The sequence below is a fragment of the Canis lupus genome, chromosome 12 (assembly GCF_011100685.1).
Source record: "Canis lupus familiaris isolate Mischka breed German Shepherd chromosome 12, alternate assembly UU_Cfam_GSD_1.0, whole genome shotgun sequence".
Lineage (NCBI taxonomy): Eukaryota > Metazoa > Chordata > Mammalia > Carnivora > Canidae > Canis > Canis lupus.
Window position 1 is genome coordinate 9,822,250 of NC_049233.1, and position 72,089 is coordinate 9,894,338.

The window sequence follows — 72,089 nt, forward strand, 5'->3', positions numbered from 1 at the left end:
CGGGAGCCAACTCTGTTCTGAAAGGGGAGGGGGGCTTGCAGGGGTAAGAAGGTAGGAGGGTAGAACAGAGCCCTGCAGATGGGGATTTAAGCTTTCCCTTTAGTCTCCAAGAATAGCAGGGGAGGAAATGCTCTCTAACCCTGTTTTCTTTGCCCCAGATCCTTCTGACAGGTCAGCCCTACCTCCTGAAGGTCAGCTTCTACCTGCACCTTCCGGTCACAGGGACTCCCTGTGCTACCCAACTGCCATTCCCAACACCACTCTGGGAGATGCCTCCCACTCAGCTCCTGCAGAGGTGACTGGTGACTGAGGATGCTTCTGGGGGCCTCTGAGAGGGGAGGAGAGGGAAGGGGTGGTGACAAGGGTAGTGATGACACACGATCTCTTTCAGGCTGCAGAGTAGTTTCAGAGAGCTTCCAGACTGCCCACAGGGATGGATGGGAATCTTCCTGTTTGCTCAGGAATGGGTTACTCAAAACACTTAGCCTATGTGTCCTTAGCCCTACTATGCAAAAAAGAACTATAATTAGTCCTAGAGGGAACAATGAGAAAGCATCTCTTCTGGATAAAGTATGGAAACCCCCATTTTGTAGATGATACTCTTGAGGTCCAAGAAAATTATGGACTTCTCCGGAGCACAGAGAGTTTGTTAACAGTGGGAGAAAGATTAGAACCTTGGCCTCCAGTAACCCCTTTTCCTCCACATGCACCCGTGCCTGCATCCTGGGGAGTCTGGAGTCTTCTCTACGGTATTTTGTGACTGAGGGCCAGCTGCCCCATGGAATCTGGAGCACCATGCCTTTTCAAACACTTTCTTATTCCTGCCTCTTTCTCATGGGCCACCATCTCTTCCAGAAAGTCTCCTCTAAAGAACCAGCTCTGCTTTTATCATTTTTACTCTACTAATCAGCACCAATATTTAGCATTTATACTAAAGAAATGGACCTGCTGGATGTGTTTATTTGCACAGCTGCATTTAAGTTTTTATTAGGAAATTTTCACTGTGTAAAAATACATAAAGAAAAGGCAACAACACAAAAAAAGAAAGGCAACAAATATCATTGAAACTACTGCTCCAACTGAAGAAATAAGATATAAAGACAGTCAAAGCCCCCTGTGTTCACCTCCCCAGTCACACTGTCTCTCCCCCTGCAGACCCAACTGGAGACATTGACTGGTATGTTCATCACTTCCATATAGTTTTTCATACTTTAGAGACATTATTTTTTACATAAATAACATATAGGCAGTCCTCACTCTGCACAGTGGTTCAGGGGCATAAAAACAACCACACATGCTGAGACCATGCAAAATGATCTTAAAAAATCAATGGGAAAAATGACAGTTTCTTTGTGAGCTTTAAAACTTCTTGTTAGAAGGCAGGAAACCACAAATGTTGGAGAGGATGCAGAGAAAAGGGAACCCTCTTACACCGTTGGTGGGAATGTGAACTGGTGCAGCCACTCTGGAAAACCGTGTGGAGGTTCCTCAAAGAGTTAAAAATAGACCTGCCCTACGACCCAGCAATTGCACTGTTGGGGATTTACCCCAAAGATTCAGATGCAATGAAATGCCGGGACACCTGCACCCCGATGTTTCTAGCAGCAATGTCCACAATAGCCAAACTGTGGAAGGAACCTCGGTGTCCATCGGAAGATGAATGGATAAAGAAGATGTGGTCTATGTATACAATGGAATATTGCTCAGCCATTAGAAACAACAAATACCCACCATTTGCTTCAACGTGGATGGAACTGGAGGGTATTATGCTGAGTGAAGTAAGTTAATCGGAGAAGGACAAACAGTGTATGTTCTCACTCATTTGGGGAATGAAAGTGAAAGGGAATATAAGGGAAGGGAGAAGAAAAAGACTCCTAACTCGGGGAAACGAACTAGGGGTGGTGGAAGGGGAGGAGGGCGGGGGGTGGGGGTGAATGGGTGATGGGCACTGAGGCGGGCACGTGACGGGATGAGCACTGGGTGTTATTCTGTATGTTGGTAAATTGAACACCAATAAAAAATTAATTTATTAAAAAAACTTGTTAGAACATTAAAAAAATCTTACTGTAGACTATACATATACAAGGGAATTCTCTTAACAATAGTAAAAACAAATGGGGGGTAGTATGGCTGAGTACTATTCCATTGTATATATAGACCACATCTTTATCTCTTCATCTTTTGATGGACACCGAGGAACCTTCCACAGTTTGGCTATTGTGGACATTGCTGCTATAAACATTGAGGTGTAGGTGTCTCGGTTTTTCACTGTATCTGTATCTTTGGGGTGAATCCCCAGCAGTGCAATTGCTGGGTCGTAGGGCAGATCTATTTTTTTAAAATTTTTATTTATTTACGATAGTCACAGAGAGAGAGAGAGAGAGGCAGAGACACAGGCAGAGGGAGAAGCAGGCTCCATGCACCAGGAGCCCGACGTGGGACTCGATCCCAGGTCTCCAGGATCGCGCCCTGAACCAAAGGCAGGCGCCAAACCGCTGCGCCACCCAGGGATCCCGGCATATCTATTTTTAACTCTTTGAGGAACCTCCACACAGTTTTCCAGAGTGGCTGTACCAGTTCACATTCCCACCAACAGTACACTGGGTGTTATACTATATGTTGGCACATCAAACGCCAATAAAAAAATATACAAAAAATAGTAAAAACAATATTTAAAATATGAATGTTATCCCAATTATTCAATTTTAAACATGAGAAGCCTTGAGAATTGAAGCGTTTTATTTCTTTGTTAAAAAAAAGCTCCTCAAGAGTAGTTTGAACAGTGCTTGACTTTTTCTTCCCATCATACAAACAGTGCACATCTTCCACCTCTAGCATTTTGCTCATCTTACAATATAAAGCAAAAATATTTTCTATCTTTTCTATAAGTTTGAATCAACTTTCAGCAATTTTATCCTTTGCACTTTCAATGCTGTGACACATCTCCAAGATTTCCTTTAATGGGAAAGTTTTTGCAGGTGTCACTTCCCCTGGGCCATCTTCATCCTTTTCATCATAACCATGTCCCCATTAATGTGGATTAACTGTCTTCTAAATTAGTCTGGCCGCCTGTCTGCATTCTCCCCAGACACAGCAGTGCCCCTGCCAACAGTAAGCTATTCCCTCTATGGCTCCATTTACATTTGATTTTAATAGCACCTGTCATATTAGCAACTTTTTCTTTCTTTGCTGTGCTTCTTTCATTTTTGTTGGCCAATTTCCTCTTTTGATTATTCATTTTGATGAAATGTCACAAAGTTTATCACCAGTAGACACCAAAGCAACACAGCTGCATGCTTTGCTGTCTGTGCATGAACTGAATCACAGATGCCTGGTGATCAGTCACCCTAACCTGTGAAAGAGGTGACTTGACCGGTCGCTTATCATGATATACACCTGCTATTTATGCAGTGATTTGTGGAATGAAGACTTTGCATTAGAGTTTGTACCCTGCGCATTCACTCATAGTCAACATGGCATGATAACAAGTTTGAGCTGTGTTGTCAGGGCACTGATTTAACTAAACAGTGATAACAGAAGTCCAGGTATATGGGGGTCACGCAAAACAAGGGCTGCCTGCATTTTATACTATAAACCTATGTCTCTCAAAGCAATATATGGATTGTTCTTCATGCTTTTAAACTTAAATTTAAATGCTAATCCTACTGTATGAATATTTCTTTCTGTTCCAACACTTCTTCCTCTCTTGCTTGTTAACACATTTGTGTGGCACTCCCCTTATACCTGAAGCCAGGAGCTCTGTTTCTCCCATTGGCTGAGGAACTCCCCCAATGATGGGGGTGATCTCTTCTTTACATGAGAACCCCAAGGAGGCCCACTGAATGAAGGATGGATATGACTAGCTGCAGGAGGTTTGGATTAGAGTCACACTCCAGTTGCTAAGAAATCATGCAGGGACAGCCTGCAAGATTCTCTTGTGCAGGGACCTATCCCACATGGCATCTTGCCATGCAACAATGAGCCTTCAGGGCTGCCACTGCAGGCTTTCCCCATCTCCACTATTCATGCCCTTTAGAGTTAAATTGATTTTAATAGCATCCAATTTTCTCAAGTGCTGCAGAGACAGACAGGTTACAAAGGGAGGGTTATTCCCACCTCCTTTCCCTTCTTGAGTCCCAATGGACATTTAAAAAGTCATTTCAGCTGAAGCTTGGCCCCTAGCCCCAGGAGAGGTAATTAGGGAAACAGTATTAAGCCTGGACCTAGATGCTAAAACTATAAGCTTCCCATTGCTATTTTCATGAGGATTATGAAAGGAAGTGTCTGTGTGGGTGTCTGTGGATGGACAAGCAAGTGTGTCTGTGTGTGCATGTGTGAGTGTGTGTGTGTGTGTGCACATGTTCACATATTTGTGGTGCAAGTAAGAACACATGTAAACATGCCTGGGGATGAGGGTTGCCCCAGAAAAGATGATTATGGGGATGTATGCTGTGTAGGTGTATGTGTATCTTTTTCTTATCTGTATCCTCAGTGTTTAGCACTTTGTGGGTCTACACTAAATACGTGCTGAATAAATGTACCAACTAATCACTACTCAGTGAAGCTGTGTACTATATGCAGGCCCCATCATTCCACTGGCTTATCTCTTCCATTTCTACTTTCCTATCCGGAGAAATCTGCTGGAGTCTATATTATACCAGGGTGTGAGCAGGGCATGTTAGCAGACTGTACCCACTGCCTCTGGGGTGTGTGTGTAAGTATGTATGTGATATGAATGGGTGTCCATGAGTATGTGAGTGTGTATTTTAATCCAAAGTCAAAACCTACTGCCTAGATGTTAGCTTGCAGCCTCCGGCTGGGATCTCTATCCACTTCCTCTCATCCCTGCACCCTCCAGGCTCAGTAGTGCCCCCAGCTGCGACACTGTCCACCCTTGTGCACCCACCTCAGCAGTGTGGTAGCAGCCATATATCACACTGAGTCTGCCCCAGAACATACAAGAAATTTCTTCACATCATGTGGGCCACCTCCAAGCCTCAGCCCAGATTCCTCGGAACTGGGACGTGACTCAGTGAAGTTTCAAAGGAAAGCAAAGACTATCCCTTCCCCAATGAGTGTCGGCACCTGCAATTTTCATATATGCATGCATGTGTGATCATGTGTGCTGCCAATGCCTTGTCTGTGTCCCACATCCCAAATCAGTATCTTATGATCGTGCTACAGCGTGATTAATCTAGGATTCTTTTCTGGTGACTGATTCTGGGATGCACTGGTCAGTCTGCCTGTATTTGGAGCATATCTACTGAACAAGAACAGAGATAACAAATAGTACTATGTATGGCTTAGAACTTTGTGACTCCAATCTAGTATACATCCTAAACTCTGAAGAACTGACTGGAAGGCAGACATCCACCAGATGAGGGAATTACACAGACTAGAGGCAGCAGGAAAGCTATACAAGGAAGATGGAACTCTGTCAGGGCATGGGGAGTGAGGCAGATATGTACTCTTGAGTGTGGACAAAGGCTTTTCAAATGAGGCACCAACCAGGATGCCAGAAAGAGGTGGTTTGATATGACCAACATCTGCAAGCCAGTTTCAACTTTACTGAAATTGAGCATTCTCAACTAAGCATTCTCATTCAGCAAGAAATCTGAATTCACACACATGTAGTACTCTGAGGAAGCACACATTTGCACATCTGCTTAGCATCTGCAGAGCATTGAATGAGTGCCAGGCACTGTGCCTGGCCCAAGAAGAGACACACAAGGAGAGAAACCTTGTACAAATAAGGAAGCTGAGCCTCTGAGAGGCTGACTGTGTAAGGTCAGAGTCTAAGTAGATAGGACTGGAGCCCAGGTCTGGCCAGCACAGAACTGATTATGGTGGAGGGCAAAGGATGGGGTGGTGCTGCTAGGCTTATTGGGCAGCATATTGCTCGTGTGGCTGAATGGGCTGGCGTGTCTGGGGCTAAGGGGACACAGACAACCTGAGTGAGGACCTGTGGTTTCCCTGAAAGGCATCTTAGAGCTTCCAAGAGATATTGAGACTTCAGAGTCTGCCTCACAGCAGACTTAAGGACTTAAGAAGGTGGGGGAAGGAGATGTGGCTGCTGGGCAGTGGCCTTATTGCTGGCACCATCCGCAAGGCATCAGCAGTTGGCCTGTGAAACCTGCCTTGGGGTCTGAATCCATTTATAGGTCATCACTGTTCTCCAAGTGCCTGTTAATGGTCCCATAAAACATGTCTCATTGTGGCCAGCAGAGCTCCCCAACTCTGAAACTCCTTTAAAAACAAATTTTTAAAACCATTTCTTAATGAGAAAAGTATTCATGCTGACATTTCAAGGAGGGAATAAAGGAGGAAGGACCTCCCGGGTGCTCCGCCTGGCTGGGCAGAGGTTCTCCGCCTTCTGGAGCACAGGAAGTCTTTCCTTACTGGTCCGTAAGTGGGAAAATGTACCTGCCCATCCCGTTTCTAAGGCTGCCGAGAATCACTGGCTTATCTGAGTCCATTTCTGTGCTCCCTCTCCACCAGACATCTGTTATTCTCTCTTAAGTTTTTGTGATATCTCCTGTAGCCTGCGGACTGCTTAAAGATCTGGGTGTCTCTGGGTTATAAACCTGTGTGTGGCTTTGTTTTAATTTTGCCGCTGTTGGCCACCAAGTTTACATCTCCACACTGCTCCTGTCCCCTTTGCATTTCCAGCAGCACTCTAAACAGTTCTACATGGTTGCCTCAAGGTATCCTAAGCTTAATTAATACGCCTACAAACCTGCTGCTCCTCCTTTGATCCCCTCCCACCAATGGCATCAAATTCACTCAACACACTTATTACTACCTCCTCACAGACCTGTGGGTACTCCCATGACTGTCCTTCCAGGTAATTCTGGTGAGAAACCAAGGAATCGTGTTAAATGGCCCTCCCCATGATCCCATCCAGTTAGCTCCATGATTGTCAAATCTGCCCCTCCTGCTTCGCCTCCCCATTCTGGTTGGGACCCTCCTTGTCACTGGAGTAGATTGCTGAGTCCTTGCTGGTCTTCCTGGCTTTAAGCTGGATTCCTCCAGCTTTTAGAGGCCACTGGTATTATTCTAACTTCCACAGGGCCATTGTCACGACCTGACTCCTGCCCCTGACATAAGAGCCAGTCACTCCAGTCCAGACGGTCTCACTTCTCTTCATACACAGAACACTGCATATAGCTGGGGCTACCCTGTCTGCTGCACCTGTCAGATCCTTTGTGTCACCAATGCTATTTCCTCCAGAACAAACCTTTGCCCTTCCCCATCCAACACATACTATGGACAAATTCACACTCCACTGTGAATTCACACTCCATTCACACCTTCCTCCATTGGTGAAATCTGCTTGCACTTCCAGGCTCTACTCACAAGCTCCTATTCTGCAAAAGCCTTCCCTGGTCCCAGGATAGATAGGGACCTGTCTTCTCAAAATGCTTCATTTCCAGCTCTGCACCAGCATGTGTCACACTTTATCCTGTGTTACACCAAGTTCTTCCATGTTGTTCCCGGACACCAGTGACAAGAGTCATGATAATAATTAGCACTGATTGATTGCCCATGCTAATCACTTGGCATATATTACCTAATTTAATTCTCAAAAGGACCCTGTGAAGTAGGTAAGGTTTGTCCCTGTTTTACAGGGGAGGAAGTGGGCTTGGATGGTTTAGTCCTATGCCCAAAGTCACATAGCCAGGTGCCCTTGAGTCCCACTCTTTGCCAATCCCCCAGGCACCAGCTAGAGCCCAGGCTGTGAGGGGGATTTCAATCTGATCCTGCTGCGTCCTCCTCAGGCTCCAGCACAAAGCCAGGTGCACCAACCCTTGTGAATTAATGATGTGTTCATCCACTGGCTAAAGTACTGAAGGGACAGAAAATAGAGGATTGCCATCCTGAGTAGAAGAGAAGAGACTCCAGGGTCCCCTTAAATAGAGTGCCCAACTTCCTCCCAACCCCAGCTGTCTCTACTTAAATATTACACTTCTTCCCTGGGGCTGCTGTAACCAAGTACCACAAACAGGGTGGTCAAAAACAACACTAATTTATTCTTTTACAGCTCTGGAGGGCAGAAGTCTGAAATTAAGATGTGGGCGGGGTCACGCTCCCTCTGAAACTTCTAGGGAAGCATCCTTCCTGTATCTTGAGGTTTCTTTTTTTTTTTAAGATTTTATTTATTTATTCATGAGAGAGAGAGAGAGAGAGAGAGAGGCAGTGACACAGAAGGAGAATCAGGCTCCATGCAGGGAGCCCGACGTGGGACTCGATCCTGGGTCTCCAGGATCACGCCCTGGGCTGAAGACGGTGCTAAACTGCTGGGCCACCCAGGCTGCCCTGTCTTCAGGTTTCTGGCAGCTCCAGCTGCTCTCTGGCTTGTGGCTGCATCTAATCCCTGCCTCTGTCCTCATGTGGCCACCTTCCCTCTATCTCTCCAGCTTCTCCTCTTCCTATAAGGACTCCAGTCACATTGGATGAGGGCCCATCTTAACAACCTCCTCTTGGCTTGATTACACCTGCAGAGACCCTATTTCCAACAAGGTCACATTCACAGGTCCTGGGGGATTAGGACTGGGGGGTCGAAGCCATTTTGTGGACTCCATTCAACCAATAATTCTGCCTACATATCAGATCGTAACATATGAGGATATGGGTCCTTACCAGCACCAGGGATCCTGTAGTCATTCACTATTGAGATAAAAATCCCTGGGTTTGTGACAGCCTCCAAGATGTACTGCTTTCTGAGTTGATGTTGCCACATGATGAATATGTTTAAGATGTTTAACTCATGTTATTTTGAGACCCATGGACTGGCAGCTGGAGATGAAGACAGAGAGAGTGAACAAGAAGAAAGGAGTGAGTGGAGGTACCTCGGGGCTGGGTGAGCATGGCCCGTGCAGGTGCAGCTGAGGCAGCTGCTTATCAGACCCACCCGGTGTTCCATGCTGTTTGGCACCCCCTCAAGGTCCCTGCTCTTGTGGGCTCCTATCTGTTGCCAATCTGGGGTTGGCTGCTAGTGACCCTCTCCAAGCAGGGAAACCATGTTTACCAAAGTAAGATTTGCCCAACCTGTGTTGTCTATCGCTTCCCTGTTGACTGCCTCAGTTTACCCTCCCACCCAGTTTGGAAACTAGGAACACATGGATGTAAAAGTGAGAAGCTCTGTGCATCTCCATTAGGATTCTAGGTGTCTCCAGTGTGTCTGTGGGGTGCTTCTACACCGGGGAGCTCTACCGGGGAGCTCCACCCATCTTCAGAGAGCTTCAAGGACTCGACTTGTCTGTGTGATGGTCTGCTGCTCTGTCTGGGGTTCTGCAGGACCCAGAAGCTTCAAGACCTTCTGATGGGGAGTGGGAAAGGCTGGACAGAGCACTGACTGGAGGGCAGGAGCAGTGCTGGAATGTGTTGCTAAACAGCCACAGGCATGAAAGGTTATTAAACCCACTTTACAGATACAGAAACTGAGGCCAGGCTGATAAAGTACCTCCTTTCTGTGACACAGCTCACAGGTGGTGAACCAGGTCCATCCTGGCCCACAGGGAGCTGAGTCCAGGCCCCCCCATGGCCACCTTACTGCCTCTGGCCTCAGATACACTTTGTGTTGTGCAGACTCTGCATGTTGGTGAAGGTGGCTTTCTCTGCTTCTACCATGTTGGGTAAAAAGGTTTAGCCACTGTTCACTGTTCAGAGGGCTGGTAGGAAATAGCTGTTGCCCATTGTTCCAGTCCAATCCCGATTTATGTACATCCAGGGGTGTGAAGCCCAGGGCTAATACCATGCTCCTACTTAACTGTCTCTCTGTGTCTCCTTTGCTGTCCCTTCCCCAGGACTCTGGCACCAGAGCAAACACTGACTTGCCTGAGCTGGTGTTGAGCTTGGGGAGAGAGTGAGAATGGGAGGTCTACCTGTTATGCTGGCCAAGCCTCCAGGAACCAGACAGAACTTGGGGGGCAGCAAGGAAGGCCCCGCATGACCTGGAAGCAGCACCAACACTGGACTTGGTGCACACTCTGGGGCCAGGCTCCATGGATGGGTGGCAAGAATGGGGTGGGAGGAGGGAGTCAGCCTCAGAGGGTTTCAAAGCAGGGTGCTGCTTCTCCACATCTGCCCAGTACTCCCCACTCCCTGCCTTGCCTTCCTCATCTTCCCCCTCATCTTGTCCATCCTATATCTGCTCTTCTCTCTCCACCTTGCCTAGTCTATTTTATGTCTGTCTCTGCCAAGAGGTCTCTGTCTCTGTCTTTCCCTGTCTTCTCCATCCATTTCCCAAACTTGCTTTCCTCCGAAACAAAACGTAGCACCCTTGGGCTCCAGGACTAGGTTGTGAAATGGAAACCCTTGAATGTCCCCATTCAGAATGAGGCCAGGATCAGGTTCTAGTTGGAACCTCATACTTGCATGTGTGTGCACACGTGCACACACACACACACACACACACACACACACAGTTGTAGGGGCACCTGTCTTCTCTGCATACCTGGAGGAATGGCTTCCCTTCCTACTTCCCATCTGTATGCCAGGGAGTTGGCTGGACAGATGATCTTACACTGTGTCCCTGCACTCACACTGTAATTCTATGGAAATGGGTTTAAGTGACAGCACAAGGGACTCAAGGTTACAAGTCCACAAGTTCCTCTTCAGTCCTTCCAGCACTGAGTATCCGGACAGGGGTTCCAAATTCTCCAAGCACTGCCGTTTGGAGGAGGTTCTCTAGTGTCTCACAGCTGACACCCCAATTTTGTGCTGCCATAGCCTACTTTCTTCAGGTGAACCTTCACACACAGGCCTTCAAGACAAGCCCTTCTGCCACGCATGTGTTCATGTAAATTAGAATCTGCCTATAGCTCCTGGCAAACATCTGTGCTACTGCCAATCCTCTGCCCCAGGACCCCCAGGAAAAGAAGCAGCCCGAGTAAGGAACTCATCAAGGGATAGTGAGGTGACGGTGGGACAGGACTGCAAGAGGGGTGCCCAGAGGAAGGGACCCACTATGGCAGGAGGTATCTCATCAACAAGCTAGTTCCTTCACGAGACAGACTCCTGCCTGGAGACTAGGGGTACAGGTGGACTCTCAGCTTTGGAATTTCTTTGGGGAACAGAGCCTCACCCACCTGTTTAAAGAAATGAGAAGGGAAGGGAAAATGAAGTGCAGAGTTGCCTGGTACATAGTATAAATCTCAACAGGCTCCAAGGGAAGGAGGAGAAATCTCATTCATAACCTTGATGAATTTGAAACTTAATAAGGCCCAGCTAGCCCAGTGAGGGCTCATTAGTGGGAGGAGCAGAGCACTGCTCACTCCTTTCTCTTTGGGTAGCTCAGCCCCCTGTGCTCCTAGAGAAGGCTCTGGGATAATGCAACTTAACCACTAGACCATCAGCCTGCAACCCAGTGAATGTCCTCAAGCAAGTCAAAGAATGAATGGTCTCCTCTCTCTCTTCCTCCCTCCCTCCTTCCTTCCTCAGGAAGGGTATTCATCCTTCCTAACTCAGCCATAACACACTCAGCACCAGCCCTGCACAGCCCCTCTCTCAGCCACATTCCCCACCGCCACCCCCAGCCCCATAGGTGACCATTCTGTCCTTTGGGGTATACCCTGGAGTTGCATTTGTGTGCTTCTGTCCTTTAAATTTACACATGTGGTGTTGCACTGTAGACTCTACTCTTTGTCTTATTCTTTTACCTTCAGCACCATTTCTAAAGATCTACTGAGAAGCTGTATGTGCATCTAGTTCATTGTTTCTGGTTGCTGTCCAGAATTCACAGGGCTTGCCACCACATGCTACCTTTCTATTTCTCTGATGGGCCCCCACATTACCTCTACTACCAGCTGCCACAGCATCACTTCACAGAAGATCTGCACATGTCTTCCCAGTGATCTTCATGAGATCAGCCCCATAGTTCATATCCAGATTGGAGTGTGTACGTCGAAAGAGATGTGCACTCTTAATTTGCCCAAGTGCTGTGGGTTAGTAGGTCCTGCTTTGGTGGCCCTGGCCCATTTCATGGCAAATCTTTGTTTTGTTTAGTGGTTCTACAAAGATGCAGCTAAGCGTAGGCAAATGCCAGAAACCTACTGGCTGTGCCCTGCCCATTAGTGACAAAAGCCCAGTCTTCTCAGGGTCAGTGGCTCAGCTCCGGGGGCACCATTCAGATGGAATTTTCTGTTTTGTACCCCAGGGAACCCCTCCATATGAAACATAGTATGAACAATGCCCTGGAACTGTGTATTGTGCTGACCCCATTCCCTTGCCATTAGTGAAAGGGCAAATTCCCAGTGTCTCCAAAAGTGTATGGCCATAATATCCCATGCCAACCGCAGTCACTGAATCATTAAAGTTCCTTGGGAAAAGAGCATTTTTTCACTCGCCTCTTTAATTCACTTCAAGGTGAGTGACTGTGACTTTGTCTCCACCAAGGCTGCTCATTGAGAAAAGGCTAGAGAGAAGGAAAAGCTTGGATTGGAAGTCAGAGGATGCTTGAGCACTTGGCCAAGCAGAGGGACTTCTTAGTAGCCCCTCTAAAGTGCCCCCTCCCTTACCTACTCTCCTAGTATTTGCCCCTCCCTACTTGCTCAGCCCTGCCTTTCCTTCTAAGTCACAGCCAAGCCCTTTGAGGCCACCACACCACCTATGTTTCAGCCCTGGAATTGAGTTGCTCTCCTCAGACTGAGAATCAGAGTCTCAGCTTGACTGCTACTAGGGCAGCAGGTGTATCTCCCTACTGTGTTTTTGTGACCAGCTGCATCTGGGACCTAGGTTGCTAACCAGATATTCTGGAGAGACCAGCTGAATGGATTAACTTTTCAAAGTGCTGAAACTTCATTTGTCATAGCCACAAACTAGGAACAACTCAAATCAACATCAGCAGTAGAATGAGTAAACTTTCTCATTCCATCATGTATTCATATGATGGAATACTACATGCAAAGAAACAAAGAACATCAGTGATGAATTTCACATGCAATGTACTAAATAGAAGAAATTAGATATAGAAGAGTCCATTCCATTTTTATGAAGTTTAAAATCAGGCAAGATTAATCAACAATTATTAACCCACGGACTATTTTGTTTGATTTATATAACACTTCTTTACACACACACAGAGGGGATTGTTTTGAAATCAATTCTAGACATCATATCATTTCATCCATAAGCATTTATCAGTCATAAACTAATATAGTTATTAGACATAGACTAATAGATTAGTCTATGATCATAGAAGTCAGAATAGTAGTTACGTTTGGAGGAAAGATTTGATGGGAACGGGGCATAAGGGAGTTTTCTTGGGTGCAAGAAATGTTACATGGTGATAGTCATGTAGGGATAACTTGATATATTTCAAAATTCAGCAAACACTTGAACAGATATTTCTCCAAAGAAGATGTATAAATGGCCAATAAAATAAGCACATGAAATGATTCTCGGGATCATTAGTCATTAGGGAAATATAAATTAAAGCCACCATGAGATACCACTTCACTCCCACTAGGGTGACTATAATAAAAAAAGATGACAATAACAAGTGCTGGCCAAGACATGGAGAAATTGGAACCCTTGTATAGTGCTGGTGGGAATGTAACATGGTGCAGCCACTTTGGAAAACAGTTTAGCATTCCCTCAAAACATTAAAGATAATCATATGACCCAGAACTCTAGTCCTGGGTATATACTCAAGAGAATTGAAAATTTATGTCCACACAAAAACTTGCACACAAATATTATTCACAATAGCTAAAATGTAGAAACAACTCAATGTCCATAAACTGAGAAGCAGATAAACGAAATGTGGTATACCCATACAATTGTTGCATTCTCCAACCATAAAAAGAAATAAAGTACCTATGCAAACCCCAACATGACTTAACCTTGAAAACATTATGCTAAGTGAAGGAAGCCAGACACAAAATGTCATATATTGTATGATTCTTTTTACATGAAATTGCCAGAACAGGCAAATCCGTGGAGACAGAAAGTAGATTTAGCGGTTGCCAGGGGTGAAGAGCAGGGAAGAACAAACAGGGAGTGACTTTGAGGGTGATATAATATTCTGAATTAGGTAGCAGTAATGGCTGCACAACTGATGAATATACTGAAATTACTGAAAATTTAAAACTGCGAATTTTGTGGAATGTGAATGAACTATCTTAATAAAGCTGCCGTAAAAAATCCATTGAGCTGTACACAAGATTTTGCACGTTACTTTATGTAAGTTATACATAAGTAAATAAGTTTTAAAAAATTTGCCGGAAAGCAAAAGTTGAAAACTCAGTGCTAAGGGTTAAAAGAGTGAAACAGAACAAGTCTACAACTCTCTACTATGTGTGTAAACTCAAAATCACATACATATGAAGCAACATTGCATTTCTGTTAGGATTCATGCTGAAGTCAATGATACATCCTAGATTGTCTTTCCAAGAATCCTAATTTCTGCTTCTGATTTGAATTCTTCCCTAAGCCCTGGGCATGGGCTCCTGGCCCCAATTCCCAATCAGACCTCACCTGAATTTATTTCCCAGTGCTGAATCCAGATCCCAGAGGTCCTACCTACAATCAGTACTGACTGCTGCCCCACCTGCCTTCTGAATTGAACCTTCTCTTAGAATGCCCTTGGCCAAATCCAAACATCATTGAACTTGTGATGATCCTAACCTTTCCTGTGCGCATGTTGACCAGGACTTCCTGACCTTCTTTAGGGCAACCTTTGGTACTGGGTCAGTGTCCCAAGCCCACTCCAACCTGAAGACTGTGTCCCCACCCTCCTGGCTAGATGAGATATACCCAGGATTCAGGGTGACTTTTACTGCAGCCTACTGGTGTCTAGGCTGAAATGCCCAGGATCAGGAAAGGCTGTGTTTTAGCTTTACCCTACTGACAAGGTGTACACCTTGCCACACATGTGGTAGACTATCTGGAGCATTTGAAATGACAGACAATGGCACTTACCCTATCAAGTGAATGGATTGGTAATGAGCAATCCTCTAGATTGTCCAGAGACTGATTTTTCTTGAGCATCCCTCAAGAGGCTCTATACTGCAGTGTAGATCTCACCGAAGAAAATTGTACAATTACTGTGTATTGGTTGAGCCTCTTGGTTGCAGACAACAGAATCCTCTCTAGACAGTTTAAACAAAGAGCAGTTTAGTAAGGTATATAGAGAGAGCTCACAGAATCATCTGAACTGCTCAAGAGACAGTCTTACGTTCAGCTGCTGGAGACAAATGCATTAACAAATGTCAGAACTGGCCTTTTAAGGGAATCTACGCTTCCATGACAGTCAGCAAATGGCCATCAAGCACCACAGAACCACGCCAGCAAAATGGGTGCCCCCTACCCCAGGGTCTCATTTAACTCGGTTTCCAATCAATCAAAATCTCAGTGGCACTTAATTAGAACTAATACTGGAAGCTAGGGGTAGGGTAACCAACCATTCCAGGCTGCCCAAGACTGAGAGTTTTCCAAGATGTAGGACTTAACAGTGCTAAAACCAGAAAAGTCTCAGGCAAACTGGAGTGAGTTGGTTCCTAGCTAGGAAATGTGGTGTTTCAGGACTCTATATTGGGAACATAGGGAATTGTCAAAATTCAAAGAGGAGGTTAATTGATTTGGGGCAGCCGCAATAACAGATAATCTCTAAACTACATGAGAAAAATAAGTTATGATCACCATTTGTTGAGTATTTACTATAGGCGTGTGCTTGCTGAGTGCTTTATTATTACTATTGTTATTATTTTATTATTATTATCTCTTTTAATCTTCTCCACAAACGTATGAAATTGTATTATTTGTCCAAGGCTCTTATACTGTTTTGGGGGGAGATGGGCAATAAACAAAGAAGTAAATAAATGGGGGTATGTTGAAGAGTAAGGGAGAAAAGAACAAGGCAAGACCACAGTCAGGAAGGGGTGGCTATTATAGCTAGAGTGTGCAGGAAAGGCATTTCTGGGGAGGTGACATTTGAGCTTAGACCTGAGTGATGAGAAGGAGGAAGGGGACACATAACCATCTGGGGACAGGATGCTATAGCCAGAGGGAAAAGCAAATGCCAAAGCCTTGAGGTGGGAATGGAACATACAGGGAACAGAAAGGAGTTCAACGTGGCTGCAACAGAGCACAAGAGTAGTGAGATATAAAATGAGACTCGGGTCTGGTTGACTACAGTACGGAGATGGATTTTATTTTAAGATCAATAGAAAGCTAGTCAAGGGCTTTAAGCAGGGGTGTGGTATAATTTGATTTTCATTTTATAGCTAAGGTCACAAAGCTAGTGAATGGGAAATGAAATTTGAAGCCAGATATATATCACTGCAGAGCCTTGCTTTCAACTGCCATGCAAGTGGACTCCATCGGGATTGATAAGCAAGTGCCTCTGTGTATTGGTATTCACACATGTTCATTCTGTGTATCTACACATGTATGTGTGGATTCTACAGAATTGGTTCTCGACCAAGGGTGATTCTTGCCCCCACCCTCCAGGGATATTTGGCAATGCCTATAGACATTTTTGGTTGTTACATGTTGAGGGGGGGTTGCTGCCAGCATCCCATGGGTAGAGGCCAGGCATGCTGATAAACACCCCACAATGCACAAGATAGCCCCTACAATAAAGAATGATCTGGTCCAAATGTCAATCCTGCTCCACAGTGAATGGAATAGACATCTTCTTACATGTGCAATGATGGGTCAGCTCAAATTAAACCTGAGACTCCTTCCAATTCTCTCAGTATGTGTACTTTTCTTAGGAGACGGCTTTCAAAGCTGGCAGCATGCCAATTCCCAAGCAGCCAGCCAGAGAACAATACACCAAGCAATACTGGCAGCAAGCTGGTGGATGGAGATGGGCCTGGCTCTGTGGAGTAAGATGGGCTCTCCCTAGGCTTCCCAACACTCAGTCCGGGCATTGGGGCTGGAAGCCTCAGAGGGTGACCACACTGCAGTTACATTTGAACCCACTGTGTCTACTCCCAGAGGTCCCACTCTCTAGTGACATCTGAACACATCACCCCTGCTGCACACCAGATTCCCCATTCATGGAGACCCTTGGTGCATGCACACGCACCTTCCACTTACCAACACCATAGACAGACTACACATCAGATAGAGATAGTACATCATACCCACTAAAATGGATTGAGTGTTTTCCATGTGCCACTTGCTGTGCTAAACGCTTTTATACAGTATCTTTTTATTTGGTTTTCTTCCAAAGCAAACCTCGAAACAAAAATTTGGGAGCAAGTAGTTTCATTGGGAAGTGATCCAGGAATTACTATGATAGAATGGAGAAGTAAGATAGCAAAGGGAGAGAAGCCCATTTATGGCTATTAATGAAGGAGTTACTACTCTGGGCAACTGGAGCTGATGCCCACTGGGATCCTCTGGAGACTATGTGTAACACAGCCCAGGGTTGTCTCCCACTCAGAAGAGAGGAAGCTGGGGTATTTAGCCACCAACTTCTGTACTTTTTGTTAATGTCCAGGAGACATCAACTCTGGCTTTTCCTGCCTCCTGTAGCCCAGACACTTCTAGCCCCCAAAAAAGCACTGTCAGGGGCTCCAAAAGCAGGGGGGCAGGTAGAGGAACCACATGCAGGTAACCTCCAGGCAGGCTGAGGGGTTGTGGTAGGCACCAGCAGCAGCTGCTACATCTCCCACCCCACTAAGAAAGGTATTAAGAGCACTCCATTTTAAATGGGACAACAGGGGCTGGAAGAGTTTACATAAACTTTCCCAAGGCTACACAATTAATGAGGTATGGAATCAGAATTCAAACTCAAGTCTGTCTGACAACAGAGCCCACATTCTTACCCACTATATTAGCTTCCTGAGGTTGCCATAACAAAGTACTACAGACTAGGTGGCTTAAACAACAGAAATCTACCATCTCACAGTTCTGGAATCTTGAAGTCTGGGATGAAGGTATCAGCAGGTTGATTCCTTCTGGAAGACTCTGAAGGAGACTCTGTTTCATGACTCTCTCTTAGCTTCTGGTGGTTTGCTGGTAATCTCTGGCATTCCTTGGCTTGTGAATATATCACCTCTTATCTTTGTTTTTATCTTCACATGATGTTCTACTTCATGTGAAGGTCTCTGTGTCCAAATTTCCCCTTTTACTAAGGACCTTAGTCATATTGGATGGGGGCTCACCCTAATGACCTGTCTTAACTTAATTTAATTGCAACAACTCTATGTCCAGATAAGGTCACATTCACAGGCTCTGGGGGTTAGGACTTAAGAATATGAATTTTGAGGGAACACAATTCAACCCATAACATCCACCATGCTTGCTGCTGCCCCTCCATACTCCATGAACCTTGTTTTTTCTGCACACCCTTTTTTTTATCCTTTGAGCTTATCCATTGCATCCTGGACAAAGTGCCCTTTCATTTATGTCCCCAGCTGCTTTTGGTGGCCCTACCAGCAGGCATTGAGTGTGACTGGGTCACAGCCAGAGAGTACAGCACTGCATGGGATGGAAGAAATCCAGGGAGGAGCCTCATGGAGGGGGCTTGGGCCCGAGGTCCAACCCACTGTCACCTTAATCACCAAGATTAAATCACCAAATACAATAAAGAAAAGTATTATGGAAATAAAACACTGCCAAAAATCTTTCTAAAATTGCGAGTGCATGCAACGAGCAGTCTGGGTTTATAAAGAACAAATTATGCCAGACACACTTGATTGTGCCTTTGAGGGATCTAAGAAATTAAGGGATGGGAACGATGGGAGAGATGCAATACATCTTGATTTTAATACAGCAATTGATACATTGTCTTGTGGAATTGTCCCTGCAAAATTAATTCAAATTGGCTTGGTGAGGAGAACTATCCCCGAGGTTGAAAACCAGTGGAAAGATAAACAAACAAATAATGATTAAGGAGAAAACCAAAGTCCACAGCCCTGAGGTAGGGAAAGGAGGGAGGGTAATGTGAGAGAGGGGAAGCCTGGCTTGTCTGTCAGATTCAGGAATGTGCAGAGGTGTAAAAGGGAGGCCGTGTTTGTTTGGAGAAATGGGGAAGGGCTAAAGGGCTACTGAGAGCAAGGTTGACCAGAAGCCTGCAGGACAGTGGGCTTCTCCAACCACTAGATGGCCATATGGCCCATCTGAAGAAATTAGGACATTGGGGCTACACCCTAAAGAAACCCACAGCCTGCATGGGGTGAACTCACTAGAAATAAAGACAGTTGACTTCAGCAGCAGTGTCAGGTACTAAGCTTTGGTTTAGGTTTTTGCCTTTCCAAATGCACAACATTTGAAGTGAAGTCACCCATTCTTCAGAACCATAGAAACCTGGCTTGGGCTCAGAGTGTTGGAGCTGGCAGGGGGCTTAGTGAAGGGGCTCCTCTTTGCACAGATGGGGAAGCTCATGACCCAAACAGAGAGAAAAAATGGAGATCTGTGGGCCCAGGACTCAGTTCCAATGTTCATAGAGCTGGGATAAAGCCCAGGAAACACCATTTCTAACAGGTTTATCAGGGATGATTCTGGTCTGGATAATACTGAAAACCACAGGCCTGCATTCACTCCTGATCCTTCCTCCCTCATACTTTCTTTTTTTTCCCTCCCTTCCTTTCCCTTTCTTCCTTCCTTCTTTCTTTCCTTCCTTCCATCCTTCCTTTCCTACCAAAACATTTTTGTTCTGTGCCTATCTTATGGAAGGCATTGCCCCAGGTTCTAGGGACACAGAGGTAGAAGGTGATTACACTCTTTGAGAAGCAGTTGGAATACTCAGTTGGGAGAGTTTACAGGAAGCACAGGGAATAGAGATCATATTAAAAAATACCATGCAAACATCACCCAAAAAATCCAGGAAGATGGAAAGTATAGAACAAAGACTTGGTTTTCTTAATAAATATACTGCAAGGAACAAGAATAAGAGAGAATCTCTAGATTAAAGGGGACTGAAGAAACAAATCAGTCAATTACATGTGAGACATTACCTGCATCCTGATTTGAACAAACTGTTAAAAAGAGCATTCATGAGACAACGAGAAAATTTTGAACATTTGTGGATATTTGATGATTTTAAGTAGTTAAGAGGTATGTTGATGATCTTGTGGTTATTTTTTTAAAGAATCCTTACCATTTACATAAATACTAAAATATTTATAAGTGAAATTATATGATGCATAGAATTGGCTTCAAACTAACTCTGTGTGTGCATGTGTGTATGAGTGTGTGTGTGTGTGTGCGCGCACATGTGTATGTAAGGTGGTGTGGTCTCTAGTGTCTAGATTAAACAAGCTTGCCCATGAGTTGATAATTGTAGCTGATGATGGGTATATGAGTGTTCATTATACTATTATCCATAATCTGTTGTATGCTTAAATTTTTCATAATAGAAGTGAAAGAAAGAAAGAAGAAAGAAGAAAGGAAGGAAAGAGAAAGAAGGCAGGAGGGGAGGAAAGAAATGCAGATGATAATTAAGTCATCCTAGTCAACTAGGATGAAATCCTAGACTGATGACCAGATAGGCTAAATCACAGAGGGTCTACTGCTATGGTGGCAGGGCTCAACTCAGAGAGGACTAGCCATCAATCAGGCCAGGAAGAAAGAGGGGAAGTGGGAACCCACATCAAGAGAGTATGGACCTGTGCAGGCCACTGGAGAGTACCTGATATCCAGAGCTGGCTATGCTGCTCTCAGGAGCTCAGGGATTCTGGTAGATGAAGGGAGTAACCAAAAGATTTCAAACAGAGGAGGCGTGGAGAGGCACACATTTTGCTGAGTTCACTTGGGCTTCTCTACAGAGATTGGACTGGGACAGGGAGACCAAATGAAGGAAAACAAGTTATGGCCACTACAAGGGTCCAGATGAGAGGTGAGAAGAGTCAGGACCAAAGCACAGCAGTGAGAAGGGGACTCTGGAGATATTTAAGGTGTAGGATCTACAGGGTTTAGTGTCCAGCTGAAGGAAGATGTTTAGGATGGGTTTCTTGTTGGATGCCTAAGGGAGGTGGTGATATCATCTCTCAGCCATAATGGGGTGTACAGGCAGAGGACCAGGTAGGGTAAGAGGTGAGAGATTCATCTGGACATCTTGCATTTGTGGGATAGCCATGGGGGAGGGTTCATACATGGTTGGTTGTACAAGACTACAGCTCAGAAGAGAGGTTTACACCAGAAGATGGACATAGTCTTTAGGAAAGAGAGAAGAAAGGAGAGGAGAGCAGGACAGGGGAGGGGAAAGAAGGAAGCCCAAATCAGTGGAGAAACATTGAAACCCTAGGGAGTCAGGGGCATAAAAAGCCTGAACGCAATCCCAGTCTTCTGTTTTCTGCCACCACCCCCCCCAACAGCTTCTGTCCTGTGATTGTCCACTCAAGTTTCGAGGTCTACTGGATCAGTACTGACTGCTGACAGTGGCTTTCTTCCAGTTCCTACACTCATCATCCCTGCCAGGTGATTCTTCCACCTGTTGGTGGAGCGAGTCTTGCTCAGGAAGCTGATGGATGCCTCCATCGCCAAAGCCCACTATCCTGAGCATCAGCTCAGCCATCCTCTCCTGTGTATCATTTCTCTGCTCATGACTTTCACATGTTCTGGGGCGTGTGGTCCTGGCTTGGTCATCAGGCATTTGTGTAAAGTTGGACATTTATTTAACCTCTCCTAAGCCCATTTCCTCTTCTATAAAATGATGATAATCGTCCTGACTTCCTAAGTACCACACTATATGAATAGTACTTAATTATATATATATATACACCTCCAAAAATGCCATTGGTGTTGTCATCGTTCCCCTTGTTCCCACACACCTGTCTCATGCACACATGAGCAACCCCTGTTCTGTTTCAATGGCACCTGCAGACAGCACCTGGTTCCTGTTTTCCTAGATACTAAGCGCCTGCCTGGCCCTCCCCTTGAATGTTGACACTCGTTGTGCTCTTGGGCTATCTCCGGGTCTTCATTGGCCTGGCTTCCCTCCTAATTCAGAATTTTGGCCTCTCTAGCTCCTTACCCTGAACCACTAACCTTCTGAGAACAGTGGCCCAGCAGGACCTAAAGAGTCTCCAGTGATCTCAAAGCATTTCACATACTTGCCAGAAAGTTAGCAGAGCATAGCTGTTTGTAATACTGATTTTCCCAGCTTCTAACCACTAACATGATGGAGAAGTAAGGGAAGACTGTCAGAGATATTATCCCCAAACCCCACATGAACATAGCAGTGACTACAACTGGGGATTGGAGTGACTCCCAGGTAGGAGGCTGCTTGAGAAGGCCTGACCAGAGCAAGGAAAACTACACTTCCCATTCTCTTTTGCACAAACAAAATAAGAAACCCACTTGTGCTGGTGAAGGCTGACTCCCTCCTTTGTGATATCACTAGACATTATGGAGATGGGCACTTTCTAAAGCATTTATTTAAGAGCCATTTACCGGGAGCCCACCATGAGGCACGTACTAACTGCTAAAATTGAATTTATTTCCTGTATTAAATCTCAGGAAAGATTGGGAAGCCTGGTCAGTGAAGCCTCCAGGTAGAATTTCTATGCCTTTACAGAATAAAACGTGTATTGCTTAGTGTGCTGCTATTTATTGTTCCTGTGGCTTCCTCAGAGGGAAAAAAAATAAGATTTCAGCCTCACAGTGCTCTGGCCAACAAGGGGGCTGTATTATCTTAGTGATTAGCTTGAAGGAGCAGGAGTTGTCTTTTGTTTTCCTGAAGCCACCTTAATTCACTGCAGTGGTTCATTTGGAGTGGTATTTTAGGAGAGACAGAAGGTTGTTGCTGTTTTCATTCATTTATTTGTTTAAAATAGTATTCACCCATTTTTATTTTTTAAAAGTAGGTTCCATGCCCAACGTGGGGTTGCAACTCATGACCCCTGAGATCAAGAGTCGCATGTTCTACCAATTGAGCCAGACAGGTGCCCCAGTTGTTGCTGTTTTTAAAGATCAACTGGAAGTAAGAGATTGATTGGATTATCTAGAAAAAAATTTTGGATCATAGAATCAGCTAATTAGTCCCCAGTATCTATTCTCCCTTCCTCCTCTCAGCAATCGAATCTCCCGTGTCTCAGCTCTGGCTTCCCATCAGCATACATCCCCCAGTCTCCCCTGCAGCTGGCCATGGGGCCAAGGTCTTGTCAATGTATTTAAGGAGAAATGCTGTCCTCGACTTATGGGTCCTGCCCTTGAAATATGTAGGTGTCCGTGCCATTTGATTAGCTGGACATAGTGCCCATGATTCAGAGGTGACCATATGGATAAGAGCGATGTTCTAGAGGAGGAGTGTGGGTCCCCAGATGACCGTAGAGAGCTGAGCCATCTACCCACCATGGACCATCTGCTGGCCTCTGGTTGGTCACAGAAGAGAAAAGTAAATGCACTGAAGTTCTATGGTCTTTTGTCACAGCAGCTTAGCCTATACCCTACCTAATACCTTCTTTACCATAGTAAAATTATGAAAATCCAAAGTTCTTTGTATACCTTTTATACAAATTACCACACTCTCCTCCTCCCTCACCCCCAAACTCACAACTGCTTACATTCCAACTGCTCTGGGCAGCATACCAAAGAGTCCTAGCACAGCAACTTTGCTCAGTTTAGGCTCTTTTACATTCTAACTGCTGGAAGAGCAATCATTTCCCTGCAAAACTTTAAAATGTATGCAGTAAGCCATAAACAGCTTACTTCTGAAAACATAGTTTACCCTTGAGAAGTGCAAGTTTTCTATGTGTTAATCACTCTGTTTTGGAGAGTATGTTTGAGTTATAGAAATACATGTTAGAGCAGTGAGGTGGCTTCTGTTTATATTGAATGTTCTCTAGAGTGCCATATCACACCAAAGGACTCTTGGAATCGACTCTTGCCCTGCCCAGGCTGCTCAGTCTCTGGCTGTTTTGGTTAAGACTTTAACCAAAAAAGTGTGGGATAATTTTTGCTTGACAAGTAATAGCTCAGCAAGGTGATAGGTGGGGTGGGGATTATACAATCTAAAGAAATTATATTTCCTTTCATGTTAGAAGAGAGAAGAATAAAATCACAGTCATAAAATTTTTAAAAATCCTTGTCAGGCAATCCTTTAGGCAGGAGAAAGGTGTTGAGAAATCAAGCAAATAATGACAGCATGCCACGGACTCCCAGAAGGTTGGGTGTCACTTGCATAAGCAGCCTGAGAAAAAGAAAGGACCCAGTCAGGATGAAAATTAAATAAAAGCCAGATTGTGGTGGGTGAGAAGAAATGAATCCACCTTTGATCTAGGTGTCTGTTAGGCTGAGGAGCTCACAAAATGAACAAACCCCTTTACTGAAACAGAGATAATGGTGCTGATATGATAGCTCCTGCCACCTTCACTGACCCTGCCCAGCAGTGGAGAGGCCTTCGGGGGCAGCCAGGCCCAGCCAGACCCTTTGCCAGTTCTGACTCAGGCAGCCTGCGCAGCACTGGACTCCAGTCTGGCCACTCAGTAGAGCCAAGTTTATAGCCATGACACCAAATGCACCTGTAGTGAGTCTTAAATATGCCAGCATCCACCAAGTAGCCTCCCCTGAGCTCCTCAGCAACCTGACAGATGGAAAACACTGGATTGATGCCATACAGACCCGGGTTCAAATCTTCTGCTACTTTGTAGTTGAATAATCTCGAACAAATTACTTAATAATTTTCTCTATCTCCCCCTCTGTTAATTCACAGAATTGTTTAAGGATTAATGGAAGTGTGGGATATGAAATGCCTGCCCTTCTGTGGAGGTGAACCCCTTTTCTTCTTTGTTGGTCATCAGATTCATAAGGTCCCTGCCCTGCCCTGAAGCCTGGGTCCCTCAATCTTTGTCCACTTATTCTGTTCCTGATGGGGCCTCCTTTCAATACTCTGAACTTACCCAGATCCCTGTGAAAACTGCCTTCCTCTTACTTCCCACCACACCCCTGTTGTGGGTCAGCCTTATATCCAGGAAGCTCTGGGCCACCAGCCCCATGCTGTCCTCCTGGGCCAGCCTGTATCCCCAGAGACTAAGATGCTGAGCTTACCCCATGGAAGCCCAGAGGGAGGGGTTGCCTGGGAGGAGTGAGCTGAGGAAAGCTTCCCAGGCTTTCTCACTGCATGCCCGGGTAGCAAACCTGTTAGTGAACTTCAGATCTTGTCTCTGCTACTTCACAACCATATGAGTTGTAAGGCACCTTTCCTCTGGACTTCTTATGAGGTAAGTACATGTCCTCATTTAAATCTGTTGGACTCCAATCTGCTGTAACCTACAACCAAAGAGACCCACCATTCACAAGAGGGCTGCATCTAAAGCACTTGTCACCCTGGCAAGACACTATTTCCTCACAACACGTTCTACTGTGTGACTCCTGATTCTCCTTCCAGCGGGGTCTATGCTGGCCTGTCCATCTGCAACCCTCCCTCTTGGTTTTCAGTGCCACTTGCTTCCCATCAGTCTCTGAGCTGCCCAGTTACACTCCACCTCCTTCTCCATCAAGGCCAAGACCAGGGTAGACTGGTCAGAGATTGGAAAATGGTTTGATAGTGGGATCAGGGCATAATGAATGCTTTTCTGGCTCTGGACAAGACCGAGGACTCGCTCCCACTCAAATGAGCTGTCACTCAGACAAACACTGTGTACCCCTTAGATGGGGAAGTGATACAGTGGGGAGGGGGACACTCAAGGATTTCTTGCTAATTGTTGCTGTCAGCTTCTCCCAGGAGGAATAAGAGGTGCCTTGAGGGGTCAGGGATTGAACCAACCAATTGCCCATCTAGCGTTATTGTCACATGGCTTTCCATTGACATGCTGTTTCAGGATAAGACTTCTCTCTGACTCTGGCTCTCCAGTTGGGTCAGTCAGTAATGATTCAGCACCTACTATGTGCCAAGCACTGTGCCAGGTTTGTTCTTGAGGGCACCTCTGGCTCTGCTGCATCAACCTGCTTTTATCATACAGCACCTACTGGGGACACCACTCAGCAGAAGAAACAAAATAGTCTTTGAGCCTTCTTGCTCTTAATGAAGTAAAGACCTTAAGTGTCAAAAATGGAAGAGAATTTGGGGACCATGTGTTCTGATGTTTCTCAAGTGTTAGTGGGAAAAGCCTTTTTTAAAGTGAAATCTTAATCATTAATCAATACTGAGTAAGAAGCAGGCAGAGGGGGAATGCCCTGGTTGACATGGGGGAGATGCGATGCCCCCTCTGCCTTTTGCTCCCTTAGGAAGCCCCACAGAAATATCCATAGACCCCAGTGGAGACCTCTGGCCAGGTGATGGTCATGGTTCTGTTCCCTGCTCAGATTACATGCAGAATCCAAATAATGTCATTTGCATTCCTCGCGGTATTCCAAACATAGTATAAAGAATATTGAACCCATCCAACTCTTAGAGGTTTATGGAGGAGAAAATTAAAACCTGGGAGGGGAAGTGACACGTCCAGGACCCCAGCCTAGGCTCCTCATTGGACCTTTTCCCACCACACGCTACCAACTGAAAGGCACTCCGTGCCTCTCTCCACTTATGTCCTGAGCACAATGTCCCATCTGGCTGTTCAGGATCCTGGAAAGTGAGTCCCTTTACATGAGACAGAGGCCACGAGCAAGGGTGTCGGGTGAAAGGTCACAGTGCTGGGGCCGGCGGGGGACAGTAGAACTTTGACCCCGAGCTCTGGCTGTCCAGGACAACAAAGGCTCAGCTGCCAGTGTAATTATGGGCCTGTCATTATTCATTAGCTCTGCACACGAACTGGCAGGGGTGCAGATGCAAGAGGCATGAGGGAAACTGGGAACATGAGAAGGAACTCAATGACTGGGGCCCTGGGGAGAGCAGACATGCCGACCATGCTGATTTGGGCACCCCACCCCCTCACCCCCCTACTCACTCCCCTGACCCCAGCTGTCCCCTTAGTGTCCAGAGAATGGTCAGAAAGAGGCCCTGGGCCCTAGTCCTCCATCCTGTGCCAACTGTGGGCCCTTGGGCACTGTAGTCTGCCTCCCTACTCCCCTGTGGCTGCCACAAGTCACTCATTCACATGCTCTTTCATTCAACAAATATCTATTAAATACTTACTATGTGCTGGCATTTTTCTAGACACTGGGGATATAATAGTGACAAAGGTCTAAATTTGGGTGGAGTGGTCAGAGAAAGCCTGAAGAGGTGACATTGGAGCAGGGACCTGAATGAAGTGGAGGGAGGGGGATCCTGGTACAAAAGGCCTGGGGCAGGGCTGCAATGTGCCTAGTATGCTGAGGGAGAGCCAGGTGGTGGAGCAGAATGAGGAAGGGAGAGGGGTGGGCAGTGAGGTCAGATTCATACTCCGGGAACAGGTGTGAGGAGCAGGGGCCTGAACAGGCTGGTCCAGCAATCCAGGTGTGGGATGTGGTAGCCAGATTAGAGAGGTACAGTGGTGTGGTAAGAAGTGCTCAGAGTCTTGTCTTTACACAGCTTATGTTTTATACATTCTGACAGCTCATCATCTCCCTCAGGGATTGTTCCCCATCAAGATGTTGTCTGTCCCAGATCAAAGAGTGACGAAGGGACTTAGAATTTCTCTCAGGGCTCTCCCCCATAGAGATGTCTCTCATCACACTCCCTTTGCTTCTCCAAGGGGGACTCTTCCCAGGCCGGGGGGGAGGCCAGACATCTGACCCAGAGTGGGCTTCCAGGAGCTGGCAGCAGGACAGCATGGGTGGGGAGGGATCAGGTCGGTGTCCAGGAGCACAGGTAGGTAAGCAATGGCCCCACGGATGACAGAGATGCTCAGGACACAGAGGGACCATAGCCAGGGCCGCCACAAGTGGTAGGTGGGGGGACCTGGAATGGCCCCTTCCTTGTGGCACGGGCTTGGAATTTTATGACTGCGACCTCTGCACCCCTAGTGCTGGACTGCTTGAGCCAAACACCTTGCTCACACATATGACCACATGCCAGGATCAAGGCTGCCAGACCGTTCTCATGACAGGAGCCTGGGCTTGTAGTGGGACCGTTTGCCTGCTCCTCTCCACTCCTTCCCTTGCATATTTAGCCAAAGTGGCACTTTTAGAAAATAACAAGCCTTGGTCAACATACGGGCTGCCATTTTGGAGGAAAGACATGAGAGTTTACCCATGTCAGTGAAGAGTAGGAGATAAATGATATGGTATTGAACTAGAGAGTGGTATCAAACAGATCATGATTTTATTTATTTATTTATTTATTTGCATGAGCAAAAAAAAGATGGATCATGGAAAGTTTCCTGAGGTGCCAGCAGGAGCTTCTAAGCCTGGCATGAGGATTCAGATCCCTTGTGTATATTTCTCCCCTCGACCAGATGTAAAGCCCCCCAGCTCCCACCCTGTCCATAGCTATCATAGCTGATGCTCTTTTGGTGCCTGCTAAATGAATGGATGAAGAAATGAAGAGAGGCTAGCCGCTTCTACTCCCATGCCCAGCACAGTGCCTCAGGCATGGAGGAAAGTAAGTTGAATATTGTCAAGATGATTACATTTACCCATCCTAGGTCCCACTCCCCTTGCAATCTAAGAGTCTACTCACAGTTTCCTAAGGTGAGAGCTAACCAAACAAAGGCTACAGAAAGGAAGTCCCACTGTCGGGGGCTGAGAAGGTGTTACTTATTACCCCTTCAGGCCAATATACTAACATCCTTTGACAGGTGCCTTCTGGAGATGAGCTTGCTGGGGGAGATGGCTGAGGATAGTTTGGATACTTTTCAAATCTTAGGATAACTACACACTTGGCTTAGCATAGGCGTGGCCCCCCTATAGGAGGAAGGTCCTACCCAGACAATCAGAGTCACAGCCCTTGGGCAGGAGGGCTGTGAGAAGCAGGCTCTGGGGGCTTCTCTGGTCCAGTAACAATGAAAATAGTAGTTACTAACATCTTGATGGGGCTTTCCAGGGCATACGATGCTGTCTCACACCTTCTCTCTGACCTCACTGCACCTGGGAGGGAAAAGGCCAGTGCGGCTTGCCACTTCACCCTCAGAGATTTGAGAAGGGCCAAATGGCGCCCTCAGTGCTGCTGAAAATAAGAACCAAGACTGGATTTGAGCCCTGATTATCCAATTCCAAATCCTCAGTCCCCGCCATTGCACCACGGAGCTCCCTCTGACAGTATAAAGTTCAGAGCAGGAGGGGACGTGAATGATCATGTATCCTAAGCCCCTCATTTAGCTGAGGCCCAGGAAGGAAGGAAGGAATGGGGTCCCTGTGCCTGGGGTCCCGCCCTGTGCACACATCTGGCCACATATTCCCATTCCCCTAATGTTCTCCATCCCCTTGACATTTGTCCCACCATCTCTATTTTACTCTCCAGACTGTGTTTCCTCTGCATCACAAGACAGCTGTGGCAGTTTACAGCTGTTTACCAGCAGCCAGATAGAGGAGGAACCTAAGTGGAATATAAACTATTGAATTAAATTCACCTCTTCAAATGCCGCCCAGATTCGCTCTACCTGAGAATTTCAATCAATGCTGGTAACTTCCTTTTGCCCCCTAAATGGAAAGTAACAGACGCAATTCTGCTTGCCGCTGGAGCTGTGCTGCCACTGCGGCAGGTGCACGTAGAAGGGAAAGGGGTGTTCGTGTGGATGGGTATCACAATAAGTCACCTGAAGATGCAGCTCTCTTGAGCTTCAGGCAATGCCATTAAGCAGGTGGGGAAACAGCTTCATTTCCCAGAGCCTGAGTATTAGAGGCACCCATGGGGCATTGGTGGAGGCTCTCAGGAAGACAGAGGCTGGGGTTCTGTCCTTCAGGACACTTTTTTAGGGACTCAAGGAGACAGGGGATGTCGAGGAGGAATGGCAGGGGATGTCAAGGAGGAATGGCAGGGGGAAAGGAACACGAATTTCCTCCCAGCACCAAAACGTGGGTAAGGCTCATACCCAAACAAGCTGCCAGCAACCCACGCACTGATAACAGGCCAAAGGGATGAAACATGGGCCTTCAAATTTTTATAGCACAAGATGGCCCTGGTCTGGGGGTTCCTGGTTCTGATCCCAGTTTTACTATTTATTAACCATGTGATCTCCTTAGGCAGGTCATTTATCTTTGGCTCCCTTTCCCTCCCTATAAAATTATGGGAGGCAAAAGCTTTTTGAGAACTGTCAAGTGCTATACAATTGTGAGCTACAAATATACTGGGGGCGGGGGGGGGGCGGCGGAAGAGGAGCACCCTGAGAGATTTTCCTCTAGATCCCACAGACTCTAGGATTGGCCTCTGGATGCAAATGGGACAAGAGGGACCAAGGCCCACCTGTACTTGGAGGATGGGCTTGGCCAGGGTGGCCATCCCGGAAGTGTCCTCTGGGAGGCAACAGAGAAGGTGCCATGGAGCTTGGATACCCTGGTTCCTCTCTGCCCCAGAGTCCTTGGGGTGTAAGGGTAGAGGGAGGCCTAGGGTTGTGACTATGTCACTGTGTTAGAAAGGCAAAGTGCTGGAGTTTCACAGGACCCACTGTGGCCCTGTTTGCTGGTGATCTCTACTGCTTTTTGTGGGGTCCCATTGCCTTTCTGTTCCCCCAAAGTCTGGGTCTTCTTTCAAGATGAGCCCCCCAGAAAACAAGACACTTATCGGTCTTCCTTCCCTCATAACTCTTTCCCTCCTCAGAATGGGCTCTCTTGACTGGTCAACAGACACTTCTAAGCCCCTCTTCTTGAGAGCAATAGAAACTACCTTACTTAAGGCACAAGAAAAACAAGACAAAAATAATAATTGAGCACCTGTTAAGAACCAGACACTGTCAGCTAGTTTATAGACACTAATCTAATTTACTCCACATAATAAACAGTTAAAGTGGGTTCACTTATTTTTTGAATAAAGAAACAGGTACAGAGAGGTTAGATATCTTTTACAAGATCATATAGGTGGTAAAGTTATAGAGCAGGGATTTGGGAAACCTAAGTTCTCTGACTCCAATACCCATATCCTTTCCAGCATGCTAGCCACCTAAAAGCATGAGGATGCTTGGGGAGGCAAACGCCAGAAAAACTGGAAACTGCAAAGAACCATTATAGAACCTAGACTGGGCTTCTTCCTCCATTCTGGATCTCTCTATGATAATAAGCCTCCTGGGGGGCAAGTCTGTACTTTACTGAGTCCTTTTGGGGGATCCCCAAGGTGCCTGTGTTTCTCTCTTACATCCTCATCCCCATTCACTCCCTTGTTTCTCAGCAAGTCTATGCTGCTTCAGGTGGGGTTTTTTCCCCACTAGCAAAGTTATTTTCCCATCTTTATTCAAAACGTGATATGTGAGTACATACGGGTCCATAGATGCTGAATGTGAGCACACAGTACCCCCTTTAAACCTCCGCACATCCTTAGGGCAGGTACTGGTGTCTCTGATTCTTGGGCAGGGTAACCGAAGCCCAGAATCACCAAGTAAGCTGCCCAGTGTCACACAGACAGCCAATCCTCCACCTCAGCTTTGTGTAGTTCTCTGGAACTCTGTAGTTCTCTGGGATGTTAACCCCACTCATAGGGTTCCATCAGAAAGACAACCCGCTTCACCATCTTCTCCACTCTGAATGCCTGACTCTTCCTGCTAATTTAATATAGAGAAGTAAATCTATACCAAACACCCGCCCCTGGCACTGTGCTGGGATAGAACAAAAATATGTAATGTGCCTTAACACAAACATGACCTCCTTTTGGTCCTGCAACATCCTTTGGGCCTGTCCCCTCCTACCACCCTACCCATGTCCCTTTCCATCTCCCTTGAGCACCTCTCTATTTGTACTTGTCTGTAAATGCAAGTGCTCTCTGCAGAGCTCCATTTCCAGCCCCTTCTCTCCTCATCCTCCATCAGGGCCGGCAAATCTGAGGAACCCAGGAGGCAGGCATGCAGCAATGCACACAGAAGGCTGAGTGTCAAATGGTAGCTGCTGTGCAACAGCCAGGTAATACTCCTGCCTGGTTACAGGCCTTGAACCATCACTTGGCCCAACAAAGCGCCCAAACAAAGCACAACACTGGCAACCCCTGTGAAGCCTAGAGCTGCTGATTTGCCCCTTGTTCAGGTTTCTGGTTTCCCAGGACTATTGCATCTATCTCAAGCATCCGAAAGTGGCCAAAATCAAATCCACAATCCCCTTTTCTCAGCATCCTCCTGCCTGCATTCTGCAATCCTTCTCTTTCAAGTCATTCTAGCTACAATACTGGGTCCTATTGGGTCCTGTCTCCCTCCACATTTGTTGACCACATCCTGCTAATTGACCATCTCTCCCTCTCCAACCTAAGCTGCTCTACTTCAGGCTGTTACCCCTCCGCTGGAATATTGTCACAGCCTCCTTCCTCAGTCTCACTCCCTTCCCATCCATCCCCCCATCACAGTCAAGTCATTGACCCGAACTACAAGTCTAGGGCTACTTCTGGTTTACAAGCCATAGCCTGTAGGAAGACTCAATCTCCTTAGCTCAACATTTAGGACCCTCCCCCAGTGAGCAGCATACCCCTTCAGAGCCCCCATAGCCCTCACTTCATTTTCTGGACACAGTAAACTGTTCGTACTTATCCTGCATATACCATGGCCTATAACACTGCCAAGTCTCTACTCCTATTACTCCCTCTGCCTGGAGGGCCTCCTACCCTTTCAACCTCCCCTTTGCCCAATAAACTGCTACCTTTGCTGAAATCATACATTAGTGCCACCTCCTCTGAGAAGTCCTCCTTGGTATTCCTCAAGTCTGAATCAGGCAGCCTCCTTGTCCCTTTCCTGTATCAAGGCACCACTCACAGGATTTTAACATTTCGTGTTTGCTGTCTGTAACCACATGTGGCTGACATTGGAGTTGTCTACCCAACACCATCACCCCTTTTCCTGATTTTATTCAAGCAGGGAAATGCTCAGCCCAAGGGAGAGTGACTGTAGGAGTAGTTAACACTATGAGTCAAATACTGTGTTAAGCACTTCCTTACTTCGTCTTTAAGGTCTCATTAACACCATTTTAGGTGATAGGGAAACTGAGGAGAGATGTTAAGCATCTTGCCTAAGGTTGTGTAACTAAGAATTGGTGGAGTCAGGATTTGAACTTGGCCATCTGGTTCCAGAGGCTGTACTCTTAATGGAGATGCTACACTGCCTTTCTCGTGAACAGTGCACCACAACTGGCCATGGCAGCCGGCTATAACATCATGTTCCTATCTGCCTGTGATTGGCGCAGGAACAGGCATGTGACCTGGAATGCCTGATGGGATATAAAAAGAAATCAGCTGAAGGGGAGGTGGGTAGGGGGATGAGGTAACTGGGTGATGGGCATTAAGGAAGGCATGTGATATGATGAGCACTGGGTGCTATATGCAACTGATGAATTATTGAAAACTATGCCTAAAACTAATGATCTATATGTTGACTAATTGAACTAAAATAAAAATAAAAATAAGTCAGATGAAAACTTCTAGGAAGGCTATTTTTCCCTAATAAAAGAGAGAAGTGAAGGTCCCTGACCTACCTCCCTCTGTCTTTGGACATTGGTTCTTGGTAATATTGCTGGGCTGATGAGCCAGCAGCCTCTGCAGACCCCAGTCCCAAACTTCTTTCTTGTTTCATGAGATAATGGGTGTCAGTATTGCTTAAGCCATGATTAGATGAGCATTCTGTTACCTGCAACCCCACCATATACTTCAGTCCCTGGAATAGTGCCTAGAACATAGTGAGCCTTCCATAAAGGGCTGCTTAATGAAAAACAAAAGCATGGGTATACGTGGCCATACAAGTTAAACTCAGAGCACTGCATGAATTGCAGACACATTAATTTCTCTGAGCCTGTTTTCTCAACTAGGGGCTGAGCTCAGTGAATTCAGTTGGGTTACCACTGTTTCCATTTTCAAGTATAAGAAAAGATAAAGTTGAGGTGCGTGAGATCCCCTCACAATCATCCATTGCTAATCCTTGGCAAACTGACAGAGCCTGTCCAAGGGCAACAAGTTCTGAGGGAAAGTCAAAGAAGCATATCACAGAAGAGGGAATGGTTGGGGCTCGCCCTGGGGCCAGTCTCTGAACAAAGAGAGCTGCAAAGACCCCTTCTTTCTTGACCTTTGAGCTAAGCCTATAAAATCAGGAAGCATCAAGGGACCCTGGGTGGGTGATACAATTGGTTAAGTGTCCAACTCATGATTTCGGCTCAGGTCATGGTCTTGGAGTTTTGAGATCAAGCCCCACATTGGGCTCCATGGTTAGCACAGAGTCTGCTTGAGATTCCAATTGAGAGTCTCTCTGCCCCTCCCCCTGCGCACATTCCCTCTCTCAAATAAATAAATAAAATCTTTAAAAAATAAAATAAGGAAGCACTGGGATGACTTTCTTTGTTCACTGTGGATTCCTGAGGGGTACCCAGGGGCCTTCCATTCATCCACCACCAGCAGCTAGCAATAACTCCAGAGACCCAGTGCACAAACTTCACTTTCTTTGTTGGATTAACAAGTCAGATTAGACCAATGGGGATCACTGATCCACCAGCCAGTGTCACTCATGGGTTCCAAAGGAGTTGGGACGATGTCTGAAGCACCCCAACGTTGCAAGCCAGCCCTTGGCCAAGCCTCCATGCCTGCCCCCTTGCTGTCGATGGGCACCTTTGTGGGGCCTTATGTGAAATTGGCCCCCAGCTCCATGTTCACTCCCATTTCCCCATCAAAAGTCTGCACTCTGAGAGGTCTAACATCAGTCAGCTGTGTGTTAATGTGAAATGAAGTCTTTATCTGGATGATTTGCTCACTGAATCTCCTCTCCCCTAAGGTGCCTTTGATTCATCTTGCAAGCTTTGTGTCAGTTCTCTACCATTGCTTTGCACTGTTTAGCTCTTATATTATTTATTTTTCACTTGTTTTCTAGTTCCCCAATTATACTGTAAATTCCTCTAAGACAATACCAATATCTTCTACCCATACTTAGGATTCAGGTAGTTGTTCAACCGTCTATTCAACATCTGTTGGGTTTATCCTAGGTACAAAGCTCTGTGCTAGGTCTGAGCTTTCAAAAATGAATAAAGCACAGCCCCTACTTTCTAGATCTTACAGCCAGTCTATGTGGGGGAGACAAGCTATAGATGCAGATAATTATGTCCCTGTTCCTTGAATGTCCACAGATTCATCCCCTTACGTGCTAACTTCTTTCTTGGCCACCTCTACCCCCTACCAGCCTTTATTTCAGCTAGTCTGGGTAAGTCTGTTTCTTGTAATCAAGACAAACCAATTACAATATCCCCCCCAGGCAATACATGTTTGAACTGACTCTTAAAGAATCAGTATAAGGGAAATAAGGGCACGGGGAGGATATTCCTGGCAAAGGGGACAGCACGAGCAGCAGCAAGGAGGCCAAGAACAGTCTGTTGTGCGCAATGCCAAACACATGTGCATTCATTTCTATTTTCAGGACTTCATTGTGGAATGGAAGGCTTTGTCCACAGGAAAGCAATCCTAAACATCAAAAGGCTGATTAGAAAAGGTATTTTGGGACATGCGTAGGGAGAAAAGTCCCTTCCAGGGAGCCTGCAAAATCACACTGGGTAGGCAGCTATCTCCAAAGACCGATGCTGAAGGTGAATCCTGCTGATTCACAGCAACTCATTTGATGGCCAAAGATGCACCAGTAAGAGGGAACAGCCTAACCACAGCAGCCAAAGTCCTGGGAGGATAAAAAAGTTCTCAAAGAGGGAACAACTAAGCTGAAAGGGACCCTAAGATCATTCCATCCAGCTGAATCCTGATGGCTTCACACCAAGATGGGAGGAATGTGGGACCAACACCCAGACTTTTACTCCCTGAGAAATATCATTTCACCAGGAATTTGATACTTACACATAAAAGGAATACAGACTCCCAAAGCTTTCGAGTGTAGGAGTTTAGGGAGTATTAATATGATAAGAAGCTAGATTTGATCCACTCTCCAGCTTCCCAGAAAAAGCTGGCTCTAGCATACTCAGCCAAGTGACACATGCTCTAAAACAATCCCAAGCATCTAAACAAGGCAATGTTATCCCCATTCCCCTGCCAGGCTCCACTGGGATGCCAACTAGTTCTTCATCTCCCAAGCCCAGCTTCTGGGAAGTCTACATTTGCTAAAAGGCTGGTAAGAGTCAACTTAATTCTATAGAAATTAATTGAAGACCTACCGTGTAAAGCCCTGTCATTGGAAAAGTATGAAGAGCTCAGATATTCTTACTTGGGACCCATCCCAATCATCCAATTCCAGAGGATCAAATGTGGTTAGCAAGGACACTCTTGCCCTGTGAGGACATTCACCCGAAGCTCTGGCTTCCATCCAGCCCAGCGGATTGTCTTTCCATGACCTAAAGTGGCATCCTGCTTTCCTCTCACTTATCAGGAGCCACAGACCTAATTTGCCTCTTAAAAAGTGGTGCCCCATTGCCCACCTTCAGCTATAAAGATGGCTACCATAGGGCAAAACATGCCCACTCGAGTATAAGATCAATGAAGGCAAAATCTCACCTCAATTATTGTTTAACTCCCAGAACCTAAGACAGTGCCCAGCACATAGTTGTTGTTCAGTAAATGTTTATTGAATGAGTAAAATAATTTGGAGACTGCACTTGTATTTCGTTGGTCCACATCATGCATAATTAAACCATGTAACTAGAGTGACAAGTAGCATTCGCCCAGGCACATCTGGGAACAAACACAACCAGTTCCTGTGAGTGTATAACTCAATAGGGGAAAGCAGAAGTGAGAACTGGAATCCCAGTCCTCAGGGCTTGGGGGCTTCGGGCACTGATGAGTGTGCATCCCAGACAGGCAAAGGTTAGTTAAGAGAGGCATTACTTTCATTAATGTACAGAGTGAGAAGTATTTCAGTGGAGGCACAGACAAAGCAATGGTGTCAAGATGTGGGGAGGAAGTTCCTCAAAGGAGACATCTAGTAAGTTGGTCTTAAGTTTGCCAAACAAGAGAAGGACAGTGAGGGGACATTCCAAGCTTAGGAGAAAGCACCTATCATGACACTACACGTGGAAAAGCATGTGAATGATATCATACCTATGACGGCTGTGCAGGCCTATGTACCCCAGGACACCTGGCAAAATGTTCATGGCAGCCCTGTTGAGCAGGAAAAAAACCCTCAAAACAACAGCAGGAGAATGTCCTTTAAAATATGATATAATTACATAATGAAATACTACACAGTAGTGAAAAAGAATGAATTATAGCTACAAACCATGTCTTGGGAGAATCTTAGGAATATAAAGTCAATCAAGAGAATAGCAGAAGAATTTGTACAGTATGACTCCACTTATAAAATGCTAAAAAATGTGTAAAACTGGATGTCTTTTGTTGTTGTAGATACAATAAAAATGGTATACAGTGAGGAGGCAGGTGTGGCTGGAGCAGAGAGAATGGCAGTAAGGGTCAGGGAAGGTGACATCAGGGACTGCTGAGGCAGGCATGAAGGGTTAGGGGCCCTAGTCATCATAAGGCCTTGGGGTTTTTCCTGTGAGTCAGGTGGAAAATTGGTGCAGGGATTTGAGCAGAGGAATGACCTGAACTGACCTGTGTTTTTAAAGTCTGTATGTATTTCTAGGGAGCGCCTGGGTAGTTCCATTGGTTGAGCAGCCAACTCTTGATTTTGGCTCAGGTCATGAACTCAGGGCTCTGGGATTGAGCCCTGTGTCAGGCTCAGCTTTTGGTGGGGAGTCTGCCTGAGTTTCTATCTCTCCTTCTCCCTCTGCTACTTCTCCCTCTCCCTCTCTCTTTTTTTCTCTCAAATGAATAAATGAATCTTTAAAAAAATAAATAAAAAATAAACTCCATATGTATTTCTGAATTATGTCCATGTACCATGGAACAGGTAAATTGCATACATAATAAAACATATACCAAACAGTAGAAATATCACATATCACACACTAATATACCAAGCCATAAAATACACTTAAGATGAAGGTCTTTGTTAATAACCGTGGATATACATTCACATCTCAGGTAGCCTTCCTGGTGATTCTGAAATGTAAAGTCTGGCTCCATCACTAATGTTTTAATCTCATCACATAGCTGACCTGGGAGAAGCAAAATATCAGCTCCCTGTTTTTCTGTGTCCATGTGCGCTTGCATTACAGGTATTATCTTCAAGCTGTATTTTTTTGTAGGGATACCTTTAAGCTGTTTGCCCTTTTGTGAAGGGTTAGCTTAATTAACACTTGATAAAGTAATCTGTAAATGCTCATCACAACACCCACATTACAGCAATGCACGTGGTGAAAGCAAATGCCTCAGACACCCCTGATGTCCACCCCAGCACATCCCCTGTGTCTCTGAGACTCTATGTAATAAATATAACATGAAATCCCCTGAACTGGCTGGCTTGTAAGGTGACTACAAGCCTGTGGATATCAGGTCTGAATAAGAAAGGTATGTGCAAACAATGTCCTGATCAGAGAAGGGGGTGCAGAATCCCGGGCTTTGAATAGGGAGAGTCTAAGACAGTGCTGTCTATTTAGGGGATCACTAGCCACATGTGGCCATTGAACCCTTAATGTGGCTAGCCCAAACTGAGATGAGCCGTAAGTGTAAAATACTCACTAGAGTTCAAAGACTTAGTAAACAGTATGTAAACATACCTCATTAATTTTTATACAGAGTACAGGTTGAGATAATATTTTTCACAATATTGGTTAAGTATAAGTATTGGTATTAAGTGTATTATTAAAATTAATTTCACCTTTTTTCTTTTTGTTTAATGTGGCTACTAGAAAATTTTAAATTGCATATGTGACTCAAATTTGTGGCTCATGTTAGATTTCTATTAAACAGCACTGGTCTAAAGGAAAATCCAGTACCCCAAGTTATGAACATGTCCAAATTTATCAGCATCACCACACATCTTATTCCAATTGGTCTTGCCTACCATATTCTCAGGAATGGCCCTGATAAGTAAGGAAGCCTTTATGGCACATTGTGAAGGACCCACAGGTGGTGCCCTGTGAACCAAGTATGTGATATGTGCTAGACCAGGGGTCAGAAGGCCAAGTTGACCTTGGAAATATTGCTGGCATGTCACTTTCCTCATCTGTAAAAATGTGAAGAGGATTATTTCTATAGTCTCCTATCTTTCTACCTCTTTCCAGAAGTATTTGCATTTTTAAAGGGAAGTTTCTAGAGGACAATGTTTAACCCAAATTAATAAGTGCCAAATGGCAAAACTTTAGGCCCAGTGGAGGATAAGCTGGATCCCTTCAGATCATAATTCAGAATCCATATGAACCCGATGAACATATGGGAAATCACAAGAAGTGGCAGGCTGGATCAGGGATTCCAGGTGGGTCTGTAGTTCCCTTCATTTGTACCACCAAGCACATACTGTTGGTCTAGACTGCTTGCACAAGCCATTTCATGAACATGCTTTCTTCTGACAAACATGCATATATCTCCTTAAGTGTGAGGACCTGCATGCACACACAGCGTGACCACTTATGCAGTATTCACACTTTCCTGCACTTTCCTCAGGTATCATGGTCAGCAGCTTCCCACTCTAAGGGGAAAGCAGCATTCACCTAGAGAGACACAGAAACAGGAAGAGATTCCCAGGGGTCCTCGGGAAGCAGGCAGCATACAGCCAGGTCATGCCCAGAGTTTTGGTCCAAGACCAGCAAGACAGTGTAGCAGAGGCTGCAGGGAATCCAGAGACAAACCAAGAATGAGCTGGCAGGCCCTGGGAGAAGTGGCAAAACTGATTGCAAACCTCAGCCAGACAATGTGAGGCAATTAGGGCAAAATGAAGAGTCCCAGTTATCACAGAGGGCCAGAGCCATGGTCCTGGCTCTGAAAAGTGAAGGGGAAAAAGGCATCTACTAGGAAATAAGATATTTACTTCAGACTAGAGAAGATAGGAGAGAAGGCACAATGGAGACAGGAGGGATCGTCATGTTCATATGTCTCCTCCATTTGATGCCCGTGGACTGCTAGACCATTCACAATGCTTTGAAGACAGAGAGATAAAATAAAAAGAAGCTCCCTGTGAACCATAATCCAAATTCTTTTCAATTCCAGATTTCACCTCCTCCATGAAGTTTTCCTTCCTCCAATAACTGCAGTCTCAATGACCTTCTGCAAATTTCCGATGTAACTTACAGAAGATATCCAGGACCAGAATCTAAGAAGGGAAATCATTTGAACACTTTATGCGAACGCAAGTTAGTTTATGATTGTTTATTTTTTATTAGAAAAAAAAACAGCCGACTCACTTGCTTTTTTTTAATACTTATTAATTTATTTGTGAGAGATTGAGAGCAGGGAGGAGGGGCAGAAGGAGAAGAGAGAGAGAATCCCAAGCAGACACACTGCTAAGCACAGAGCCTGATGCAGGGCTCGATCCCAGGATTCTGTGACTAGACCCTGAGACCATGACCTGAGCCTAAATCAAGAGTCAGACACCAAATTGACTGAGCCATCCAGGCACCTCAACTCACTTGCTTTTAAGTTAAGAACAGGAAGCATGAAATTTTGTGAAATTAGTGCTAGACAAAATATATGCCCCCTGAAGATTGGGAGAAAGAGAAAAAGGAATGAGAGTGGAGGAAGAAGAAGAAGAGAGAGAGAGAGAGAGAAGTAGGAAGAGAGAAATAACTATATGAAGGAAGAGCTAGAGAAGAAGGGAAAGTCGGGAAGACCTGTTGCACATGAAGAATGTCACTTTTGAGAAGAATGTGCATTCTGCTGTGAGAGGTTCTGTGCATGTCTATGAGGTCAAGTTGTTGGCTAGAATTGCTTAGGTCTTCTGTACTCTTGCTGATTTGATGCCCACTTGTATCAGTCACTGAGAAAGGAGTATTGGAGTCTCCAATCATAATCGTATGTTTTCAGTTTCTTCCTCCATTTTTACCAATTTTTGTCTAATGTACTTGTAAACTCTGTTTACAACTCTGTTGTTAGGTGCACTTAGAATTTAAAATAGTTTTCAGTGAATTAACCCCTTTTATCATTCCGTAATGTTCCTCTTCTCCCTCGTGATTTTTCTTATTCTGTTTATTTTAATCCAGCCACTTCAGTTATCTTTTCTTTAATTGTGGTAAAATATGCACAAAATTTACCATCCTAACCATTTTTAAGTATTCAGTAGTGCTAAGTACATTCACACTGTTGTGCAACGAATCTCCAGGACTTTTTCATCTTGCAAAACTGAAACTTTATACCTATTAAATAACATCTCTCCCATTTCCTCCTCCCCTTAGCCTGTGACAACTATTCTTTTACTTTCTGTGTCTACAATTTGATTACTCTGGATACCTTGTATACATGGAATCATACAGTATTTGTTTTTTTTATGATTGATTTATTACACTCAGCATAATGTTCTCAAAGTTTATCATATCATAGTGTTATGTTAGAATATCCTTCTTTTTTAAGATTGAATAATATTCCATTGTAAGTGTAGACCATATTGTGTTTACTTATTCATCTGTCAATGGACCTTTGGGTTACTTACATCTCTTGACTATTGTGGATGCTGCTATGAACATGAGTGTACAAATAAATAGCTCTTCATGACTCTGATTTCAATTATTTTGGATGTATACCCAGAAGTGGAATTGCTTTAAATTTTTTGCTGAACTGCTATACTGCTTTCCATAGTGGCTGCACCATTTTACATCACTTCAGTTATTTAATGATTAATATTTGAATGGTATATCTCTTCCATCATTTACTTTTTACCCATTTGTGTTTTTATATTCAAGGTGTGTCTCTTGTCACGGCATATATTGGGATGCTGTTCTGTTATCTGTTCTGACAATCTCTGTTAACTGGGAAGTTTAGAACATTTACATTTAATGTAATTTACTATAATTCGCATTTAATGTAACTCAACCAACGTGGTTGAATTTAGGCTTTCCATTTTATTAGTTTTTTGTTCTTCTCTGTTTTTGTTCCTTCATTTCCTCTTTCCTGCCATTGTTTGCATTATATTTTAATTTACCTATTGACTTTTTAAACTACATCTCTTTATGTTATTTTTTTAATGGTTGCTCTAGGAAATATAATATACACATCTAATTTTTCACAGTCTACCTAGATTTAATAGCCTACCACTTCGAGCAAAATGTAAATATAGGAATGTCAATTTTAAAGTTGTATACAAGTGTAGAAGACAAGGTGAAGAACAGTACATATTGTTTGCTTAATATTTATGTGGTAGATATAGATGAGCACAAGTTTGAACATGCTTATTGTATTTCTGGAAGAATACACAAGAAATTGTTAATAGTAACTGCCTTGAGGAGGGCACAGGTAAAGGAGACAATAATGGGAAAAGAGTTGCATCTCCCTGTAAATCTCTTTGCACTTTTTTAACCAAGTTGTTATGTTACCTCTTCAATACATAATTCATAAAAAGATTTATTCTGTGATCCAAAAAGCCCTTTGACATATTAATGGTGCCATAACAATTGTTAATGGCTTTATGATGGCTTAAATTCCTAAAATTTCAAAGATTCCCTTCTTAAAAGGATAATCCTTAGTGATGGAATCAGTGAGCAGAGCAAACTCTCTCAAATAGTAAGATGGAGTTAAATTAAAAGTCCCAGATTCCCTTTGCTATCTCACCTCCCATCTTTCTCAGTGTGGTGGATGCTTCAACATTCAACCTCCAGTGACTGGTATCAGAAAATCAGGGCTGGCCGTCCCAATCCTTTTGCCACTGACTAGATAATGGGTAAGCATAGAGAGTAGGTCTGGCAAATACAATCTGAGAGAAGTTCCCCGGGACACCTTCTGAGAGCTTCATTGCTTTTAAGACAAAGACTCCATGAAAGGCCCATTTCTGCCTCTGGATTACATTGTCAGGATGTGAAGCCTGGAACTGCTACAATTACATGAAGGTAGAATCCTACCACTTGCTCTCTGCTCATTATGTGACTAATACATTCCCTCTCAGTTTGAGGTTTAAGATTATTCTGTTAATTGCAGCTGACAGTTTTCTACCTGAGGTATCATTATTCCTTCATTCTCCATATAGGCCCTTATAATTCTAACATATAATCAAGATTCAGAATTATTATTCCAGGCCAGCAGGTCATAACCTTGGTTGCATATTAGACTTACCTAGGGTTTTTTAATGCTTATGCCCAGGCCCTGCTCCTACAGATTGTGATTTAATCAATCAAAGGTATGCCCTCAGCTTCTGGAGTGTTCAGTACTCCCCAGGTGATTACAATTACTATGTTAGCTGAGATTCTCTATAGTCCAAGCGTACTTTATAATATTGAGTGTGCGTGGAAATCCCCTGGGGGACTTCTAAACTACAGCTGATTCATCAGGACCGGGCCAGGGCTTGGCATTTGCTACTGATCTGAGGACCACAATCTGGTGAAAGGCACTAAGCTGAGCTTTCAGGATCATCTCTCAAGACTGCATCACAGGATTGGACCACTTGAGGAGCTGCTGCCTTCCCTTAGTCAGGAAGTTTCCATATCAGACATCTGCCCCCTGCAGCTGTCAGTGGCAGAACTTGGTACCTGTGCCATGATGCCCATTGTCAAAACACTGCCTACCTCTCTGCTCAGCAACTCAGTTCTGAATCAAAATCTTACCCTGCTTGGTGGATCCTGAAATCACACCCTAAATCCTCCTGCAATAATGCCTAGGAAATGTCATTTTTAGCTTCTCAGACTCAGCACACTGGTGAGAGGTTGAAAAAAGTGTTGAATGAGCCCCTTGTCAGGAACCACCACAGTGCCAGAAGAGTCACTCTAATTTACTGGAGCCCCAAATCCCACCATTTGAAAGTAATTTCTCAAGACTAACTATTTTTTTGTATATTTTTTATTGGAGTTTGATTTGCCAACATATAGCATAACACCCAGTGCTCGTCCCATCAAGTGCCCCCCTCAGAGCCCGTCAGCCATTCACCCCCACCCCCCGCCCTCCTTCCCTTCCACCACCCCTAGTTCGTTTCCCAGAGTTAGGAGTCTTCATGTTCTGTCTCCCTTTCTGATATTTCCCACACATTTCTTCTCCCTTCCCTTATATTCCCTTTCACTATTATTTATATTCCCCAAATAAATGAGAACATATAATGTTTGTCCTTCTCTGATTGACTTACTTCACTCAGCATAATACCCTCCAGTTCCATCCACGTTGAAGCAAATGGTGGGTATTTGTCGTTTCTAATGGCTGAGTAATATTCCATTGTATATATAGACCACAGCTTCTTGATCCATTCTTCTTTTGATGGACACTTAGGCTCCTTCCACAGTTTGGCTATTGTGGACATTGCTGCTATAAACATTGGGGTGCAGATGTCCTGCCGTTTCACTGCATCAGTATCTTTGGGGTAAATCCCCAGCAGTGCAATTGCTGGGTCATAGGGCAGGTCTATTTTTAACTCTTTGAGGAACCTCCACACAGTTTTCCAGAGTGGCTGCACCAGTTCACATTCCCACCAACAGTGCAAGGGGGTTCCCCTTTCTCCACATCCTCTCCAACATTTGCTGTTTCCTGTCTTGTTAATTTTCACCATTCTCACTGGTGTGAGGTGGTATCTCATTGTGGTTTTGATTTGTATTTCCCTGATGGCAAGTGATGCAGAGCATTTTCTCATGTGCTTGTTGGCCATGTGTATGTCTTCTTTGGTGAAATTTCTGTTCATGTCTTTTGCCCATTTCATGATTGGATTGTTTGTTTCCTGGCTGTTGAGTTTAATAAGTTCTTTATAGATCTTGGATACTAGCCCTGTCTCTGATATGTCATTTGCAAATATCTCTTCCCATTCTGTAGGTTGTCTTTTAGTTTTGTTGACTGTTCCTTTTACTGTGCATAAGCTTTTTATCTTGATTAAGTACCAATGATTTATTTTTGCGTTTGTTTCCCTTGCCTTCATAGATGTATCTTGCAAGAAGTTGCTGTGACCGAGTTCAAAAAGGGTGTTGCCTGTGTTCTCCTCTAGGGTTTTGATGGATTCTTGTCTCACATTTAGATCATTCATCCATTTTGAGTTTATCTTTGTGTATGGTGTAAGAGAATGGTCTAGTTTCATTCTTCTGCACGTGCCTGTCCAATTTTTCCAGCACCATTTATTGAAAAGACTGTCCTTTTTCCAGTGGATAGTCTTTTCTGCTTTATCAAATATTAGTTGACCATAGAGTTGAGGGCCCATTTCTGGGTTCTCTATTCTGTTTAACTGATCTGAAAGAAATTGAGGAAGACACAAAGAGATGGAAAAATATTCCATGCTCATGGATTGGAAGAATTAATATTGTGAAAATGTCAATGCTACCCAGGGCAATTTACACATTTAATACAGTCCCTATCAAAATACTATGGACTTTCTTCAGAGAGTTGGAACAAATCATCTTAAGGTTTGTGTGGAACCAGAAAACACCCCGAATAGCCAGGACAACATTGAAAAAGAAAACCAGAGCTGGGGGCATCACAATGCCAGATTTCAGGTTGTACTACAAAACTGTGATCATCAAGACAGTGTGGTACTGGCACAGAAACAGACACATAGATCAAGATTAACTATTGTCAATGAAAGCACAAGCTTATCCATGGCAGCATGGTTTGTACTAGCAAAGGACCAGAAACAAACTTAGAAGACTGGTTGAATACTCACTGTATACTCCTGTAATGGAACCCACACAGCAGTTGAAAAAAAAAAACAAGGTAGCTTTCAAGGGACTGATAACTGAAGGATCTATAAGAGACACTAAAAAGTAAAATGTAAAAAAGCAAGATGCTACAATTTGTACTAAAAGGGGGAAAGGGAATTTATGTACATTTATATTAGCAGAGATTCTAAACACAAAACAGGGATCAGCTAGCAATTCATAGAGAGGAACTGGGCAGTTAGAGAATGCAGTGGGAGGGAGATTTTTCACCACATGCCCGGTTTAAACTTTTGGATTTTGTACCTATCATATAAATAAGTATAATCTGCTTTGTAAAAATAAAAACTAATCCACTTTATAAAAACCCTATGCAAGATGTAACACAGGCATGCATGCTTTCATTCATGTGCTCAACAAAGACTATCTAGGCCCCACTCTAGTCCTTGTTCCCAGTTCTATGGAAGGACCATCGTACAGTCCCTCAGGCTATGAAGCCCCAGAATGCCAGTGTGATGGGTGCAACCGTAGAGGTGGGTATGCAGTGCCTGAGGGCACTGAGGAGGGGTGATTGGTTCAGTCGGATGGGACCACAGGCAAGTTTGATCCAGAAGACATTATTTGAGCTGAGACTTGAGGGGAGGCATAGGCTTGTGTTTGATGGAGAACATTCTGGTCAAGGAGAACACCCTGAGGAAGGGCACAGTACACAGTATGCTTAATGATCACACACAGTACAGTCTGATCTAACGATGGATATGCAAACAAGGTGGTGTATGTGTGTGTGCATGCATGCATGCACATACATGTGTTGCATCTCCATGAGCCTTTCCACCTCAGTGTGTGACAATGCACAAAGAAAATCTTCATGGGATGGCCCCTGACATCAGCAAGCATTGCATCTGAGCTTCCCAACTGTGGAGCAGTGGTCTATTCTTCTGACCGAATCCAGCTGGACATTGCCAAACAGAGCAAGTGGGCCTAGAAGGAGACCCAGCTGTGGTTGACACTGGTTTACCTAGTTACATGTTGAAGTGAGGGGGAAAAAAAAAGGACTGACCATCTCTGTTCCTAAAATGCCATTGTGATATTTGGGGCTTTGTCTGAAGAAACAGGTTCACGCTTTGAAGGTATGGTGTGTCCCCCACCAGCACCTCCATGTCACCGCTGGGCTGAAGGAAGGCAGAACTCAACCTAGAGAAGTCTCTTTCTGCATTCTCTTACCTTCTCCTTCTTGGGATCCCCTTCTGTTGCAGGGAGTAAAGAGAGATCCAAGCAGTGATGTGGCAGTGGTCCAGATGAAAGACAAATGCACTCTGGAAAAGGTCTGGGGGATATAATAGAGGAGCACCATCTGCACTGAGCTTGGATGGGCAACAAGTCCTTGGTTGGGAATAGGAGGAGAATATCTGGATACAGCATGAGTATCAGGAAAGGAGAGAGACAAGAAATAGTAAGCAGATGGAAAAAATGGAGGCATCTAGTGGGAGAAAAGGCCAGATAGAACTCTGGGACAGAATGAAGTGATGCCCAGAGGCGGCACGTTAGTTCCCCAGCACTGCCAAAGCAAAGTGCCACAAAGTGGGCGGCTTAAAGCAAAAAAAAATAATTTCCTCCAAGTTCTGGAGACCAGAAGTCTGAAATCAAGGTGTGGGCAGGGCTGTGCTCTCTCTGAAGCCTCTAGGGAAGAATCCCTCTCTGCCTTTCCTAGCTCCTGGTGGGCACTGTCAGTCCATTGTGTACCTTAGACACTCCAACCTCTGCCTTTGTCATCACATGGCAGTCTCTTCTTGTGTCAAAACTACCCTCTTCTTACAAGGAAACCAGTCATTGGATTTAGGGTCCACCTTACTCCAGTTTGGCTTCATCTGAACTAGACTGCATTTGCAAAGATCTTATTTCCAAATAAGGTCACTTTCACAGGTACCAGAGACTAGGACTTCAACATATCTTTTGGGGGACAAAATTCAACCAATAATAGAGGGTAAATAAGATAAAGATGGTGGAGATTTTGTTCTGGAGGAATCCTGGGGCTGCCTGCAAGCTCAGAAGGAGAAAGTGATCTGCAAGGCCCTCTGAGGTCACTGCTGGGGAATTACACCAAGTGTCTGCCATGCCTGGGTCAGACTAGGGTCATAAGCAATGTGAAACAGTAAGATGAAATGTGAATTTCATCAAAAGGTAAATCCTACCCCTTTGAGTACAACTCTTATGCTATTTCCAGCTCCAAAAAGTCCTTATCCATGCTCTTCAGGGCACCTCACTTTTTATCTCTTTCTCCTCACCCTCCTCAATCACCCTCCCTGTTTCATGTGCAGTTCCCTCAGGCTTAATTCCTTGGCTAGCAAACTAATCATTGCCAATGGCACACATGGTTTCAGGCCTTGCCTCTGCCAACTGGCAGTTTGCTTCTTACTAGTAGCTTTCTGGAGGCATGACTCCTTGATACAGGGTAGAGATCAAGCCCAGTGGGACTTTGTCACATTCCTTCCTTCCTTCAATCACTTAGCATCTGTGAGACATGGGACCAGGTCCTTAGAGTAAGCCAGTTACTTGGGGATTGGCTTCCAAATCCATGGTGACTCGCTGACCTGGACAGAGCTCGTGGGTAACACAAAGTAGAAGCAAAGTTGCATAACCTCCTCATAAACAAGGGAAAATGTGGTGGCCTCAGGATTAGCAGCCCTGAGCTCTAGCCCACAGCTCTGCCTAGTTCCTGTATGATCTAGGGTGGGATTTCCTGTCCAAAAAACTCATTTTCATAACTATCTGTGTGAGCCACAGTAGCTGCCTTCTCCTCTCCGAGCCTCAATCTCTCCCTCCTTTCAATGGGGGAATAAATAGAACACAGCAAATGTCTCTTCTGAGTGTGACACGAATTAGTGATTTTTACAAGATGGTTTGACTCAAGCTATATTTTTAAAAACCCAGTCTGTGCTTGAACACATCAAATATTTTATTACTAGGTCTACAGTACATAACAAAGTAATTGTGTAATTAAGAGATAATGTCAATGCTGTAGAACAATGTTGACAAGATAATAGTGTTCTGAAACCACATAAATGCCAAAGCAAGTGAACAAATTTATAGGTGGAAAAACAAGTGGCAAATGATCCAAAGACCCTTTGTGGTCCAGGTTGGTCTACTTGCCTGATAGCTCAGTTTCCACTGTGCCATTTTGGCACTGGCCCAATAATACCCCCCAGGTCCTTGTGGTGTACCCCCCCAAGCATATAGATCAAATTGAAGAAATCAAGGTTACTCACAGTAACTAATCTTTATCATTCCACTTGCAGATTCTTAGAAACTTAGTCACATGGCTGTCGGGCCTGGAGGGCCCTGAGGACACTGGTTCAAACGTTCCAAGTGCCTCATCACTGCCAGGTAAGAAGGCTGAACTGCAGAATCAGGAAGGATTTTATCTCGGTAACTTTTGAGCTGGAAGGAGGTTGGGAGCCCTAGACTCTTTTCCCAGTCTTCCACTTTTCCTTACTCTATAACCAGAACACCTTACCTAGATTTGGTTTCTCAAGGGAGCAAGAAGGAGCTAGAGGTGGAGGAGGGTTGTGTGACCTTGAGACCCCAAAACTGCTGAACAGACAGAAGAGATAAGGTCATGCTAACTGGATTACCTAGGAAGATGGAAATCATGGGGGCAGAACAGTGAAGACCATGAGTGGGGAGGAGGGTTTGTCTACAACCTTTTACAGCTTTGGGAAAGGCCACTCACTCCCACCATGGAGCAGTAAATAGGGCAAATAGTGAAGTGCTGGTTCATGGGAGGGAAAAAGTTAGACTGGTCTCATGGGCAAGGGAACATGGTGTGCTGCACAGAGTACTGGCTTTGGACAGAGCTGGGTAATTTGCTAGATGACAAAATAAAACATTAACTTCCCTTCTCTGGGCTACAGCCTCTGTACTTCTGAAATGAGGGTCATGAATCTGACTAGTAATGCCCAAACACCCTGAATGGAGGTGAATTTATTTTTCCAACTAGTTTCCTGGATGGTTGGGATGATGGGGGCTAGGTGCTTCATGAACTTCTCCTGACTGACTTCCACAGATCTTATGAAACTGTCTGGTAGATTCACAATAGTTTTGATGAATTCCTGAATGCCAGGGCATGGGATCCTAGATATATTTGTGGAGTTGAGGGCCCCTTAACCCATGAAGGTAACATCAGGTGGATATGTAATCCCCTCACTTCTCTGTTGGACACAGAACCCAGGGATCAATGAGCTATAAGTCCAGAGAGATGTGAGTCCCCTTCTCTACATCTCCGATCTTTTGCACATGTTGTTTGTTCCACCTGGAACCCTCTTTCCCTCCAACTGAACACCTTTGGATTTAGCTACCTGGATACTATTAGGAAAGCTTTGCTGATTCCTCTGATCTGAGTTAATTAGTTTCCTTGTCACACTGAATTATTTATACTCTAACCTGTTGAGATTGTTTTCAGATTTGTCTCTCTAGTGAGATTTCTTGAGGGCAGAAACTGTCTCTTCACCTCTCTCAATTGGGTAATAAGCATGGTGTCTTCACAGAGTAAGAGCTCAGTACCTTCTGATAAGTGAGAGCCAGGAAATTCAAGGAAGAGGGAAGGAAGGAGTGAGAGAGAGAAAGAGAGAGAGAGAGAGAAGAGTAATAAAGAAAGGGAAAGCAATACCAATTTTCCCAGGCTTATTCATAGGTATGTAGTTTTGATTAGTTGCCATCATTGTGTAATCCACCTTTTCATCCTGTTTTTCATTTCTTATTAATCTGTAAGCATTTTCCATGTTGCTACACAATCCTCATAATTATCACTTTAATGGCTCCTTAATATCCCATCAGGTTGATGTGCCATAATTTACTTAACCATGTCCCTCTTTAGAACATAACCTTTTAAAACATTAAACAGGGAGCTTTACAAGGTTTTAAAATAGATGAGGGGGGTGGTTTCTTGGCAACGTGTGAAAAATTTCTGAGGCGCGTGCGCTCAGCAAATGAGGAGCTCTGGCCTGAGCAGGCCTTCGAGGAGCAGGGATGGGAGCCAGGGCCTGGGTCTGAGTGGACACTGAGGGCCAGGAAGGAAAAGGCAAAATGGGGTTTGCCCCAGCCCTCACCCTCCCTCGAGCTGCCAGTTTGTGCCTCAGCTCTGTTTTTGATGAAGGAGAAGCCATCACTAACCATGCTTGGGAAACGATCATCATAATAGTAAGCAATGTCTAATATAGATTGAGCTCTGCACTAAAAACTTTAAAAAATGTATCTCACTTAACCCTCACCACCAACCAATAGAGGAGGTGCCATTATTTTAGTCCTCATTTAGCAGCTAAAGACACCGAGACTCAGAGGTCACACAGCTAGTAAGTAGTGGTCCTGACCCCCAGCAGTCTGGCTCCAGGGTCCCTAATTGTCCTGACTTCTCCTTCCGTCTTCTGTGGCCTCTGTCACTCCATGATTCCAACTCCCCAAAGCTCCCTCTGCATGGCTTATTCAGGCCTGTCCTTTCTGGTTATATCTGGAGGCCTGGGAACTTCAAAACTTTTAGCAGTGACCTGGACAAGGGTTTAGGAGGTTTGCTGAATCTACTGCCTGTGGATGACTTGCAGCTGGAGAACAGGGACACTTGTGGTGGCAGGAGTGGACTCTGGCATCCAAGATTCAGTTAGTAGAGCACAGGCATCACCATCTGGGTTTGCAGCCTAGGCTCTGGTACTTATCAGCTACACAGCCTTGGGGCACTTTTAGCTCTCAAAGACCCAACTGCCTCATCCATCAAATGGAAAATAATATCTAATAATACCTACCTCCCAGGAGGTTGTAAGGGGACAAGATGATGATGTGTGAGGCACGGTGCTCAAGGATGGGTAGCTGCTTCTATTATCTCAACAGACCAGATAGGAGCCAGCTCAAATAAAATCACTTCCATAGGGTTAGAAGCAAACCATCCACTTCTATACAGTAAGACAGGAAAGAAAAATGTGAACACCAAGGGAAAGGGGTTCATTTTCCATCCTCTTCAAAGGTATGGTTGATAAGATCATGGTGGTAATCGTGATGATGGTGGTGGGGAAGCTGCTGCTGCTGATGGCATTCACTGAGTATTTATTGTGTGCCAGGCACCGTGCTACATATTAGCTCATTTCATCTTCAGGATCCCTATGAGGTGGAAATTATTATTATTCTCATTTCATAGATGAGAAAACTGAGTTGCAGTGAGGGTTGCATGGTGGCCTGTGACGTGCCTACCATCTGGCTGGGTAGACAGGAGCAGAACATCTAACATGAGCCCGCTCTGCTCTGCTCTGTGCTGGGCAGAGCTTCTTCTTGGAAGCTCACTTCAGTCTAGGGACCCTGGTAGTACAGAGAGGAAAAGGGAACCTCTGCTGGAGTGGGTTTGGAAATGAATGACCAAAATGAGTCCCTCTTTGAGGGGACTCTGAATAAATGTTCCATTAAAAAGACTTTGAGAGGCTCAGAATTGTCCCATCAGAGAAGAGGGGATGCAGGGAAGGGTTGGCAGCCCTCCTCAAGCACTGGGGCTCCCTTTCTGCTGCTGGTACCATGCCTGAGTCATATTATTCTCTAAAAACCCTCCACTTTGCACAGCACATCACAGGCATTCGGTAAAAATTTGCTGAGGGAATGAATGAGAAAGAAAGGGGTCTGTGAGGTCCCAAGAGTCAAGGTCATACAATGTGTGGAGCTATAGGGACAGACACAGCAACCTCCATAAGGAGGACTTGTCGATTTGAAGGCCCAGTAGATGGATTACTTCAGTAGTTTGTTAGTGAATCTATGGTCACCAGATGATTCTAGTCAAGACTGGAACAACTGCCCAAGCAGGAGGCTGGCCATACGTGGCAGGCTGTACCACAGGACTTTCAGGGTCCCTCCCAGATCTGGGGTTCTGGCAGTTATGTACCCACCAGCCTGCACCTAAAACTTACTCCTCATTTTCCATTCCTGAGCTGGAAAGGAACTGAGAAGCTGATAAGCCCCTTCCTGTGGCAGAGATAATAATAGAACATTAGCTGCGTGTTTAATGGTGAGCTCTTACAGCCTGATAATGTCTGAGCTTAACCCAGAGCCATACATCTTTAAAGCTGGCATGAAACCTGGAGGACACCTCATGGTGGATCACTTGGGGCCACAGGTGACCTTGAACACCTCGTTAACACCTGAAGATCTCACAGCAAGGAAAAGGCCACCTGTGAACACCAGGTCAGAGTTGAGGATAGGAGGGTAACTCTGGCAAGGAAGAGACCATGGCCCCCTCACAAACCCTATATGGGTGTCCTGGCCTTCCCTCTGTATGGACACCCTCAGTCATGAACCACTCAGGGCCCTCTACCCCATGCATGTGGGGCTTACGCTCTGATGTCAGCATAGGTGAGGATGAGCCATTCTGTGCTGGTTTCCCATTCAGTGAGGAAGGTGGCCTCTTATCTCACTGTGGATGCAAGAGAGAAATCCAGAGAGTTTGTTGCTCTATGCCAGAAGCTCACCATGCCAGACAGGTGAGCTGGAAGAGACAGGCCTAGTGAGGGGCAGAGGTGCAAATGAGGAGGGGGAGGAAGCAGAGATTGTGCTGGCCAGGGAGGGGCTGGTGGACCCAGGGCTGGAGGGGATGCAATTCCCTGGACAGGGATCAGGACCCAGGCTCCAATAGGGTAGAGATACCGTGGTCTGAACATCACATCCAGGTAGACTCTGAGTGATAGGCCGGGGGCATGTGCAGCAAAAGAGAGTCTGGCAATGACCCCCACCCCCTCCAGAAGGAGGGAATGTGGAAAAAAATGCTGCCTAGGCCTGATCTGATGGAGAAGGAGCAATAGATCCTGAGAGACTCTGACTAAGAAAGGCTATGGAGCCGGTCCCAGGTGAGAGGGAGAGAGGAGACAGAAAAGATGAAGAGCAAACCCAGCCTGTCAACCTAAAGCCCCAGAAGGCCCATGAGGGAGCTGGAACTGGATCACATTTGGGACAAATGAATCTTAAAAAGTCAGAAATCCTCCAGTCCAGCCCCTCCTCCTCCACCAGGATGTTGAGACCCTGAGAGGTGGGGTGAGGGATAGGAGGGGCCAGCTTTCCGGTCGGTCCTCCCTCTTCTTTTTCTGTGCTGCGTAACAAATGGCCATGAACTGAGTGGCTTCAAACAACAGCCATTTACTACCTCACGGTTTCTGCAGGTCAGCAATCTGAGGGATCTAGGTGCCCAGATCCCTCACAAGGGATCTCACAAGGCCAACAGCAGGGCACTGGCCCACCGGGCTCTTATCTGAAGCTTTCAGGGAGAAATCCACTTCCAGGACCATTTAAGTTCTAGGCAGTACTTAGCTCCTTGCAGGATAGGATTAAGGAGCTCATTTCCTCACTAGTTGTCACTCAGGGGCTATTCTCAGTTCTTTCCATGTGGCCTCTCCACCTCCAAAGCCAGCAGTGGTGCTTCAGATCTTTCAAGGGCTTCAAATCTAACCTCCTCTCCCACAGCCAGCCAGAGAAAACACTGTGATTTGAAAGGGCTCATGTGATTAGGTTAGGCCCATCCAGATGCTCTCCATCCTGAGCGTCAACTGACTAGTAGCCTTAATTACATTTCCAAAATCCCTTTGTCACATAATAGAATATGATCATGGGAACACCACAAGGTGGCAGCCAACATGGGCCGTTGGAGAACTCTTCCTGCTACACCAGCTAAGTGGATAGATGATGGAGTGCAGGCAGTGGCGATGTGGGAAAGAGTAGGGGAGAGAGACAGTGGGGCTCCCAGCCAACCTGGAGCCATGGAAGCTGTGGAGCACTGATGCTCCCCAGAAAGAACTTACAAAGCTAGATAGCCTGTAACTAGGCTTTGTTTCCCCTGCCTCTGTCTCTCTGGATCCCCCCAAACTGAATTCATAAATGCCCCTTAAAACACATGTGAGTCCCAGGTCCACCCCACACTTCATGCCCCATCTGGCCAGGATGGAGTAGATGCAGCCCACACTGCTAGCCTCTTCAGAATCTGTGTGCTATGGGGCAGTCTGAGGGGCCTGAGGTTACCAAGTCTCCATGCACTGTGGCCACCCGTGCCATGCAGATCACCAGACACCTAGATTCCATTCAAGGGCACCCTCCAGAGTTCACCCAGCCCCTATAGCCCAGATCTCTTCCCAGAACCAGAGCTCCTTACCCTTTCCCAGGAGCAGGGCCTCCTTGCCAGACCTCCACTACTGGTTGGGATCCTGCCAACACAGACTCCAGGAGCAGTATGGCCTGTGTCTGATGACCTCCCACTCTGAATGCCCCTCACCTATAGAAGGGTGCCTGTGCTCACCTAGCAGGAGTGCCATGTGACCAACTCACCCAGTCCCCCATTGTGTCCTGCACTGATCTAGTGCCATCGTTTATCTGTGGTCTTCACCTATGGCAACTCTGATAAGCCACCAGAAGCTCTTTCTTCCACAGGAGAGGAAGATACCACCTGCTCCACATTTCCCATCCTGAACTCTAAGCTTCAATAACCATAGAAGATTCTAAAACAATCCAGTGTGGTCTCTGCTACCCTGTGAGTAACCTGAGGGCAGAGACAGGGCCATGCCAAGATTCTGATGGAGACTTCAACCATTCACCTGCCGGATGCCAAAAGGGAAATAGTGGTACCTAGAAGCTGCCTCTTATTTGTTGGACCAGGTTGCCATAACCTGGTAGATTGATCAGATTCCATGACACTTGGAGTCTCTCCTTCTATTCCTCCATGTCTAAGAAAGAGAGTGGTGGTAGCTTCTAAGGATAAGGAAAAGCCATTAGTCTCATATTTCATGTCCCAGAGCAAAGCAGTGGTGAGTCTGTGACTCGCTTCCCTCTTTTTTGCTGAGTCTCTTTTTAGAGCCCATATCATGGAAATTAGTGAGAGTCCTGGCAGAGGGGTTTGGAAACGATAAAAGTTGGGGGGAGCAGAACTCTGACTCCTGCACTGAGTTCTGTTGGGTTGGCTCAGAACTCCAGGGGTGAGGTGGAGAGGGCACTGATGGAGCATGGAGTGGGCTCAGGAAGCTGATGTTCCAGGACAAGGAGCGAAATGTCATGCATTACCTCATGTGCCAACTTTTTAATGTTAAGGAAAAGAAAACCCTTATTCCTCTCTAATTAGGTTCAATTTATAGGAAAGCGACAGGCAAATCACCCTACCTTAACTGAGTTCACTGCAGCCACAGCCTCTGGGAGGAGGGGGATTTGGCAGCTGCTGGTGGGCTCATTGCTGCCATTCACAGCTGCTTAAGCAGCAGGTTGGGAAAGGGGTTGCTCTAGCTTAGTCTCTCTGGGTTCATCACCAAACATTTCTTGAAATGCTCCAGGAATCAGGCTGGAATTTATCATTCATTTGGGGCAAATAAGTCAAGCCAGTGAAAAGATTTGCTGCACCCACTGAGAATTTAATAGCACTAGAAATGGCCTTTCAGATACAATGGTATAAAACCTGAAGTTTTATAGAGAAAAAACTTAGATCGGCATGTTTGCCTAGACCACATGTGCACTCTAGGAGGCATCCTTCAAACACCAAGTGGAAGTCCCCTTACAAACTTGCTCACAACTTGGCTCTGTTGTCTGTGTGACTGTCTATTTCACGCTCATCCTCTCTGACTGCAAGCCCCATGAAGCAAGGATGATTTCTCCCCTTCAACATGGACCCCATCATGAACTTAGTCCCCAACACAGGAAGCATTTATGTAATAATGGTCAAATAAATGAATGAAGGGATAAAGTTTCTCTTTAAAGCAGAAATAGAGGGATCCCTGGGTGACGCAGCGGTTTAGCGCCTGCCTTTGGCCCAGGGCGCGATCCTGGAGACCCGGGATCGAATCCCACATCAGGCTCCCGGTGCATGGAGCCTGCTTCTCCCTCTGCCTGTGTCTCTGCCTCTCTCTCTCTCTCTCTGTGACTATCATAAATAAATAAAAATTTATAAAAAAAAATAAAGCAGAATAGAAAACCAGAGTCATAATTGATAGTATTTGAAATGATGGGAAACTACCCATCATATTTAGACATTGATATTTCTCTAGCTCTTGCTCAAAGCTATCTTACAAATGTTAGAGAACAGGTAATATGTTTTAATGCAAGAGCTGATTTCTATAGAAAGGTGCAATAGCTTATAATCATGTGCTATTAGATCTGAGATGCTGACAACCCTTTTGAGAACCCAAATCACTGGGACAAGTGAGCTCAACCCAGTTCCAAAGGCATGGCACCCAAGGAAGGAACAGCAAATGTCAAGCCAATACTGTCTAGCTCTTCAGGGTTGGGGAGACCCATCCAGGTTTTCAGTAGCAGTACCAAGCTCGGGGAAGCTGGCCTTTGCTGAAATAGGAGTGCACTCTCATAAGTGGGACCTGGCAGTGAGCCCTCTCACTGCTGGCTCTTGCAAGAACTGACCTACAACCTTAGCCTGGGTATGGGACATTGCTAAAGAATTGCAGCATTAAGGAGGAAGTCCTTTCCATCCCATTCACAGGGTATTAAGGACATTTTCCCCTTTTCCTTTTCTAGCAAAGACTTTTTCTTCAAAGGACTCAGAGGGAAGCAAAATTTTCAGTAGAAGTGAGTGACAGAGGATTCCCAGCCACTCTAAAGATCATAATGATACACATTCATCTCACTTCCTGACCCTTTTGACAGGCCAGCTGAGTTACTTAATATTCTAATATCCTGAATCCCTTGCTCAGAGAATCTCATTTGTTTATATAAAAGGAAAATTAAAGCCATACAGGAGACTTCATGAGAAATTACTGGAGTTGAGTTAGATTTGAAGCAGGACACCCACGACCAATACTCCCTCCTCCAACAAATTAAAAACCAACACAGCCCCATAAAAATGAGCTTTCCTGATTATTTTCACCCAAAAGAAAATGTCAACACTATGGCTATTGAACCTCTCCTCCCCTATGTCCTTGCTCCATGCCCATGATAAATTAAACCTTTCTCAGCCTAGTCAGAAGCAGAGGTGTCCTGTGTTGCTCACCCTACAAGAAGGAGGTGTGATATAAAGATTAAGAGTATGCTCTCTCGATTCAGACTGCTAGGATGGGCTTCCCAGCACCATCTCTGACCCATGGTTGACCAGTTATTTTACCTCCTACAGGCTCAGTTTCCTCTTCTGTAAAATGGGAATAAAAATAATGGCACCCTACAAGCTGCTGTGGTGATGTGGTGATGATCCTTAGTAAGCCTTCAGCAATCATTAGCTATTATGAATTCCAAAATGTCCTGGCCCAAACCTTCTCCTTTCTGTTTCCAGACATGCTCGTTTCTCCTGCTTCTACGCTTCTGATCCTGCTTTTTTTGTTCTAACCAGAACACTCTTTTCCTTTTATCTACTTTACAGAGCAGCTAAATGCTTCCTTTGCCAGGAAACTCAACTTGATTTCCCCAGATGGAAGTATGTCTCCCTCCTCAGAAACGCCTCAGCACTCCATCTCTTCTTGTCTTAGTACACAAGTGCCTGGCTCAGGAGTCAGCCAGCCTGCTTGGGAATTCTGGCTCTACCTCTGCCCAGTCGATTGGTACTGGCAAGCGTTCACATCTGTGTGAACACTTGCCATTAAATAACAAAATTCAACCGAGTATATTTGAAGATCAAATTGGCTTTATCAAATGATTTCTGAATCAGACAGGCAGCACCCCATTCAGCATCCCATCCATCCATCCAAGTAGAAAGGAGCTCCACAAAGCTCCTTTCCTATATATTCATAGGAAAGAAAGGTTTTTAAAGGCAGAAAAGAAGGTAGAAAAAGGAAATTAATGGCAGAGAATGTACAGTTGACCCTTGAACAATGCAGGGTTTACAGGCACTGACCCTCTCCCGTAGTTGCAAATCCACAAACTGACTGACTCTCCCAAAAACGTGCCAACTAATAGCCTGCTATTGATGAAAAAGCCTTATCTAAAACAATTAACACATATTTTGTATATAATATGTAATATATGCTGTATTCTTATAGTGAAGTAAGCTAGAGAAAACAATATTATTAATAAATTCATAAAGAAAAGAAAATACATTTATGGTACTATATTTATTTTTTTAATCTGCATATGGGATGCCGGCTCAGCAGTTGAGCCTCTGCCTTTAGCTCAGGTCAGGATCCTTGGGTCCTGGGATTGAGTCCCACACTGGGCTTTTCATAGGGAACCTGCTTCTCCCTCTACCTGTGTCTCTGCGTCTCTGTGTCTCTCATGAATAAATAAATATATATAAAATCTTTTTTTAAAAATCTGCATATAAGTGGACCTACTCAAGGGTCCATTGCATTGTTTCAGGTAAGGTCACCCTCCTAAGGGTAATGGAAGGGCCTATTCAGTGGATTGCTTTGCTAGTGTTGATCAGACAATTCCATGTTGACTGGCTAAGGGTTACATTCCTATGGGGTTGAAACTGCAATGAGGTTAGGCTTTAAGTCTTGTTTGCTGACATCAGGTGACTCCATTTTGGGCCTGCTGCCTCCTTTTTTCACAGTGTAATGGGAATAATTATCATCAGCAACTACAAGAAGGATTAAATGAGTCACAAAAAGCATTTAGCACAGTGCCTGTCACGTTGGAAAAAAAAAATTCTCTGGGTTTTTGCTATCCTTGTTACCACTGTGTCATTGTTCTGCCTCTCGTTTGCAGGTGTCTCAAGCATAGCAGGGTATTTATGTCTGTCCCACATGAGGTCTTACAGATGTTATTAAAGTGACCATGCATCCCAGTTAGCCTGTTATCCCAGCATAGATACTAATAGTGACTACTTTCACCCTAAAAAATGCCACTGTTTAGCTGATACATGAGCCATTTTATGACACAGTTGGCAAATGTGTATTGAATAAGTGAAGGAAGGTATGAATGAGGCTTGTTGACAAGATCCCATGGCTCAGTTAGTTACTCCCCTCACTCCAGACTCAGGGCCGTCAGAACACTCCTTTGCATTCGCCCTCCTGTGACCTCCAAGCCTCCTGTGCCCTTGACCTGACCCTGGCACTTTGGACTGCTCCACTCCATCAGTATATTTTAATTAGTTTTCTCTTTCTCTGCTACCCTTCTTTTTCTCTTGTCATCTGCACACCTGAAAGCCCATATGAACTCATTCATGCTGAGATAATAATATATAATAGTTTAATGTGAGGGGTAAAAAAGAGTTTTTAGTTTAACATGAAACAATGCTTTAATCCCAAAAGATGAAAAATTTGGCATCAGAAATAAACTATTACAGGGATGGCCATTTTCCAGCAGAAGCCACCATTAACCTCCATGGAACCCTTTTTTGATTTGTATTTATTTTCTAAGGCAGGATGTGGCTGTCTACCCCTATCACCCCTCTGTCCCTCCCAAGCCTCACCTCTGGTGGGATTGGGGTCTTTTGGCCTAATGACATATGAGCGTGAGTCTCAGGAACTACACTCTAAAGAGTGTGATGATGAGCTAGGGGACAAGGACTTGCTGGAATATATTCAAGGATAAGTGACAACTGAAATCTGGACCTGGGGGACAGTGCTTGAAGAGGGAGATCCCAGGGAAGTTGGGGTTTCCAGGTGCCCACCTGGAGATGGAAAGGTAACACAGGAGAAGGGTAAAGACCTGTTTCACTATGATCCAGATTCCTGGTGTAATTCTGCTCTGCCAGGAGTAAGATGAATTTCCAAGATTTGGGCAGCCCAGCTGGCTCAGCGGTTTAGCGCCACCTTCAGCCCAAGGCCTGATCCTGGAGACCCAGGATCAAGTCCCACATCAGGCTCCCTGCATGGAGCCTGCTTTTCCCTCTGCCTGTGTCTCTGCCTCTCTCTGTCTCTCTGTCTCTCTGTCTCTCTCTCTCTCTCTCATGAATAAATAAATAAAATCTTAAAAAATTCCAAGATCTAGTGGCAGAATTAAATATACATACCCACTTCTTCTGCAAACTTGATAGTGTATAGTATATACAAAGCACTGGGGGATCCCTGGGTGGCACAGCAGTTTGGTGCCTGCCTTTGGCCCGGGGTGCGATCCTGGAGACCTGGGATCGAATCCCACGTCGGGCTCCCAGTGCATGGAGCCTGCTTCTCCCTCTGCCTGTGTCTCTGCCTCTCTCTCTCTCTCTGTGACTATCATAAATAAATAAAAATTAAAAAAATATATAAAAAAAAGCACTGGGTGAGGCTTTAGGGTAGGAGATGGTGGGTAATGGACATTAGTGTGGCGGAAGGAAGGAAGGAAGGAAGGAAGGAAGGAAGGAAGGAAGGAAGGAAGGAAGGAAGGAAAAAAGATAGATACGGCCTCCTTTCCCCAAGGCCCTTATGAATTAGCTGAGTAAGTGGAGCAGAAACAAGATGAGGATCTGCTGGTGTCACATATGGAATGAGGATGGAAATAGCACCAGGATTCCAAGTCGCCAGGGTGAAAGACTGGGAGGGACTTTAGGTATTGCCAGCATTCTTGGAGTGCTGGTAGGAAGTGATGGCCTCCTAGTTTGGGACACAGGAGAACAGGCCTGGTGGAGGAGACCCTTGTTGACCTCATTCTAAAAACAGGAACAGACATAGAGTATGATCCAATGTTCACTCCACCCCAGCTTTCCCAAGAAAGAGACACTATGAAGATTAAGTCTACTGTCAGTTTTAAAGGAGGCAAGCCCTGTTCCAAATTAACAGAGCAATTAACCTGTAGAGCCACAGAAACACACACAACCTGGCAACTTTCAAAGCATGTAATTTATCCAATTAAACATTTTATGCCACTGTTAGCTACATAGAGTTAGTGTATTAGTAACCCAAAAGGTCTCTAATTTCTAGGCCTTTAGGATTTTTCATCTTTCTGCCATGGTATATCTGCCTATGCAATTATCTTATCCAAAGCATACTATGTGATAAAATTATATGGAAGTTTATTTAACTCCATTTCTGTTCTATGGTCTATATACTGCTCACAGTTTACATAAGATGCTTAGAAATTATGTTGAGCTTTTTTTTTTTTTTTTGCAGTTGTATTCCTTTATTTGATAATCAGCAATTAGTTCTCATCCACATTAACAATCTGTATATTTTTGAAAGTGGTGACAGGTATATAGGTAACCAAAGTAGAGAGCTTGTTTGGTGGATCTTCATCCCCCTTATGTTTTTTGACAACTGCACATGAATACGATATGGAACATTCCTTATTTCTTTAGGCCTGACAGTTTTGTTGAGCCTGGTGTCAACATGCACATCTGGAGTTCCCATCTCCTTCATGGCAAACTTCCAGATCTCGTTGAGTGCCCAAGGGGCATGCTTCTCCAGAAACCCACACCATAGATGCACTTGTGTCAATGGTGTATTCTCTGGTCACTGCCTCATTAATGGCAGGATGGCCCTTCTTGACACCCTTCTTTGCATGAGCCATTCTGCTGGGCCCTGGTGGAAAGCGGTGTCCCAGCTTTTAATAAAGCCTCCTTCCTTTCTTCTCCTCATATACTCATTAAGAACCTGTTAACACCCTCTTGTCTATGAATTTTTACTTGACAACCCAATACACGATGACTTCCCCCAAGATCCTACTCCACCTAACTCACTTGACATTTGCCTCATATTTTGTCTTGCACCTAGTAGAGCACAAACTCACTGAGGGGAAGGAGTAAGTCTTCTATTTCTGATTATCACTTGTGAGTCTGACAGAATGCTTGGTACCTAATGGACCTAATGGACTTGTGAAATTTCAGCTCAATCCATAATAGGTAGGTGCCGATCCACTAAACGTTGGGTGGCAGCCATGCATTTGAGCAAGGGCACAAGTTTTACAAACTAAGCATACCTCTTCAAGCAGCCCAACCCAATCAAATCTGTGGACAAGGAATGGCATTTAGGTTTATATCACTTAGAAACTTTCAGGTGGCAGAAAACCTAATTCAAATAGCTTAAATAAAAGACAAGATTAATTATTCAGATAATCACAAAACCCAGGGATAGTTTGGCTTTAGGTGTATTTGAATTCAGAGCTCAAATTATATCGTTAAACAAGATTTTCCCAATATCTCAACCTCATCTTTTCACATTTTGGCTTTGCTTCTAGTCTCTTCCTGCTAACATGATGACAATGGTGACAGCTTCAAACCTAATGATGTCTCAGCCAATGAAAAAGAGTATCACCATCTACCCCAAATGTCTCATGGAATCTCATCAGCTCTGATTTGCTTACATGTCAGTCCCCAGACCAATCATAAGAGCCATGGGAATGCAGTATGCTAAGTAGCTTAAGCCTAGATCATATGCTGAACTCCTACAGCCCAAGAATCTATGCTTTTAATGAGCTATCCATGTTTTTCTATTATACATACAATTGGGAATTGTTGGTCTAAGGCCAGGTCACATGAGTAGATACCCAAGAGAGTGGAGAAGATCTTTGGAGGTGGGAAGTATGGATAGTATATTGGCTCAGACATCCATATAGATATGGAGTTGCTTAAAATGGTGACAGGTTTTGGGGTGGAGGGGTAGGGTGGGCAATGGAGGACTGTCAGCCAGAGGTCTTTCCTGCCAAAGAGCAACTTTCATTTAGTAAGACTCAAAGATGGTTTGAGACTTTGGTTTCCCACTTGGCCTATCTGACTCAAAGTCATGGACTTGTGAAATTTCAGCTTTAGAAAAGTTTTTAAGGATCATGTAATCCAAACCCAATCACCATTTGATCCCCAAGCACCCTAGATGTCATCCCTCACCAACTGGTCATGCAGCCACTGCATAAGTACTTCCCCCAATGGAGTAGTCTTCCCTACTCAAAACAGCCAAACCATCTCCTCACATCTATTCTTAATTTTTTTTAATCTATTTGGCAAAAGTCTGTCTCTTGATAAATTCTTCCATCAGCCCTGATTGTCTCTCTTGGAAAGATATAGGACATATCTATTCCTTGTTGCAAAAGACAGCCCTTTGCACATGGTGTTTGAAGATATTTATATACCAGCCTCCAGCCTTAGGATAAGCAGCCTGGGCGCTGTCTGTTCTACCTCAGGTGACATGGAATCTTACCCTCTTACTCTCTTGGCTGCCCTCCCTCCTGAAGATACTCTACTTGATCTGTCCTTCTTTCTTAAAGTATGATGCTCAGAACTCAACAACACTCCAATACTGATCTAAGGAGAAAACAGACTATTGTCTCATTCTAGACACTACACTTTCATTGCTATGTCTTAGCATTGCTGTAACTATTCTAGCAACCACCTCTCAGTGTTTACTCACAGTGGGTTTTCTCCTAATCCTCCCAACTTAGACTTATACAGCCAAGATACATCTCTTCATCATATACCCTGCGGAGGTTTTGTGAACCCAAGTTTATGATCTTAGGGATAATAAGCAAATTTCAGGCAGAAAGAATAAACAATTCTATTACTGCTGCCTACTCATTAATAATTGTAGTCTTTTAAATAACACATAAGGACTTAAAAAATAAATTTCAACAAACATCAAGCACTTACCACATACCAGTATTGAGAACATGATGATGAATAAGGGAAAAAAAATGCTTGCTTTTGGTGAGGTTCACATTCAGGTCAAGGAAATAGAGCTCAACAACCAACCCTAGCAGTGGGTGCAGTTAGCATGGTAATGGTATGTACAAATTGTCCTCCCACTGCAGGGGGACTGTGGGGCCTTACCCAAGAGCTGACATCATAGCTGGATTTGGAAAGGCATGTCTAATTTCTGCAGTCAGCAAAGGAGAAGCCAGATATTCCAGGAAGCAAGAGCAGTGTGTGAATGTCTACAAGGATAAACATGATGCATGCTCCTGGAGCTGGGGTTCAGCCTGGGTGGTTGGGATCTATAGGAATAGGGGGTGGGGAGGTAGGCTGGAAAGTCAGGTTCCAGCTCAATCATGAGAGCCTGGAGTCCGCATTTTATCCTATGGTCTCTGGAAAGAAGGCAAAGATCCTTGAAGAGGAATTGACAAATAGCGACACTGGAAGCAAGGAGACCAGAGAAGAGATCACTAGAGTTAACTGAGGAGTGGTATCTAGAATATATACAAATTTCTTGCTGATCAATAAAGATAAAACAGAATAGGAAAATAGGCCAAGATATGAACAGGTGATTCATAGAATGGAAAACATGAATAGCCATTCAATATATGCTAAAATGTCAATCTCATCAACAATCAAGGAAATTAAAGTTAAGACCACAATGCACTGCCATTTCACCACCATCAGGCTGACAAAATTCGAAAATCTGGCCATACCAAGCATTCATGAAACACTCACATGCTAATAGTGAGACTATCAATTATAGGACTGCTTTGGAAAGCAATTTGTCAACAACTAACCAAGCTGCAATGTGCACAGCATTGTACCCAGCACTCTACTCCTAGGTTGTCCCAGAGAAATCCCCCACGTATTCAAAGAGACATATATGAAGATGTTCACTACAACATTGCTTGTAACAATGGAGAGAGAGAGAGAGAGAGAGAGAGAGAGAGAAGAGAGAGAGAGAGAGAGAGAGAGAAGAGAAACCACCAATATGATGGCTTCTATGGACTGAACTAAGTTCCCCCAAAGTTCACATGTTGAAGTCCTAACCCCCCAGGACCTCAGACTGTGACTGTATTTGGAGATAGGGTCTTTAAAACAGTGATTGAGTTACAATGAGGCCATTAGAGTGGGCCCTAATCCAGTATGACTGGTATCCTTCTAGGAAGAAGAAATGAGGTCACAGACAGGCACAGGCCCGTAAGGACACAGGGAGAAGCAGCAGCCATCCACAAGCCAAGGAGAGAGACCTTGGAAGAAACCAACCCTGCTGACACATTCATCTTGTCCTCTAGCCTCCAGAGGAAATAAACTTCTGTTGTTTGGGCCACCCAGTCTATGGCACTTTGTTATGGCAGTCCCTGCAAACCAATACAATGGACTCCCGTGAAGAGATGAAATTAAAATTAATTCAATTAAAAGAAAAAAAACTGGATCTACATGTATCAACATGGCTACAGCTTGAAAACATGATATTGAATCAAAAACTAAGTTACTAGGGGATCCCTGGGTGGTGCAGTGGTTTGGCTCCTGCCTTTGGCCCAGGGCGTGATCCTGGAGACCTGGGATCAAATCCCACGTCGGGCTCCCGGTGCATGGAGCCTGCTTCTCTCTCTGCCTGTGTCTCTGCCTCTCTCTCTCTCTCTCTCTGTGACTATCATAAATTAAAAAAAAAAAAATTTTTAAAAAAAAAAACTAAGTTACTAGGCGTACCTGAGTGGCTCAGTCAGTTAAGCGTCTGACTCTTGGTTTCAGCTCAGTTCAGGTCATGAGCTCAGGGTCATGAGCTCAAGCCCTACATTGGGCTCCGCACTGGGCATGGAGCCTGCTTAAGATTCTCCCTCTACCCCTCCTCCTGCAATAAGTAAATAGTGTTTTTTTAAAAACTAAGTTACAAAAAGCACATTTGGTCTGAGACCAATTCTGTACTTTGTCCTGGAAATGATTCAGAGCCATTTCAGGATAGTGGTAACTTGGGAGGGGAAGGTGCGAATGGGACAGTGGGGAGGTGGGGAGGGGCTTCACCTGTAAGATTATATATATACCCACCTATGGATTGCATGTGTTATATGTATATTCCACACACATACATGGAATGTTTAAAATGTATACTAGCATGGAATGAGAAGATGTAAACATTTTTTTAAATAGTGGTGGTAGGCACATGGCATGCTTTTCTCTGCATCTTATTGTATCTTAAGACCTTTTAATAATTTTTAAAATTGTTTTACAAGGCAACTGTATGAGCTGGGAGAGAAGTGATAAAGTCTTGAATGAAGGCAGAGGCTTGGGAGGAACTCACCAATACACCCTGTAAGGGATTGTTTTTTCTCTTCTGTTAAATATTCCTTTCCTTGAAAACCAGATGATAGTATAGCTCTCTTGTTCAAAAGTAGCTGTACTAGCCGCTTTCTTCCCAGTACAAGTCCCGGGAGCTGCAGTGTCATGAGACTCAGTTCAGGTACTCCTTTTAAGTTCCTCCAGTTCAGAAAAACCTTCTCTAGGCATACTTCTAGCAAAAGCCTTTGCCCATGTACCTTTAAGAAGGATGTCCAGAGCATGCCCTTGGTGTGGAGTTTTTAGAAATCTAGACACAGACATATTCACTTTGGCCAAAATGGCCATGAAGCAAAACCCAGGGACATAGGGATACCTCCCGTTTCACATGTGGTCTCTGACGATCCCTTTCCTTGGGCCAGTTACCAACCCCTGAGACTCAGTTTCCCCTTCAGGGAAACCAGGGGTTTGTACTAGATGGCACCTATCTCCTTCCTGTCATGCTCCGGGTGGTTGGAGCACTGAGTCAGGCCAGGCCCTCCCTCCGCAGCTCCTTGGAGCTGCCTGGGAAGTTGTATGCTGTTTGTTGTCTTGTCCTGAAGAGGCAGGTGTGATGCTCACTTCTGAATCTTAGCATATCAATCAACACCTCCAAGGGAGCATTCTGAAATTCACAGCCAGGAAATCGACCCAGCCTTTATTTATCTAAGCTTGTTTATGGCTCCAAAGGCTGGGCGACTTACTTGTAGGCAAAGTGCTCCAGCTCAATGTGGGTCTATATTTGGTTCCAACTTGAAAAATCATAACTGCTAAAATCCCATATCGAGCAGACAGTTGGCACGTTAGGCCCTGTTTCTGAGGCTGAAGTGGGATGTGTCAGAGGTAATCAACCAAGCAATCAATCAATACTTGTTGACTCCTTGTCCTGTGCCATCAGCTAACTTGTAAACTAGGCAGTTTGTCTGGTACTCCTTCTCTCCTGTCCCCACAGCCTTGGCACTTTCGGGGGCCCCTGCCTTGTTTCACTCCTTTGCCTGATCCAAACCCTGAGAATCTCTCTCAGCCATCGAGCCCTTGAACTGCCCCTCTTCAAAGGAACTGGCCCTGTTCAGCTTTGTGCATTCCTGTGGGACTTGCAGGCATCAGGGAATTAGCAGGTGGCAAACGTATATTCTCTAATCTGACATCTTCCCTCCCCTTCCCCAACCCATGGCTCTTATCCTGGAGTGGGAATGAGTTCTGGCACTGCTGCTTGCTAGCTCATGATCAGTCTCGGAGTTGGCTTGCTCAACTCTCTGAGCCCTAGTGTCCTTATCTATAAAATGGGCCAATCATACTTATCTTCCCCAGGGAACTTTTCAAGATTGAGATGTTGACATACCTGAAGCCCCAAACACATGGAGGTGGTTCAGTGACAGTGACAGTTTTTGCAACGGTGGGCTTAGAGGAGGGCAGGGGGCCTCCCCAGGGCCTCCAGCTCACACCACAAGAAGCCCTGGGCTATGCACAGGGAACTGCAAAAAAAGAAGCCCCAGTTTGAGATCTCTAGGGCTTTGATTCTAGGGCAGGAGCTAATGCCACCTTAGAACCATGAACAGTGACAGACACACAGCAGTACTGAGAGTAAGCTGACTCCCAAGGGTCACAGAACTAGAGATGGGGCCCCTAGTCTGTGATGATTAGCTGTGTGAACCCTCAACAGTTGGTCAGTCTGAGACTGGGAGGTCCCCATCCCAGCTCTTTACCTAACTGCCAGGAGTCTCCCAACCTTCATTCCTCCACCTATAAAAGGAGAAAGTGGGTTGAGGTTAGTCTCCAAGACACATTTCTGGCCCTAACATTCTAAATGGTTTTCATTCTCTCGCTTCAAAAGCCTTCCTGCTTTTCTTCTTTCCATGAACCTTTTTTAATGCAATAAACAAAACAAAGATTCCCACCCAGATGGAGTGTACGTGGAAGGGGCAGCAGACAACAAAGACAAGCAAAACGTGCAGGACACCAGGCAGTTTGAAGAGCTGTGGAGGACAATAGGGGAGTAAGAGGCTATGTGATTTTTAACTGGGGAAGGCCTCTCCAAACAGCATCACCTGAGCAGAGACCAGGAAGAGGAGAGGGAAACAGAAGGGGGCAGAGGTGCAAGGGTCCCTCGGGGGCCTTCGAAGCGTGGGCAGGTCATCTGCAGTAACCAGAGGCCAGGAAGAGTGCCTGAGCTCGAGTGCAGATGGGCAAGCCGATGTGGCATGAGGATGTGGAAGTTCTTCAACCATGATTTCTGTGTTTACAGTGAAATAAGAAGCAAGGTCATTAGCTGAGTGGGGGGATATGGATGGAGGAGACGAAAGAAGCTCTAGAATAGTTACACAGCAGAGTGCAATGAGAACGGACAAGGGAAATGTATAGTTTCTCCCTGGGCCATGAAAAACTGGCCCCCATGTACTCACCAGAGCACGATGAAGCACTCCTTAAATCCATTCACACGTTCATTTGGCTAAAGGCAAGTGAATGCTCTGGGCTAGCGCCACGTGAGGCAACACCAGACCAAGAAGCCTGTGAGCAGGGTCACCACACATCACTACTGGCCCTGGGTTGTCCCAGAGACAAAGATTTGGGAAGTGGAGGTAGGAAATTTCACAGGAAGGGAAGGATCCAATATGGGGCCTAATCATGAGCAGGTGAGCACCTGGGGCTCCACCCCACTGGGGACTCTGGGAGACTGTGGGGAGTAGCCCTCAGAGCTGTCCCAAGGGAAGAAGCTGAGCACCTCCTCATCAACTCTGGTTCATCACTGACTATCACTTGCTCCTGGGTTGTGGGTTAACTCCGGTCTCTCCAGCTGCTCCAGTGACTAGAGGAAGGCCTCCAGCTTACAGTAAGAAAATGTCAGAGTGTACAAGAATGGTGAGTGTCAAGAAAATATGAGCAGGCCTCGGCAACATCTATACCACTCTTGAAAGTGTCTTAGTTTAGATGAAAGATTGTATGTCACTCTAAGTACAAGACACAGTCCTTCCTTTCAAAGAATGAATTTATTAGGGGAGGCTAAGGGTAGGTTCAAACCTCAAAGGAAAAAGAAATGGTAAGAGAAGAGACAGGAGGTGTAGGATAACTGCCAAGTGAGTCTAGTCTTCAAGGGGTCAGCAGAGGAAGAGGTCTCCCAGGCTGGGATGGAAGGCTTCACAGAGGACAGGTGCCCAACTGGGTGAATCGAAAAGCAACAGAGGGCAAGGGTGAAGACCTGCTTGACAGGGGTAGATTTATGCTGCCTTTGTGGCCACAATCGACACACAAAGATGAGTGGCTGCTGGGGATGTGGGGACTCCAAGGCGTGGCAGAGAAAGACTGATGCTCGTCCAGAGCCACTTCTGGCCACCTGCATCCTACAGGTGCAAGATTATCTTGATTTGCAGCCAAGGCTGCTGTTTGGGAAGCAGTCATGGTTCAGAGGCTCTGCTTCAGGGAAGCATAAAACAAAGAAGGAGGTTCTCACGGGCTGTTATGAAGTAGTCTCAAAAATATATCTCTGATTTCCAGCCTTCCTGCACAGGGCATCTGCTGAAGACACAGCCATGATTCACGACAACAAATGACCCCCACGTCTTCCTTCCTGCAATGCCACCTAATTTTAGAAAGTTTGGCTGGAGGTTTATCCACTCCTGGAGAAGGGGATCAAGCACTTGGATTGCACCCTCTGATGAGGATAAATTAATTAGTGCAAAACCACACAATCACAGACGTACCATCTGGGTTTGAGTGTTCTAATGAGGACAATGATTGGATGATGCTGAATCAGGCCGGCATGGCCTGATTGCTGTTCACTCTCTGCCTGAAGGCCAGGCCCTCACAGGCTGCTACCTTTATCCCCTTCCATTCTCAAGCTCCCTCCTTCCAGCTTCACTATAAGTTACCACTTTTACCCAGGTACCACAGTCAGCTTGAGTCCCAAACCTCTCCCTAGAATTAACAGAGGAACCAGGAACCTACATCTCTGCCCCTGAGTTCCTCTTCCTACTCCTTGGCTGACAAACTGATTATTCTCAAACACAACTGTGTTTATTTTGTTCCCTCTCCCTGGAACATTCAATACCTCTTTAGGATTCACTGAATAGAGACCACATTTGAATGAAGGCCCTCCATCAGCCACCTTCTGCCCTCCGCCTCCCCTCAGCTCAGCTCCTCACTTCCTGGCAAGGTTTATCTGTGTCAGCCAAACCCTCAACCTGCTTGCCCTATAAGCCTTGCCACTGCCCACTCTCAGATCACCTGAACCTATTTTCTCCACCTCACATCCATCCTCTCCCTGGCAAATCCATCCCTGTAGCTTGAACCAAAGAGGGGCAATTCTAAACTTTTCCAAAGGCCATATGCTTGCTGTATGATGGTGGTCAGTGTGTCCTTCAGGCCAGGACCCACATTCCTGGTGATCAAATGAACAATCAGAGAAGCCCCTCTTGGTCAGCCCCTTCCTTTTCAGGTAACCTCACCTTGAGGTGGTGGAGAGCAGGTATAACAGTTAAGGTTTGAACTCTTGGCCCAACAGCACCCCCCTGCATGGTGATTTGCAATTTTGTGGAGGTGGATTTTAACATCTCCTGGTGGTGCTGGTGTTTGGGAATTGGGTGACCTTGCTAATGAGAGAACCCAGCAGACTGTTCAGCACTCAAATTTAAAATCAGTTTTATGTTATTCTGTTCATCTGTCACGTATGCAGAGGTTATCAGGAAGTGTTGTAAGAATATGTTCTTTCCTCCTGAAAATGACTGGCTTTTTCTTCCCGAGGGATGCAAGCAAGTTTAGTGATAATGCAGAAGGTAGTTCTTTAGTGGGGTTGGTGGTGTCGGTCTCCTTCTGGATTTGACTTCAGGTCTCTGTCTGCTTGGGTCACTTGGGGATCCTCAGTGTCTGGCACGTGGTGGGTGCTCAATACTCATTTCTTCGATGTGCTCATGCAGCAACATGTGTTCTGTGCAGCTACACTCCAGAATCATAGTTCTGGACAGAAATGTGTTTCAGAGAAAGACCTTTAAAAAAATGGGGATTTATGATGCTTCCCAGAGAGATCTCTTTCACCAGATCATGGCCTCTCTCCTGCACTCATTCATGCACCCACTAGAATCTCCTGTTGCTCTTTCAGATATCCTAGCAGTGTTTTCAACTTGAGAGACCCGTTGAGGGCAGGGACTCTGTGTCATGTCTTTGTGTTACCCACAGAATCTGTACAGTGTAAGCAGGGTCATGGAAAGTAGCCGGTAGACATTTGCTGACTGAAAAATGGGAACATTTCTTTGGGAAAGGTGGGGTTCCCTGCTCTACCCTTGGCCTTGGGCAAAGCTGCCAACGTGCCGCCTGTCCCTCAGGGGGGCAGGACCAACCCCCTCCCCTGCCTGAATTAGCCATGTCGGGGCAGCTCTGAGGCCATGGCTGCTGTCAGCAGTTCAGGAATCCGAGACTCCTAAAAATGTCAGAGCTAGAAGAGCCTCAGAGGCCACCTCATTCAAACTCCTTGTTTACTCAAGTGAGGGAATGGACCCCAGGGAAAGGAGTAGCTCTGTCCTGCTGAGATAGCTGGGAGAGTCCCCAGGGCCCCTGGGGCCCGGTCCAGGGCCCATTCCACTTATCCCTACCACACAGGCTCTTTTTCAGGCCTCCTCGACCCTCTAAGATAAGACTGCTATTATTCCCATTCCTCAGGTAGGCACAGGTTCACATTGACTGTGGGCACAGTAGGTACTTAGTGAATGTGTCTGTTGAATGAATGAATAGCCTCTAAAATTAGAGTATCACATATTCAATATTTTGGGAGGAGAAGCTACTCTGCCCTTCACCTATAGCCCTGAACTTCCCTGAGGATTCTAGAGGTCTGGCTGGGCCAAAAAGCTGGATTCAAATGCTCATGTAT

The 72,089-nt window shown here is 45.2% G+C and overlaps 1 long non-coding RNA gene across 1 annotated transcript; it reads right to left on the reverse strand.

The window, feature by feature from the left end:
* Positions 1–8,685: 8,685 nt before the first annotated feature.
* LOC119874267 lies at positions 8,686–36,134 on the reverse strand. Its single transcript, XR_005367375.1, has 3 exons — positions 36,010–36,134; positions 14,923–15,092; positions 8,686–8,796 (listed from the first exon to the last, which is right to left on the reverse strand). It is a non-coding gene; the product is annotated as an uncharacterized LOC119874267 (long non-coding RNA).
* Positions 36,135–72,089: the final 35,955 nt, after the last annotated feature.